We start from the raw sequence: 72,089 nt of genomic DNA on the forward strand, positions 1-72,089 counted from the left end.
AGAGTTCCAGTGTTCTGAACCTAGGGAGTGGCTCCTGCCCCACCCAACAGGAAAAGTAGTCCCAAACAGAAGAGGATCAGGGGTTCAACTGGCAGGTAAGTAAGCAGCATGGTCTGCTGCAGGTAAGTCCACCCAAGCATTATGAGCCCGGCGCTTCCAGCGCTGGGACTGGGCATCTTTATGAGCCTGGTGCCACTGGCGCCAGGACAGGGTCCAAAAGGTCCCAATTGGGACTGGCTGGCACTCGGAACCGGGGTTATGGTTCTGCTTCCAAGGGAGTCGGGCAAGTCCTGATCTTTTGGAAGCAGAGATCATGACATAAGGATTGGCAATAGGTTTTCTTAGTATAGGCCCTTTTATTTGACTAGACTCCACTAGGACTGTATTATTAGTATTTGTTGGTCGTAGCCTGCTCCCATCTTAGATTTAGGTTTAGATTAGGCGTTTATCACACCCATTTTACAGTTTAGTAAACACCCTTGAACTGTGATCAATTGTGTCTGTTTTACTTTGATACCATGCCGAACTTACACCTCTCTGCCAAAGTTTAAGCCTGGCGAAATCCTTTTCAGAAACAATCTGAACTAGCTGAAAATTGGTTTCATGCACAATGAGCTGTTCCGAACATTATTTATTTATTTCATAATATGCTCATAGTATGTGGTAGCTTTGCATATGAAAGCAATACAACATTTAACATATAAACTTATTTGAAACAGTAAAACGTTTCACAGAAAAGAGATATAACATTGCAATTCATGTAAGGATTAAAATATTCCAGCAGATACTGTGGATAGAATTTCCATACAAACAGCATAACATTTCATCATATGAAACATCAAATTAATATTGTTGCCTTCTAGTAGATGATTCCATCGTATTTTGGCATCATCTTCCCATTTCATATTGTTATAGGCTTTCAAGCACTGATTGCAGAGAGAGGACAAGCTATTGCAGTAGCTCATAATATGTTCTGCAGATTCTAGCAGTTCCGCGCAACACAATCTGCATAGTCGCTCGTTGCGTGGGATGCCAAATCTCGCACCCATAATTGCCAATACTCCTGAGACATTGAACTTGAACAAGAGATATTCGCTAAGAGTGGTGCTATTAAGGAAGGCATAAATATATCTTGGGGTTTCGTTCCGAGCTTGAAGCGATTGTATGAAGACACCACTGTTAGTATTCATGGATAGCTGGACGAGATCGCATTCTGCATTGTGAGACCAGATTGTCCTTTTTACTTTACTTTTCCAAGTTGCAGTAGATAGATAGCCTGTAGCTCGGGAGCTCATTATCATGGGTCCACCTATGGTGAATAGCCTTCAAATGACCAAGACGTCCGAAGGGATCACCTGCCGTACTGCTTATATGAGCTTTCATTACATTTACCGTGATGGTATCATTGTCCAGTTGTATCAGAGTCTCATAGCTAATGGTTGGCTTGTATTCTATTCTGGCTGCTATGCCCATGAGATTAAATTCAAAGCATAAGTATCCAAATGGTACAGTTCTAGGCATTCTAAACAGTATGGGCAACATTTTGGCTTCTAGTTTAGATAGTTCTCTACTGTATCTAGCACCCCAAACTTCAATTCCATAGAGCATGCATGGCACAATCTGGGCCGAATATAGCAGCAATATAGTCTTTATGTAGCATCCTCCTTGATTACTAATAAAGTGACTAATGCCATGACACATCTTCAAACATTTATTTTTCATTTCATCCCATTGAGTATCTCACTTCAATTTATCATCAAGGTATATGCCTAGATATTTGTAGCATTTAACTATTTCCACGGTTTTCTGATCAAGGGACCAGGGTGTCCAGTTAAATGAGTGAATTTTTACTTTACCCATGAATGTGACAATTTTAGTTTTCGCTATATTTTCGCAATATTTATCTTTAGACCATTTTCCTTTGCAAACACACTCAAACAGTCAAGCTTTGAATGTAATCCTGAAGGTGTGTAGTCTAATAGCAATAGATCATCGGCGTATCCAAGCCAGTCAATCTGAAGGCCTTCTATTTTTAGCGGCCAGGCTCTTACTGAGTTGTGAGTCACTGCCAGGTCCACTAGATATACATTGAACAATGTGGCTGCTAAAATGCAGCCCTGTTTGACCCCCATGTACCGTTGCCAAATGGCCACTTACTCGTCCCTCTCCATCTAAACTTACAAGCACTGAGGTGTCAAGAGTAGAGCAGCTTAATCATGGACAGCAAACCAGATGGAATCTTCCATGCTGTCAATTAGTTCCAACAACGAGCTCCCCAATATTGTATCGAACTCAGCACTGAAATCAATCAACGCCCCATAGAAAGGCAGTTGGCGACTCCCAGATGTATTCAATTGCACTAACTACTGTTAATAAGTTATGGATCGTGCCTGATTTAGCTCTAAATCCTGTTTGATAGGGTGGGAGTATTTATTCTCATGTATCCACTGATTCACTTCTTTAAGTAGCACTTTTGCGAAGATTTTTGCAGAAATGTCCAGCATGGCTAGCATACCGTAATTCAGCGGATCGTTCCAGCACCCGTTTTTATGTATCAGAAATATTATGCGTTCCTGCCAACTTGCTGGGACCTGGCCACACTGGTCAATATGGGAAAACAGAGTATGTATACATTAGCTCAGAGTCCAGCTGATAGGTGCAAAAGTCCCAACTGCCCTAGACGTAGGAAGCTTAGAGACCTCAGAGGCCGTGGACTTGCATACCCATTCTGCTATAATCGTATTATTTGTTTCATCAGCAGGTACATCGCTACCTAAAGTATTCTGAATATGAGTCTATACACTTACGCTATTGATAGGAAGGTTGCACTTGGTGGAGCCTTTCATGACAGACCAAATTGTTATCGGATCTAGCATGATTAGCTAAACGCAGTCACAGGTCATTTTTAGAGTTTGCCTTATGTTTTCGTAACCAGCAACAATATTATCTTTTAATTGTTTTAATAGTTGGGGAGAGCTCTACAGCATCTCCATGTTCCATGTTGTCATTGAATGTGCTGGCTTTATCTTGTCGAAGTTTCTTTTTTCTGGTCTGAATTTGCCAGTGATATTTTGTCCCATTACGGCTTTCTCTGTTCCAGCGTTCATTATTGCTCTTGTAGCATATTTGTTTGGCAACAACTTCTTTTATTATAATCGTGGCTTTATCAAAATCAAGTAGAATATGGTGGTGACGGCGAGCATCAAGTGCACGCCACTTCTGCAGAAACTGTGGTAAAAAGGACTCAGCTATCACTTTAGCTTTTTCTAGTTTAGTGGGGTTCCACATGATGCAATTGGCACCAGAGCTGATGAAGATGTCACCATTTAGATCGTATTGGTTAGTTGCCACTTTGGTTTTGATGAGAACACATAGTTGTAGATGATCGCTCTCATAACGAGGGACAACAGCCATATCAATTATAATTTCATGCGCCTTAGCGTTCGTAAATACATAGTCTATAGTGGAACAGTATTTGCCACTTATACGAGTGATAGCTTAGATTGCATCACCAGAGCAAGATCCATTGAGCTTCGTCATATTATGAGCACTGAATCAGGTAGCCCACCCTTTTCCTTGGGTGTTAGACTCAGGGTGCATATGGGGCTTCGATTCATTGGCCACAGATTTCCATTTGCTAGAAAGACCAATTCTGGCATTAAAGTCGCCAACTATCACTGTCAGCATGGAATTGCCATGCAGCTCCACGTGTTTTCTTACTGTGTTAATGTTCGTTTTATTGGCTACTAGAGTAGGCGGGTCATAGATATTTGTGAGCAGAAATGTATTTAAATTGGGGAGTATCACAGTTTACCATCACGGCTTGAATCATCAAGGTTGACCACTGAGTATCAGTAAGGGTTCATGGGTGACGTGCTGAGACCAACAGCCCCCCCATGGGTCTACAATGGGTCCCATAACAGCTTTGACTTGCAATGTGCTGCGGCCATCAATGTCGCACTGGTCAACCATCCATGTCTCCTGAAGAGCCACTATGCAAAACAAATCAATATGGGTAGGAGACCTTCATCAGCTGCAATATGATTAAAACCTCTGGTGTTCCATGAGCAACTTACACTTATGTCATCGAGAAGTCTTGGCAAAATGGGCCTTGAATGCTTTTGGTAGCCACTGGCAATACTCTTCGTTCTCATTCAGCACAGCTTCCTTGCTTCCTGTTTCGGCGCTTGTACTCATTCTAACAGCCACGGTTTCTTTTGGGATTGCTATTGATGCTGAATCACCAGAGTCTTCTTTCTCCTTTGTACTTATCTCACTGTTAGTGGGTTCAACACAATATTTAACAGTTTACATCAACACCTCTGAACAACAATATCCAAGCTGGAAGAGTTCATTCTCAAAACGTAGAACATATTCTCGAATGGCATTTGTTCAACCCTTACGTTCGACGTGACATTAGTCTTGTCTTCTAATTGATCTACAATTACTATGTCGTCATTCGTAATAGCACGCTGGGGAACGTTACTATGTCGTCGTTCTTAATAGCACGCTGGGGAACGATGCCGTGTAGAATCTGCAGCACACCTGCACGGTTAAGGGGATAGTGCTGGTCTATCCCAAATACAGATTTCATCTGGAATGCTCGGATTGAATCTGCACTGTCAAATATTTCTATTACAGATTTCAGGTGCATTTCTTTTACGGTCTTATAAGGTTTTTTTCAGGCATTTCAGTATTACCTTGAGAAGCCTGCATCGAGTCGACAGGCGGCCCTATCGTCACTTCCTTCATGGTCTTCCTCAAACATACATTTCACTGCTTCGAGAACATTGTGACAAATGCCTGCATTACACTTGGTTTTAGCTGTCCAAACCTTCCCTCTTTCTAGAGCTTTAGAGTACCCTTGGTATTTAGGGGCTCCTCTTACTTTCTAGGTATTGGCACTCGGTTCACACAAATAGTTCCGAATGTCATTTAAGCCATTGTTGTTCTTACTACTTAGGCTATCAGGGGCGATCATCGGTTGATGTATCATGACCACACGACCACTAGTGTCAACAGGTGTTGAGAGCCCTACAACATTATTCTCTTTGGTGTTAGAACCCTTTCCTTTACTGGTTAGCGCTCCACTGTTTCCTGTTCTGCTCCTTCATTGGACACTATAGAGTCTCAGTTCACCACACATCCATTTGTAGCTAAAGGAGCAGTTTTTGTTCTGTACATCACTGCTTGGGAGATTTTCTTTTTTTGCGGTTTTGCTTGAGTATGTTTTCTATATTTTGTTTTTCTAGAGGGTCGATTAGAAGCAGCGGCAATGGTATAAGGATCATTCAGTAGCCTCTCGTTTGTCATCTCTACTGTTTCTTTTGGATGCAGGTGGGCCTAGCACATGCAGTGGTACTGTAGTCACTGGCAGAGCGTCGCCCTTTGTTGATGCTTTTGTGCAGCAGGATCGATTGCATGTCAAGCTTTTTTTTCTCCATGCTCTCGCATCTTGTTCCCAGGAGCGTCAGCAGATTTCCCACTATTTCAAACATTGCCTCTGATGAGATACTTTGAATGCTACCATCAGGGTTATTACAAGGTTCCCCGTCTGCCCTTGAGACACTTTGGAGATGATGTCATATTCTTGCATCACATTCATTTGCTTTGTTTTGTCGGTGTATACAAGTGTCTTATTGATCCGGTTTGGGGCTGGCTATATTCACGGTTATAGGGTGGATATAGGATATTATCTGTCAATCTTGGGGCTGAGTTAGAGGTGCCCCATTTGCATTCATGATTCCTCGGGTACAGGAGTATTGATGTCTAGATTGTTGATCTCATCACTAGCTTGCTCTTGTTCTTTGTCTTTTGCCTCTGTTTTGTTAGTGCTGTCCATGTCAGAATCAGAATTCATTAGAGAGGTGTGTAACGTATGTGTATATGTAAGCGTGTCGCCCTTGGCAGCGATCTCAGGCCCATCACGCTCACTGCTCTTTCCTTGCTTAGCCTTCTCATAAACTAAAGTGTTCTCAGGCCATATACTAATTACTAATGGCAGCAGGTAGCGCCATGTTTTCAATTGCCACTATTGTTAATTCGGGTTCGGGATCAGGGTCAGGGAGCGCATGCTGTTTTATTAACTAACCATGACTAACCATGCCCTTGCCACTGGCTGGCTGCACTACCACTTCCACTGACTTTATTTATTTATTTAGTGCACTTATTATTTATTCTGTTCTCTCCTCTATTCTGCACTTTCCACTTTCTCCCCCCTCCTCGCACTTCCCCCCTTTTCCCCTTTCCATGCAATTTGCGCATTCTTTATGTCACGGGCATAGTAAGATCGTTTGTTTTTTGTTCTCCCTTGTTCCCCGACCTTTGCTTGGTCGCGCTCTGAAACACTTGTGTATGAGCGCGATATAAATAAAATATCATATCAGGTCATATTAGCTCACCTGCTTGCACGCACTCATTCTGTGTGGATAAATAAAACCTTTTCCAAGTAATTTGGAGCTCATGCAAGGTAATGAATCAGATCAACTGTGAGCTCACATGCAGCTTGTTGTTCTTCTATCACATTAAGGCCCATCATGAGCTCAGCAGTTTTTTTTGGGTAGTATTTTGTGATCCCAAGAATTTTCCTAGCTGGCTCACGCACAGCACCAGTTCTACAAATAGGGCCTCATTACGACCCTTGCGCTCCCGTAATGAAGAGGGCCGGTACGGGACCGGCCCCCTTCATTACCAGAGTGCTGATTACGAGTTTCCCTTTGCGGGACCCGGATCAGACGTCTGGTAAAACCAGACATCTTTTATGGGTCCCGCAAGGGGAAGAGGGAGGTAACAACGGGACACTTGTAATGTGCCCGTTGTTACCTCCCTCCCCATTCCCATTGAGCCATATAGGGGCACTTCCACTAATGCGCAGACCCTCCTCAGATAGAGGCGCTTCCTGGGTCATAGGATGGAGCCACGTTAGTTTTCTTCACAATATTAATAAACACTGCATTAGGAGTGCCTTTTCCCTTCCAAAGGACAGCACGGCAGCCAGGGACAGCCCAACAACACTTACGAAAAGCACTTCCACAGTTCTTGGGCAAATTGGTTTGGGCTAAAAAGTATCAATAGAGCATGTGTGACTCAATTGGGCAGGGGCAGGGTGTTGCTAGAGCAGCTGAAGCGGCAATAGGCACTAGTAGAGAGACAGAGAGACAGTGAGAGAGAAAACAAATAGGATTGTGTTGAGGGAGATGGTAAACATTAAAATAGGCTTCAGCTGAGAGACAAGTAGAACATTAAATAGGATTTAGCGGAGTAGAAAGCTGAAATAAGATACACCATCTTTATTTCACTACAGATGACTCTACTACTACAGTATAGGACAAAGCTTCCATCCTTCTTCGGTACCAGAAAATAAGTTGACTGCCACCCCTTGCCTCATGCTGACCATGGCACCAGTTATATCACCCTCTTTGAGAGAAGCTGTTGGATCTCCTGCAAGAGGATGGGGTCCAGAGGCAAGGCGATGGTGTAATAAAGTGGTCCAGATGTTGCTGAATGAAATGGAGGTGGTAAACCTGCTGAATGGCCTATAAGACAGTAGGGTCGGAGATGGTGCGCGACCATTCCATGCCGAACAGGGAAATCCTCCCTCCAACACGGACTTGTGACAGAATGTTTCGCAGAGGTTTTGTACCCTAGATGGATGATGGGACAGTGGCAGCTGCTGTTCCACCACTAGGGGCATCTCTGCCACTTGCCCCTTCAGAAGCGTCTGCCTTGCAGTCTCCCAGGGGCTGTCTGACCTCTTCACTAGAGAGCATTAGAGAAAAGAGTGGCAAAACCTCTGCCCTTTCATAGACGGAGCAAAGGGTTGCTGTAAGGTTAGAAGCCAAAGACGTCAGCGTCAATTTGGAGGACTGGAAACTTTGTAGGGCATTGTCTGCCTTGTCCCCAAATGGTTCTGCCTGTCAAAGGGCATGACTAGAAGGTTTGCCAGCAGATCCTACCAAAGGAGTGACGTTGTACCACTGTGCTTGTGCCCTTGGAATGCCCGATACAGTCAACATTTTTTAGTCCCAACTGCAGGATCTTGCAGGAAGCCCCCTTCCTTCCTGAACCATGGCCAATAATACTTCTCTCCTGTCCTCTTCTGAGGTGTGGTTCACTGCATTGGCCACTGCAGACCAGAGACAAGAAGAGAACGTCACCAGGCCACAGGAGATGTTCATTGCCCGGAACGCCAGACTGCCTGGGACAAACAACTTCTTTCCCCAGAAATCCAGTCTCTTACTCTCCCTGTCAGGAGGAAGGAAAGGTGGATGTTTTTTAAATTTGCAGTTGCGGCCCATACCACCAAGCTCTCCAAGGAGGCATGAGTTGACAAAAAGGCTGGATCCAAGGAACCAAGCTCCCTGTCGACTGCAGGTGCAGAGGCAAGCCTTTCCGACACCTCTAGCACAGGAGCTTCCACTACAATATTTAAGGGTAGCAAAGTCTTCTTCTTGGGTCCTTCCTCCAGGGTGTCTGTTAATTCAAACTGTGTTTTTGGTGAGGACGGTGCTGACAACTCTAAGGTATCAGCAACCATAATCATCAACCTCTTCGTAGATGCTTGATATTTACCCAACGTGGGGGCTGGTAGGATAGACCACTGGCCACCTGAAGATCTGTAGTCAGGTTTTTGACGTCTTCATCTTCACCATAAAATTCCTCTGGGAAGTCCCTCTCCTCTCTGGAGCCCAATGGTTCCAAACCAAAGAAAATTAATTTGCCTTCCTTGTCATAGATTTGGCTATTTTTTTACATAAATTGCCTCATCTGAAAAGGGGCATACTCCAGAGGGGCTCCTGTGCCCTTGGTGCTGATGACATCAAATTTGAGGGCGGAACACTCGCCTCGATGCCCGAGGACGGCGCCTGCCAGTATCAGGGGACTTCATCGCCCTTGGGGTCCAGGCCTGAGCCCGTAGGCATGCAGGAGTGTCCACCTACTGGTACTTTGCAAGTTTGGGGCAACGTGGCGGGTCCTGTTGGAGCCAGCAGCGTAGCTGGTGCCAAGGCCAAGCCAGTCGGCACCCGAGCTCCTGCGAAGATGTCAAGCATCTTCAAGTGAAAGTTCTCCCATTCCTTTGGGGAGGTCAATTGGGTGGAAAATAGTATCTGTGGCACTGTATCCGGGGACTCACTGGAACAGTGACTCCTCTACTTAGACGACAAAGAATTTGGCCTGAGCAACCGCCTTGGGGTACATCGATTGGTATGACTCACAATCATTGACGTTGTTTCTCCCCAAAACAATAAAAACATATACGATGGCGAGCCAAAACCAACATCTACCAGCTGCAATCCATGCAAGGTTTAAAACATGAGGCGATAGCGGGGTTGGGCATTTAGACGAAAAACAAGTAACGTGTTCCCGAAACGCACAGAAAAAAGGAAATGGGGTCACAGGGCGCTGCGCCTCGATTTATACACTGGCCCCGATGTTACATGCAGCATGGGGGTGCGTAGAGATGTCCAGCGGAACAGACACTGAGCAATGATGTGCTACCTGGTGGTGGAAACATTTATGAAGATCAGCTATGCTCTGGATAGGGAATCCGTGGGAGGATGGAATCCATTAGAAGTAGAAGGCCCATAAGCTTATCTTTATTTTGTCTGTGTGCTCCATGCTGCCCTATTCACTCAGAGACTGTTATACTGTGTCACAGATGGCCTCAAGAATACACAAAAGCCAAGGAAGAGTTCAAGGGTGTTTATTATCAATTTGGTCAATAATACAAGGATTTGGTGGCAGCAGGCTGAACTGTGGCACACTAATGGCTGCTCCTCTCTCATCTACCAAAGGCATCCTGCCTCCCTAACCCAGAAGTATGCTGGGTTAGATGCTAGCAATATGTAGCCTCCCTGTCTCCCCTCGTCTTCAATATCTACCTCATCCCACTCCTTACACTTATCCAATCTCATAACCATATCTGCTACAACTATTCAAACGACACCCCGATCATCCCCAAGATGCCCAAGTCGCCAGCCGCCCCCTGCCCTGACCTCTCCTCCTGGCTTTCTGAAATCAACCACTGGATGACAGTCAACCACCTCCTCCTCAGCTCTGGCAAAACAGAAATCCTAATATGCAGCAAACCCTCTCTCCTTCCCCAACATATCCCCTGGCCACACTCCCCAGGACTCTCCCCTGCAGCATCTACTTCTGTAAAAAAATCTCATATGCATGCTGGATTCGAATCTATCTCTCTCCCACCACATCAATCCTGTGTCATGAGCCTGCCTCTTCCACCTACGCATCCTCAGGCAAATCTTCCCATACCTCTCCTACCCACACCAAATCTATGCTATCCTTGACATAATCCTCTCCTGCATAGACTATGCTAACTCCCTTTACATAGGCGCTCCAGCTTACCAGCTCAGGAAACTCCAAAGAATCCAAGCCTCTGCTGCCCGTCTCCTCCTTGTCCTCTCACCAAGAGAGCATATTAGCCCAGCACTCAGAGTGCTACACTGGCTCCCTATCGGCCGATGGACGACCTTTAAAGCCATGTGCATCACTCATCGCGCTCTCCATAACACCGGACCCAAATTCCTCCAGGATAAACTCACAACCCTCCAGAAACTTAAGATTTGTTTCTGTTCTTCTCCTCGTTATCCTTCATTACAACTCCACATTCTCCATCGAAGCCCCCGCCACCCGGAACTCCCTTCCACTCCACATCTGCTGCATTGACAATTATCTCTCCTTCAGAAAGGCCCTAAAAACCTTGCTACTCCCCCAGCAACCTGAAATCCTTTTCCCCCTCCTATCTCTACCATCACGGCATCATTCGCATGCATCCATCTCACTGACATCTAAACACCAACAAACCATTTGTACATACACCTACAGGCAGATGACGGCTGTTGCCGCAGCGTTCCGCCCTACCCATTCTATCTGCACGCCATTCAGTATACACGAACACTCAACAGCCCACCTGGTTGCCTTCTCTCAGACTGGGGTGCCCTGTGAGTTTAATGGTAGCCAGTACTTTATCAAAGAAACATATGATAGCCGTCCAGGACACGAAACAAAGTGCTGTGTTCCCGTCTATTACACCCCACCTTGGCTACACACCTTGAGGATCCATACTAGTAGCCTATCAGCAGTCACAGAATTATGGGGATTGCTGATAAAACACTCAGAACGTACTTGAAATGGGAATCAAAAGCTCAAAGACGACAACCTTTCTATTACGACTATAAGATGTATTAGGCCTGCAAGTCCTGTTCCAAACTAGTGATAACGCAGATGACCTAAGCACCAAACTACTTCAAAGACAATTGCACATTAAGAACTGTGAAGGCTAGCACATGTACTGATTTAGAAGAAATCGTGAAGGATAGCACATGCACTTCACTTAGATGATCTGTGACAGTTAGACGGATGGGAGGGTGGGCTGTGTGCTGCACTTAGATGGGTCTGGGAATGGGCACTTAGGGCTGCACCTTATAATGCTAGCCCTTCCATTGCACTCAAAGATTTATGATGGTATCCTATCCATCGCACTTAGAAGATCTGTAAGTTAGCCATTATACCAGATAAAGATATATGTTTGTACTCTTGATATTGCTTTTAGAAGATGTCTTATGGTAGCTTAGAAAATATATAGTAAGACTATAAGGGTAGTCTGTCTATTGCGTTTAGAGAATCCTATGATTCCTACACCTGAGGTAGCTTGTCTGCAATGCCTACAGTATGTACTAAAACGGCTGGTCTATTTGCACTTAGAAGACTATAAATAGCCTATGAGGGTAGCTTGTCTTTTCACACAGTGATCTGATCGTGCAGTGAGATCAAAGATAAGCTCCATCTGAGCTTAAGGTACGTATATATGCACCACTTCGGTGGACATCTGCCGCAGGCACGGCTTTCCACCCACACACTTTAGAATTCAGCTACTACCACAAATTCGGTCTAGTGGGACACATAACAGATTTGCCTCCTTACACCAGACTTTCCTCAACACCTCTGTCATTAGAATACAGCAACAACCTACGACAATATTCAGTCTAGCTGGTCACATAATGAGTCACTTGCACTAGCGCACTGTCACGACCTCCCTCAACACCCATCTACAAGCCTGACCTCTAAGGTTGCTCATTGGAGCCTAGCCAGCCCACCTAATCCGTGATCTTGGAAAATGCACACATGCATTCTAACCTTTGTGTGAGAATGTTCTCACACCTGGACGTCGGCCACCAAGGGCGTTCCCACCACAAGCCTGTTAAGGCCATACAAATGGGAAAAGGCGCTATATAAATGACTACTACTGTTTAAAGTTCTAGCTATGGTGAGGGCCGAAAAGCATAAGTCTTATCTGTCTGACCTACCACTTCTCTCAGGAGTCTCAAAAAAGGATTTAATGGTTTTAAGCACCAAATATCAAACACCCTAGTTTAGACTGTTCCTCAATCACTCCCTTTCTCTTCTTTCTCTGATCGTACTATTCCCTCCGTTTTACTTCTTCGGTCCTCTTTCACTCTCTCTTCTGTCCCTCAGATGTCCACTGTTTCTCAGTTCGACCTTCTCCACTCTACCCTCCTCTACCTTCACTCGTCTATGCTCTACCCTCTTCCCTCTACTCGCCTCTCCTATCTCCACTCTACTCTCCCCTCTGCACTCTACTCTCCCCTGCAAATCCACTCGCCTTTCTCCCCTCTACTCCATCTATTCTAGTCCCCTCTCTTCCCTCTAGTATACTCACTCGACTCTACTATCCTCCCTTCCTCCCTTCACTCATCTCACCCCCTTCCACTGTACCCTTTTCATACACATTTTTGACTCCCCAATCTCTCGCCTTGCTAAAACTCACTTATTCTACTACACTAACCTACCGCCCTTCCCAAATTCCAACAACCACACACTCATTCACAGCCACAGTCTTTCAATCAGGGGCCACACTCTCTCACAGCCAACAGCTCACCTGAAACACGCTCAACAATCATTTCCAAATCACTACACCATCCTTTCTCCGTCTTGTCTCTTGGTCCACCACCACTCCACCAGACTTCCCCCAAACTGCCCTCATCGTGTTTGATTCTTTTCGTGTCTCCTATGTCCTCCCCTCCCAATGTTTCCCTTTTTTTTTTTGCATGTTTCCTGTGTCCAATCTGCCTCTCTGGATCTCCGAGGGGGTTGGGCCACAACAGTGGCTACACGTGCCTCCTTTTGGTAAATAGTGCATAATGCAGTCCCTTTGATGTGGGCTTCAGGGTGTCTGCTGCCAACGCAGAGATGTGGTGAGCATGTGATTAATGGTAAAGTGCTTTGCAGGACCAGCGTAGGGGACATGGGTGTAGGACATGGGCGGGACAGGGGGGACAAATCCCCCCCCACAATTTTAAGTGGGGGGGTATAATGGCATTGATCCCCCCCAGAATAAGTCTGTGTTGTGCACAGTGCACTGTGTCTCTGCCACTGTCTGCAGTTGCATGGAGCATGTAAATATACTTCTGTAGGCTGTGCACTGCTGAAAAGTGACTTTGCACTGCCAACAAAAACCCTGATTCATGGAACTGTGTAAAGTGCATTTTTGGCGTGGTTCCATGAATCAGGCTTTGGGTCGGCAGTGCCAGTGCAAAGTCTCTTTTCAGCAGTGCAAACTTGCAAAGTCACTTTCTACCGTGCAAAGAATTCTATGAATCAGGCCCAAAAATGTGTCTTTACATGACATAGGCGACGACCCCTGAGGTCTCCCTTGCTACCCCTAAGAAAATCTCCCAAAAAAGTGTTTTTAATTTTTTTTAAATTGAGGCTCATGGGCTGTGGCCAGCAGCATGTGGCTCTTTGTTTCTGGAGTGGCTGGTTTTCTGATAGCAATAGCCAGTAAGATAGCTCAGTGGGTTGAGCGCTCGCTGCTGCAATGTGTGTGTCACCTGCAGGTTGCAGGTTCGACTCCCAGCAAGGTCAACTCAGCCTTTCATCCTGCTGAGGTTGAAAATGAAGTACCAACACAGGTTGGGTAATATTGTATGTGTATTTGTTCTATATGAAGCGCTTAAACATAAGTGCTATATAATAATGCATCATTATTTTTTGGCCTTGCATTCCCAGTGATTTAGTTCTATGGGCCTACATGCACCGATATTAATGATACATATGGTGATCCATTCTTGTTTGAAACGTATATCACTTTACAGTGATATCGTAACCATATTTTTCATAGTGTGCTTAGAAACAATGCTATGTGATGCCACTTCCTGTTTTGTCGAGGGGTGAAAGGTCGTGTTCCATCGCTTCCTGTGATGTAACTTCTGGGTGAGATCAAAATACATCACGTCCTGTGATGTCATCAGAGGTCAAGCGTTGTGTGATGTCACTTCGCTACCTCCTGGCATTTTGGTGTAATTACGTCCCTGAAGTAATCATAGGAAACCTTTGCCACAAAATTTCAACTTTGTATTTATTGAAAGCTCCTTCGCAACACAACACTTGCATTGGTGTGTTTACAACAACAGGGCCTTTTCAGCTCCTGCATTTGTGAATCATTAATCCAATGCTTTGCTGGGTGCATGGTGTCATGGGAACATAGCTATTTATTTATGTATGTTTTGGGTATTTAAAAAGCGCCTAGACAGAAAATGGTATTTCAAGGTGCCACCAGACAAAAAAGGGGGCGGAGGACAGGGAAGAAAACACCAAGGACAGTCCTACTAGGCCTTGCTGTTAACAATATAGCAGCTGGAAGCTGCTGTCTGTTCGACATCAGTGAGATAATAAGTCAGTAGAGCCTGACCCTTATTCACATATCCTGATTCCTTCTCATAAAATATCTCTGTGAAGCAACTACACATGCACGTGTTTGGGCAACCAGTAAGGCTCAAAATAGAGAAGTATCCAAAGCGACCTTCATTATAAATTCCACTCAGCCTCATGGAACCTCACCAGTCCGGAACACAGGGTCTTTAGGTCCTTTAATCACTGCATACTAAGTTGAGGTTCTGTCCCATTCAGCCGCAGTATGGCCCAGAATGCTGCTAAACATGCTCGCCTACACCAGCCTATACCAGCTCCCACAGATTGTAGGCACACAGCTGAGAAATTGATGTTGCGGCTGCCAATGCTCAATTGGTGTAATCAAAATGTTGTAACCAGGTTCGTGCGCAGCCACTCGATTTATAAGCACTATGTGTGTCCGTCACTGAAGTCCTGGTCAAAACAAACATTGGAAAAGCCAGCAGTTTTGGCTTGTGTACAAGTATTAGGCATTTGCCAAGCATTGCTGTTAGATGCCCAGGTACTCACACCAAAAGTGACTTTGCTGACACAAAAGCCCAAACTGTTGGCATTGCCAATGCTTGTTCTTTTTCAAATCAATTAGGATAAAATCAATAGAATGAAGACATTGTGTGAGTACATGTAGTCTATTGGTGAAAGTAAGATGCAAGCACTTAGATGTGGGACTTCAAAAATAAGTTCTTGACGGTAGCATAAGCATCTGCAAAAAAAAGAATTATAGTAAAAGAAGCTTTATATATTGTGGGATAGGGGATGCAGGTATAGGGAAACCTGAGGCTGAACGGGCCAGTTCCTGTATATGGGGAACCCTCGCAGCCCTGCTTTATGTGACGCTAATGCAGGTTTTGGCTAATGGGTGGGCTGATGCATTCTACTCACAGGTGTGGGCAACAAGAGGCCTGCAGTGTAGGAAATTGCATTGTTTTGGTTGGATTGAGCCCACTAGCACAGGAGCTGAGATTTATACCAGCTGCAGTGGTTCAACCACTGCCGTTTGGTGGTGCTCACGCACCTCAAAGAGGAAGGGAACTTTTATTTTTATATGGGAGCACAGCTTTTTGTTATTTTGTGGACATAGAATACCCTATAGGGTCGGGACTCTGCATTTGACACCCTTCTAGGAAGGACTTGGAATGAGGAAGCCATGTGATCTCAAGCAATGACAAAAACACACACCTCCTCTTCGTCCACATATTTGAGCGATGTCTCACATGCACTTTGACCACCATTGAAGGTTCCACACTGTATACATCAAAAAAGCCCCTGCATGGCAAGCCTCTGCCTCATCTCCCAGCAACCATCAATCCCAGACTCCCATTACCTTGTGTGGCGTTTGGTGCAATCAACTGATCACCTCCTTCTTGTCCACATCACTTGGACTCACCATTTGCACCACATCCATCAGGCAGCGATTAACACTTTCCACCACCCCATTACTTTGGGGAGGTACAGCGCTGTCCTCCTGTGTTTTATACAACATTAGTACCCGGTGAGGGACAATCAGAATGAAAAGACCATTCTGATTGGCCCTCGCCGGGGCATTACCCGACCAGGTGTCCCTGAATTCATGCCTTTGTCCCCGGCAGGGGGTGTGGCAACCCCTGAGCCAATGAGGAGGCTCGAAGCGAGGCCATCCCCGCTCCGAGCCTCCACACGGCTGGATGCCTCCTTCGTCCCCCGCCGGGGATTCAGGTATATTTTGTTTTTTTGTCCCCGCCCTCCCACCCCCACTTACCTTCTGCATGCTTTGTCCCCGGTGGGGGACGATGGCAGCCTCCAGCCATGTGGAGACTCGAAACGGGGATACTTTTGTTCCCAGCGTATCCGCTTCCGATGGCCGCCATGGAAAGGGAAAACAAACCATGTTTTCCCTTTCCCGGCAGACATTTTCTTGGTCTTTATTTTTTTTTCTGTCCCGAAATGCTGCAGCATTTTGGGACAAAAAAATGCTTTTAGTGCCCCGGTCACGCAGATCTTGCGGGCAGGGGTACTAATAGCTATATGCCCCTCACGGCAGGGGCATTACCGACTCTGGTTCGCTCGGGCCTTAACGAAGGCCCTGCGGCATTACCTGAGTCGGTAATGCCTCCGCCGCCCGGGGCATATTGCTTAATTGTCCAAGATACCTTTCTACCTCCTTAGTCACAAACTGTGGACCGTTGTCACACAGTGCACTGGCTGGCTGGGTTGGGCTGTCACCGAAACACACAGAGCTCTCACTCCAATAGCCCCCTGCACGCCCTGTTCTGCTATACAGGAAAGAGGGCTTTTTAATGCTTCTGCATGGCCTGGTGCCACACCCAATAGACACTGTGCCAGGTGAGGGGAAGCCTTCAGTCCTACCTCAATAGTTTGATCCTAACTGCAGTACATGCTGTTAATGGCCTCTGGTATTCACTAATCCATGCTTAGAGCACGGAGGGTCTGATTTAAAAACATGTTGTAACATTGGGCATCTGTCTTAAGCCACCTCTCCAATATTCACATCACGCATTAGATGAAAGCGCTCCTTTAGGGGATATGGATTTGTAAACAAATGCTCATGATCATCACTCACTACAAAATCACTGGCAGATCGTTTTACTCTGTGGTTTGTGTCTGCAGCAAAGTCCCCGTTAAGAGGGTTGTAAAGCTTGTGGGATTTGTGGACAAGGAATAGTGGGTGGACACCCAATCTTTTTGGGACCAGCTATGCTCAGGCCATGAAGCCTTTTGACCTGGGAAGTGGTAACATTTTTACGTGAACTGAGCCTTCGGAAGTGAGATGATAAATTGAAGGATTTGATACTCTGAACTGCATTTCTTTTTCTTAATTTTCTTTTCTTCTTTACTCTTGTTTTATTCAGTGATGATATGTGTAATTTAATACGTACTGCTATTTTTATTTTTATTTTGTGAAAAGTCTAGTTCTTTGACTAAAACACAATAAATAAATAAAAATGTAAACTCCCCAAGGTGTCCCCTCTCCCCCCCCCCCCCAGATTTGATGTGTCTCCTACACCCCTGGTAGGGGATCTTGGTTCTCCAGCAAAGCTGGCGGTTCTTTACCATAGTGCACGGCGAGTCGCCTCTGCACTAACTTCTGGAACAGGTGGTGGTGTAGAGAGAGACACAGAATTCTGGCCCAAATGGGGAACATCGGGCATTGGGTGACAGATAGTGGTACCTGGTGCACGCCACACAGAACAAACAGGGAGAAGGGGGCAGAGACTGGTGCCCTTCGAACACCCACACCTCATCTCTGGGGCAGGACCTGCTCCGGGGAAGACCCTAGTTGGCCTCCTGCCCCAGGTTGAGAGGGGTCCATTTCCCCACTGAGGGGTTCATGCCTCTGACCCTGTCAGAACTGTTAAAAGTATAAATGAGTTCCTTTAAATTTAGTGTGTACTGTTTTGAAACGTGCCATGCCTTCGGAAAATGTACTAACACGTTTTTCGTTGCCTTCACTTCTAAATAAAATGACATGAAACACAACCCATGCTTTGTATTCAATATCCCCACACACTCTCCAATGACTCCAAGAGCTCTCCACAGATGCATCCGAGTGGCACAGTCAATATTAAGGCGCAATGGTGACTCAGTCCTATCTTGCACTTTAAAGTAGCTTTCAAAGGGATGTAACACTACATCCCCAACGCCTTGATGCAGGGCCGGATTAAGGCACGAACGATCGAGCGGTGCCCCCGCACAGGGGCGCACAAAATAAAGGGCGCATCGGGGCGCACCGCATCTCACCTCAAGCCAGCCCTGAATAAAGTAGTACATTAGAAAATCAGGCTTGCTTCCGCCGTGCTTCCGTTCTATGGGTACGCGCGTATATACTTCCAAAATGCACAGGCTGCCTGATTGCGCAGTGTGTACAGTTACCACAGTTCCCCCGCAATGTGGGCACTACTGATAGGACTCCCTGACAGCCTTAATTCATTGCCTTTCCTTCTAGGTCAAACTTGATTAGTGACATGCGCGTTCACAGGCGCTCCTGCCGTCTGGGAGAGTGGGGGCTTGGAGGGCGCAGCAAGGGCCCTTCACGGCCAAGCCTGGCTACTTTTCCAATGAAAACGCACATCAATGGAGGGCGGGACTTTTGTTCTCATTTGTATTTACGGTGTGAATGAAGCTAGGCTGACTGCCGTCCACACACAGCTTCCTGGACTGGGCTCTCCACAGTCTTTTAGGGACCTGCATTTGCCCCTTTTTGGCTTACTGCACAAAAACCCAGACTCATTTAAAAGTGGAAAAGGTCGCTTTAATGTGACAGGCCAAAGCTTACAATTAAACGCTTACCTGGCTCCATGGCCTTACAGACTAACGAAATATTTAAACAACCAATTAACTAATTACACATTTTCATTTCCCCCAACAATTAAATAATTAAATAAAGCCATTTCCTCCCTAACTGTCCCTTGGACCCTACCATCTCCTTACCCCTTTTCCAGGCGTCCCGCTTTCTCCCTGGGGCCATGCCCCTCCAGGCTCAATACCTGTTCCCCCGGGGTGGCCCGCTTGTGCAAACAGCACCACCCCATCCTTTCCCGTGTCATTCCCCCATTGTGCTTCCCTCCCCCCATATCAAAAGGGGCCATGCCCCCGGAGCCCAAACCCACTTCAATACCCCTCAAACTCCCCTCTACACCAATCTCCCCCTTCCTATGACCTGCAGCCAGTCTGACCTGCCACATCAGCAACAGAAATTTCACATCACAACTTCACTAATGCCCCGAACTGTCACACAAAACTACCAGCCAATCGCCCCTTAACCTGCACCAAAAAAACCCTTAACAACTCGCCCTGGGACGTAAACAAAAACCCCATCCATACCAACATACAATGGTCCTACCCCCCTTTAATAAACCAGACCCCAGACCTAAACCAAAATGAAGGGGTGGGAGGGCGGGACAATCGCCAAGTCCAAACGTCACCTGCCTCCCGAACCTTCCCTGGCCCCTTAAATACCCAGGAGGGGCGCTCTGCCCCCCCACGGCCACTCGCTGGCCGTGTGCAGCGCCAAAAACTTCCCCGGGGGGAAACGCTTTGCGTTCCCCCCAGGGCCCCCCTTTTGGCTTACTGCACAAAAACCCAGACTCATTTAAAAGTGGAAAAGGTCGCTTTAATGTGACAGGCCAAAGCTTACAATTAAACGCTTACCTGGCTCCATGGCCTTACAGACTAACGAAATATTTAAACAACCAATTAACTAATTACACATTTTCATTTCCCCCAACAATTAAATAATTAAATAAAGCCATTTCCACCCTAACTGTCCCTTGGACCCTACCATCTCCTTACCCCTTTTCCAGGCGTCCCGCTTTCTCCCTGGGGCCATGCCCCTCCAGGCTCAATACCTGTTCCCCCGGGGTGGCCCGCTTGTGAAAACAGCACCACCCCATCCTTTCCCGTGTCATTCCCCCATTGTGCTTCCCTCTCCCCACATCAAAAGGGGCCATTCCCCCGGCACCAGAAAAACCCTCCCCGAGGTGTTCTTTCTGCCCCCCCGCCCCCCAAACCACATTCCTTTATTTCCAACTCTTTAACCAATCTCCCAGCCAAGAACACAGGTCCGCCAAATAGTGATTGTTCCCATAAACCGACAAATGTACCCCATCCTCCCTAAAGATCATAAAGCCCTCATACACTATTTCCTTGTGTCCCATCACCTGCACCGCCACAGCGGCACAAAACTTCACCATTTCTCTGTTGATCCCCTTTCTAGTCCGCTCTATCGCTCCCTCGCTCCTCGCTCCCCTCCACACTCTGCCGGCAACAATTTAGTCCACAACACCTCTGGTTGAGGCCACATTTCCCGCACCCAAACTAAATCCCTTTTCATTTTCCTTAGCAGGGCCACCGCCGTATCCCTCACTAGGTCATTCTCCCCAGCGTGAATAATAAACATCTCCGCCGCCCCGTAGCGTTCCCGCAACCCGCCAGCATAGGCAGCAACTGGTCCCAGCGCAGGCCCCCTAACCCTTGCCATTTTACCACCATATCCTTATAGCTACACCCCAGTTGCCTGCCCATAACCCTTTTCTCCGCTTCTTTCCCAGCCCATTTAACAATTGAATGGCCGACAATCCACACTTGCGCCAACTCCCCTTCCTTTTGCACAGCATCTGAAAAAGAAATTACAAAATTACCACCACAATACAAACCACCCCCACGCTGTTGTCAGCCAACTTCTAACCCCTTCCTTCAAAAATCCCTTTTATGAAACTCCCCGACATACCCCTTGTATCTCCCAGACTTCCAACGCCCCAAACTTTTCACCTTATCCTCCATGAAACCCAACCTATTACCCTCCGATGCTGCGCCCATCCTGAATGAATGTGTAACAAAATCCTCGCCCTTTTCTCCTAACACCAGCAGAGCCTTCCGCAATACCCCCAAAACTTGTGCCGTTGAAACCGGCGACCCATCCTCATGCTTAAACACCAAGCCTGTCTTCCCCCCACACCGCTCCTTCCACAACCTGCCTGCCAGCACTGGGCATAAATCCTTGCTCCCCCACCCCAACAGAACCCAGGAACGCTTCCCCTTCTGGTCCGTTTTAGACTTATTAATCCTGATGTCCAAACCCAATTCTGAAATTTGCACATCCTCCCACTGCAAACCCCCAGACCCTCCTTTTCCCCCCACCAACTCCGAAACCCGAAAAGCCCTGAAAAATAACCACGTAAAACATGTCGCAAACAGCTCCCCCTCCCATACCGACCAGCAAACTCCCCCTACTGCCTTAACCAGCCTCTGCAGCAATTCAGCCAATATTGGCCTCCTCCTGTCCTTGTCCCTCTTACTTTCCCTTGCCCATCCTTCCAACATCCTACTCGCCATTTCCCCCCCACTCGGCTGGAAACCCCAAAACCATTTCTCGTGAAAAGCAATTCCAGCTAACTTTCCTGCTATAGTTGCTCTTGACCAGCCCCTGTCAATACACCTCAGGAGGAAATTCATGACATCATCCCTCCTCCTCTCTTCCGCATCCCATCTGCCCTTCCAACTACGCGCCCCCCCCCAATAAAATCCTCCCAGCCCCTCCTGTATGCCTCCTTAGACGCCCCGGCCAATGAACCCTCCACCAAAGCCAGCGCTCTCATCATCCTATCTTCCACAGCTCCTCCGGAATCTGCTGCCCCTCCTAATCCGCCTCTGGAGCCAATCCACGGAATCTCTGCCATTGAAAACGAGATAATGCATCAGCGATGCCATTATCCTTCCCTGGCACATGTGTTGCCTTAAACACCACATTCAGTTCCATGCATCTCAGCACAAACTCCCTCATGAGTCTTGCCACCCTCTGATCCCTTGCTGACTGCCTGTTTACCACATGGACCACGCATTCATTGTCAACATTGAAATTCACTTTCCTATCCCGCAAATCCTTCCCCCACAACTCCAATGCCACCAGTAATGGGAAAAATTCAAGGAATGCTATACTCCTCCCCTCCTTCAACCACAGATCAGGCCATTTCTCCGCACACCATTTCCCCCCCCAAAATACTCCGAAACCCCCTGCTCCTGCTGCGTCCGAAAATATCTGTACTTCCCATGTCTCCTGGTCCCCCTGCAACCACATTGACACCCCATTAAACTTCTCCAAAAAACGCAGCCAAATTCTGCAGTCCTCCCTCACTGACCCCGATACTCTTATCCGATGATGTGGGCACTTGGCTCCCGCCATAGCCCTCGCCATGTTCCTACAAAACGTCCGTCCTGGGGCCACCACCTTGCATGCAAAATTCAGATGCCCTACCAATCACTGCATGTCAACCAGCGTCATTTTCTTGGCCCCCACCGCCCTTTCCAGCAACACCACCAGTTTGCTCACCTTGTCGTGCGGCAAGCGTGAGGTCATAGCCACTGAGTCCAGTTCAATTCCCAGAAATGTCAACACCACTGCAGGCCCTTCTGTTTTGTCTTCCGCTAACGGCACACCCAACTCCTCCATTAGCTCCTGAAACAACTTTAGCATTCCTTTGCACTCACCCTCTCTATCTGCCCCGCTAATGAACAGAAAATCGTCCAGATAGTGCAGCACACTCTCCCAACCCGAGTTAAATGAAAAAACCCACTGTAAGAAGGAGCTGAATCGTTCAAACAGCGCACAGGAAATTGCACACCCCGTTGGCAAGGCTTTGTCTATGTATATGCGATCCTCAAACTGCAAACCTAACAACCAAAAATCCTCCCGGTGCACCGGCAATAACCTGAATGCCGCTTTGATGTCATACTTGGCCATGAAGGCCCCCCGCCCTTCTTTCCTTACCAGCTCCACTGCCTGGTCAACACTTGCATATACAACCCCACATTCTTCCGGGGCAATGAAATCATTCACTGACATGCCCTCCGGCCATGACAAATGGTGTATTAATCGAAACTCCCCCGGAGCTTTCTTGGGCACCACCCCCAGTGGGGATATAACTAAGTCACCCGGCAGGTCATCAAATGGCCCCACGATCCTTCCCGCCGCTATTTCTTTGCTCAATTTTTGCCGTACCACTTCAACATTTTCTTTGGCTGACTTCAGATTTTCAGCCCACCGGCGCACCCTTGGGCCCTGGTACCCCAATCTGAAACCTTGACTAAACCCCTCACTCAAAATCTTCGCCCCTTCCCTGTCTGGATAAAATTGCAACCATTTCTGCAGAACCCCCACCTTAATTGGCGTAAAAGCTTTTCCCCACAACCCCTCTGCCTGAACCTCTCCCCCTCCCCCTGTCCCCCTGTTGGAAACACTGCGTAAGAGGGTGTTTTCCTCCACACTTGCTACACTCATGCCTGAACCTACACAGGGTCCTTGTGCAGCCGTCCTTGTTAAATGCCCAACATGCTGCTGAGGACTGCCCTCTGTCCCCTCCCCCGCCCCTTCATGGGCGGGGCGACCAAGAAAGGGCCGGAAGGGCACCGGCAGCCCACTTGCTGTGTGCAATGTCGGGGCAGGCCTCGTTGGGGCCATCCATTGCAGCCAAAGATCCATGTCTATCTCCCCCCAGACCGCCTGACTGTCCTCCGCCATTCTCGCTCTGAATTCCTCATCATACCTCACCCATGCAAAACCCCCAAAACTCGTGAAAGCCTCCCGAATTACGTCCATATATTTAAGTAGGGCCACACAACGCTCAGGGAATTTTTCACAATAAACACTGGCATAAATGATAAATGCCGACGTCCAATTCTCAATAGTCACCGGTACCCTTGGGCGCGCAGCTAGCTCCCTCTCTTGTTCCTTAGACCCCTCCTTAGCTCTCACTTCCCTATGGAGCAATTTAAAAACGTCTACAAATTCCCCCCCCTGAATCTTCTCCCTGGTTGCCGCCATTAAGTGCGCCCCCAACGGTTTCGTTATCCCCATGTATGGCAGTTTTTTCTCTTTTCCTTTCACTTCCAACTCCTTTTCTTTCCCAGCTTGCCCCTCGAGCACCAATGGCTCCCCCACCTTGTCCGTTTGGACCTCCACTGAGCAGATGCCCTTCTCGACCCCCAAGTCTCCAATGGCTTGTACCCCCACTTCTTTCCTTAACCCTTGCAAACCCGACCCTTCATTTCCCGTCCCCCCTCTTGGGACCCCTCTCTGCCATGCAGATGACCATTCCCTTTCCCGCTCACCTCTTTCTGCACCTGCCGTCTGCTGTCTTGCGTCCACACCGATGCTCCTCATCTCCTTCCTTATAGGGCTCCTACTGCGGGGACAAAACATATCAGCAGACACACCCAGCCAACCGTTCCCCCGCCCTCTTGCCCCCCGACCACCCTGCACCTGCCTTTCCAGATCCCAACACCAACTTCTTCTCTCCTCCCCCCTTTCCCCCACCGTCCTATAACCATCCACCTCCCACTGCCCCACATAATCCTCAAAACCAACTTCATCACCCGTCAAATACCATTGTGGCTGCAAGCTCGTGCCCCAGTCGAGTTGCTCTTCCTCTTGCGAGCCCGGGGTGTCCACCCCGCAACTCCTTTGACGTCTTCTCGGCGGGGCCATGGAAACCCCTGCCTGGTCCTCTTCTCTCGGGCGAGGCGCTCCGACCTCCACCCTGGAGTCTTCATTGCTAGGGGCTGTGCTACACCCTCTAGGCTCTCTGTACGCTGACCGAGGAGGGGCCGTTCTCAAACCCTCTACCTCCACCTGACCAGCGGGGGCTGTGCAGCGCCCTCCGCCCTCACTCATCCTACCCGGGGGGGGCGTTCCACGCCCCGCCCTATCCACCTCAATTGATGGGGACCTCTCCCTCCTTCTCCCACCCGCACTCTTCCGCAGGTATCTCCCCCCTCTTACCCGCTGCCCTTGCACCCCCTTCTGTGCCCCATCCCTAGCCCCGCCGTGGTTCCTTTGAGCCACCTCCATTTGAGCACTCCCTGCTCCCTTAGTGCTATCCTTCATTCCCTCCCCACGTGGCTGCCCATCCGAAATCATCTCATCCCCGGACGCTCTCCAGTCTATCTCCCTCCTCATCTTCCTGCCCCTGGATTCCCACACCTCCCCTCTCCCCGCCGCGGGGGTGCAAGCCACCACTGCCGCGAGAGCCCCATCAGCTGCCGCTCTACGCTGCGGCCTACCCCCACTTGTCTCCCCCTCACCCGTGACCTCCACCACCGCCCCCTCCAGCTGGGCCTTAGTTGCCCTGCTAATTATGGCCAGGGCCTCCCTCAGAGCCCTCGCATCAACCAACCCCTTCCTGCTTGCACCTTGGCCCACCATCGTGCACCAACACTGAATGGCGCACTAAAATATGCCCCTTGTCGCTCACCCGCTACTTAAGCCCCCGAGCCGGGACCTACCCATGGAAAGAAGGACCCCTAGTAGCGGGGAAACCCCCAAAGAAATTGCGCTAACACTAATAACAAAAGGAGTTAAATAACTCCCGCTTTGCAAACAACCTTATTATCTCTATATATATATATATTTTTGTTTTTTTGTTTTTAATAACCCCCCACCTCGCAAATACCCCAGACCTAGAGGAAATCCCTTCTCCTAGCTCCCTCTTGCTAAGCTACTAGTACCCCACCCCGAGGCCCGCCTACCCTCTACCGATGCTGGGAACCCCTAATAAATCTCCTTCCCTTCTCTTCTTCTTTTTTTTTTTTTTGTTTTTTTTTTTTTAAGCCTGGGAACCCCTATGAGATTAACTCCTCACCGGCCCGCCCCCTGGTGGCTCACCCACCGCACCGCAGTGCCCTGCAGCCACTTAAAAGAAGGAGCGGTCCCTTTAAGAGGACCGCTCTGCCCCCTGCGCCCGAAGGCTGTCACCGCGCACCAGGGCCCCGCAAGCCCGGAACACACAGGCTCTGATAACGGCCCCCGGCTGCCCCCCTGCAACCAGTACGCACCGGGCAGAGCGGGGCCAGCACCGGGAGCTTCGTACACTCAGGGGACCCCCCTCCACCTGCAAAATGAGGGATGTGCTGTTTCCCCACTTCCCGCGGCCCCCCGGCTCCCCCACAGGCAACCCAAAACCTGGGCAGAGAAAACCGCGGCCCCAGCTGCAGAAAACCCGCCCGCCCGGATCAACGAGACACGCCGGCGATGGCTCCGGTAAGGGGGGGGTAACTTATTTACGATACCCCGGATAATACAGTGTTCCCCAAACACCAACTTTTTTTTTTTTTAATAATAATAACGCCGCCGTTATAACTCCCCACTACCCGAACTATACCTGACCACCCCCCGCCACTAACCCTTGGCTAGACCCTACCTCACCGCCTCACTCGACACCCTAGGCCCAGCTACAGGGAAGGCTCGGGAGCAGGCGACAGGACTTCACAATTGCCAAGTCCAACCGTCACCTGCCTCCCGAACCTTCCCTGGCCCCTTAAATACCCCGAAGGGGCACTCTGCCCCCCCACGGCCACTTGCTGGCCATGTACAGCGCCAAAAACTTCCCCGGGGGGAAACGCTTCGCGTTCCCCCCGGAGCCCCCATTCTCTTATCACCAGCATGCCCTTTATTTGTCACTGATGGGCACATTACCTTAACAAGAAGGTGATCACTTAAAATGAAGCTCCCCTTTCAAAGGTTTGCCATGATGTTTGACAGTCTAAAAAAAAAGAAAAATATTTTTTTCAGGCTTGTAATATTTTACATTGTGGGACTTCTCGTTTTCCATTCCAGGTGTGGAAAATAAAGCATCAACAGTATTATTTTGCTTTAATATCTATCTCCAATGATTCATTTATTGTAATATTCCGTAAGCACCTCAAAACCTTCCTCTTTGCTTCTGCTTTCTCTCCCCCTTTCCCCTGCTGAATTCCTGACTGAAATACACTGGTCACCTGGCCACACTTTCTGATCTCTGGCCCAGTCCCCATCAATTACCCACCTGCACTGCCTCCCTGGCAACCCCTGCACCTGGGGACCGTTTTCCTGTATCCCTGCAGTCCCCCTACCAGCACTTATGTCTGCACTTCCTTGCGCTTGCCACCAGCTGGCCATTTTATTTATCTTATTTATTCCACTTTCCCATGTACTGCACTTTCCCCTCTCCCTTCCCCATCGCACTTTTCCTTTTTCCCCCCTTCCCATGTACTTGCGCGATCTGAATGACACCTGGCCTAGTAGGATTGTTGTCTGTCCCCCCTCCCCTTACCTTGTCGCGCCTTGAAACACTTGTGTATAGGCACATTATAAATGCCATATCATATTATAATATAAGATATGTGTATTTTATAATTAAACTATCTGAGCTCAGAGCCACGTGTGGGAAAGCCATTAGATTCCTGTTTTTTTTTTTTTTCATTTGGATTCTGGGACCTGCCGTTTTTTCTCCCGTTTGAAATGTAGGAAAAGCTAAAGTCCTAGAACTCCAGGGAAAATCAGGACGGGATGGCATTCTCTACATGGCCATGGGAAACATGAGACCTCTGCTCTACAAGGCATTACTGTAGACTTTGAAATCCAAACTTTAAATATTTGTGCCAAGTGGAGCTTGGAAGGTGGGTGTTGGTTAAACTGTGCATGGGTTAAAATCCCAGCTTCTCTGTTTAACCACAGGGAGTGATCCTGGGCAAATAATGTACCCCTTGTAGTATACAGGACTGGCCTCAGCAGAGCCATCATTAACTTTGTTCTCATTTTACTGCCAGTCACCAAAGTGGCATGGGCCATCCAGAGTACTGCCCAACAGGACAATGGGCACACAACACACAGTGCACTGGCACACCATACATCACGAGCTGCACGGGGCACACAGAACATGGTGCACAACACAGCATGTGCTGCAGAGTGCACTAAACTTGCCAACGGGTAGAGGCCATAGCTGAACAGGGCAAATGGCGCAGAAAGGCCATGGTACGCAATGCACACAACAGGTGCTTGAAGTAACTGACATGGCAATCACAGTTTGAGCATGGACTGTAAGGGCCCGATTCATGGAATTTGTTGCACGGTTCAAAGTAACTTTGCACTGACTTTGCACTGCAAAAATACACTTTGCACAGTTCCATGAATCAGGGTTTGTGTCGGTAGTGCATACTCACTTTTCAGCAGTGCAAAGTCACTTTGAACCGTGCAAAAAATTCCATTAATCAGGCCCTAAATCTGTAACATATTCTGAAAATTCATTTTTTTCTTTCCCAACGAGGCCATTTGAGTAAGGACGTGTCCCAAGAGCTGTGTTGTGAATTTAAACAATACATTTTAACATTTAAAAAACGAGTTAAGTGTTTTTAAAAGAAAAAGGAAGTTAAGAAAAAAACGGTTCCTTTCCTGAAAAGGGGTAGTGACCTTATGTGTTACTACTTGGCTAGAGAGGCATTTTGGGGCAGCCAGTCTAGCCCTTTCTTACTGTGGCATGATTTCTAATCTAATGTACCCATTGTCACTTTTTCCCCAAATTGTGGTACGGCATTTTATTCTGGGCCAACTACACGCGCGTGGCCCTGAACAGTAACAGGAGCAGTGGAGGGCACCCACAAATCGTGCACAAGCTGCTGGGAGACCTGGGGCGGCACTGCCTGGATGCCTGCATTCATATACAGTGACACCGGGAACGTGTTTTACATAATGTCCTTTGACCTGAATGGCTTTTCACCCCGTTTTTCTCAAATTATGCTGCAAAATGAACCAATTCAATCCATTATTTTAAACATTGTCTTAACGGGGCAACCGCCTGTAACCCCAACACATTATTCATGGGTACCTCACTATACTACGTCTCCGGTACTAATTAATGTGCACCAGCCACGAGTGACCCCGAATCATTCAAAATGCCAGTGCTTACTCGGGAACCACTGGTTCGCCCTGGCACCAAAAGCTGCCCCATCCAGTTTGTGGGTAGAAAAGGGCAGTTGGTAGAATGTCTGAAGAGCACCAGTCACCCCTCGCCCAGATCTTCAAACTGTGGAAACCGCTATGCTGAGCTGCGGCTGAGCGACCTTCGGCCAGCCTTTCATGTTCCGGCCTTTCCTTAAATTAGATCATGTGTCATGTCTCCCAGACCCTTGCCTGCTATGTCAGGCATGCTCGCATTTCCTGGCCGCTGGATGGAAAGCTGCCGGGTCACGTGCTGTTATCTTGCTGTGGATTTCACACCGCTTTCCTTGCACTCACCCATTCACTCATGCCCACATTGTCATTAATATGCTGATCCTCGCCCTCATTGGTCCATCCCTGTATGGTTAGTAATCTATTCAACCATATTACAGTTCTGCATTCATCTGCCCATACATCCTCACGCTATCATATGGCCTTTAATTTTCATACATTTATGCATCCATCTTTAACCACCTTCATCCATCCCTCCAGCTGAACCCGAGGTCATCCATCCTCAATCTTTCTGTGCCCATCCTCGCATTCATATGCATTAATCCGCCCCCTTGCACCATCTCCCCGCTCTCTGTCTGCTTTCCCCTCAACATATCCCCAGGGCCGGATTGGCCCCAAGGCCTTTCGGCCCGTGACCCGGGTCGAAATCGTCCCTGGGGAGGGGGGCCGGTTTCTGGCCACTCCTGGGCCGGTTTTGGGAGAAAAAAATGTGAAAAATGTTTTGGGGGGGGGGGGAGACACCTGCAACGTGCAATATGGGTCTATACACACAGATATTAATGATACATATGGTGATCCATTCTTGTATGAAATGTATATCACATTAGTGAAATCATAACCATATTTTTCGTAGTGTACTTAGGAACAATGCTATTTGATGCCACTTCCTGTTTTGTCGAGGACTAAAAGGTCGTGTTTCATCACTTCCCAGGATGTCACTTTGGGATGGGGTCAAATGACATCACTTCTGGTGATATCATCAGAGCTTTATTTGGGTGTCCGGCCCTATTTCTTGTCCCAGTCAGACCCTGCATATCCCCCACCTGCCTGTGTGTCTAGGAGCATGCATTCAGGAAATATTTTCGCCAGACTTCAGCCAAAACTATTGGCTTTGTCAATGCTGGCTCAGCGTGTTTTCACGGGGAAACCCCCTTCAAGGGGGCCCCTTGTCATCACATAAAACAAATGCAAAATGGCGGACGCTGGCACCGGCCGCAGAGCCAAGGGGGCGCTTTGCTTTTGTTTGCGAACATATGGCGCACCACCTCTTCACTGCCAAGCGGGTGCCGTTGGCGTGGCGATTCCGCCCTCTAGCCGGAATGTAGCAGAATACAAATTGCAATTAAGACTCGAGCCAAAAAAGCACTTAAAGAAAATAACGCCATTAGCAACATCTGCGAACGGCAAGCGGGAGCGCGGCAGCAGCTGGAACACGTCTTGTCCTTTTTGGGGAGGATTTGCCGCAATAACAGCAACTCAAGCATGTTGTTGTGATTTCTGGCTCTTTCCATATACCCTGCCAGAGGACAGGCAGCTCCCAGAAGTGCGCCATTGTTTAAATTAATAGCAAAACAGCCATTACAAGAATACATCTGCTGTGTACCAAACTCACGAGAACGGCCATGCATCGCTTTCAAACACAAGACAGCCTTTTACACAATGTAAACCACATTGTTATTGGAGAGGAGGGGGTTTTAAAGGTCTCCTGCCATTGCATGGTCTAGCTTTTGTGATGCATTATGCATACGTTGGTATTATTGTTGGCTAAACAGCTGCCATACGAACCTTGCCTAATGCAGTCTGCGAAGGGAAACAAACGTTATTTTGAACAGAAGAGCTTTTCGGAATAGCTGAGTCGGTGATGTTATCGAAATCTGAAGCAATGCAAAAGGAGTTTTGAAAAAACCCGTAAGGAAATGGAGACCATTAGGCAGTGAAATACATGCTATTGACTGGGGAGGGTAGGGTAGGGGGGGGGAGGGAGGGGGTGTAATGGATAATTTAATCAGAAAAGAAAAGACAAATCGGTTCAGAAGTTAAGTTATGACTAAAATAAATGCGCTGTGTTGAAGGGGTGCAGGGTTGAGTTCTAAGTGTATAAAAGACATTTTCTCGCTTCCCAAAATTGACTCATCGCTTACAGCAAAATGGTCTCCGAGATATGACCGAGAAACCCCGTCATCTCGATAAGGAGGCAGGCGAGGCAGCTCTAGAGAGCGTGGGGTCGTCATCCCCGACCCCCTGCTACGGCAGCTGACGAGCCGCGGCACTCAAGCACTCATTACTTCATCACGGATGTGTCTGAAGCCTTCCGCACACAGCACATAATGGCGGGTATGATGGGAACTCTTTTCCTCCCAATGTCGAGCGGGAATGCCTTTTTTTCCCAAGTTTGGAAGCATGTACTAGGAAACTTGGTGTTTTATTAGAAGGAGGATACACCTTAGGAGACAAGGGCTGTGGTTAGGGGGGACAAACCTGCACAGAAGATGATACAGTCGTGGTGGTTGTAATTTGTCATTAAAGTTGCTACATAATTAGCCAGCTGTGACAAAGTCCCCCGCTGGGCTCCATGGGCATCTAATGGGGGTGACCAAGGATATCAGGTGCATCCCCCCAAGCTAGTGGATAATAGGCCTGGGAGTGTTATGGGGAGGTTGCAGAAAGTCCTGGTTACCTTGCAACTGTAGGTTTTGTGTTAAACCTTTACAGGTAAGAAGCATCTCATGCTGGTTGGCGAGTTCTTTTTACTCACACTAAGACACACCAACCAGCGTGAGATTCTTCTGACCTATAAAGCTTTAACACAAAACCTACAGTTGCAAGGTAACCAGGACTTTCTGCAATTTTCCTACAAGAGGTGCTGGGTTAACCTCTTCCAACCTGTGACCTTGCAGATACCAATTGTAAACAGCAAAACACATACACAGAACGCAGCACAGGAGTGTTCAATATCTAGAACCCCTTCTACTCCATGTTATGGGGAGGGTCCACTCGTCAATCACACTTAGGGCTCTTCTCCTGGCAGGGGACAGTCGCATCAAACCAGTTAACTACATGGCCCTTTTAGCACGACAGCTCCTAACTAGGAGAAGGAATACTAAGAAAGCATTCATAAAACCCTTTCCCCATGACAAAAAGGGAGCATTTTCTGCATTCCTGGCGTGGGGAAATTCATGAACATTTCCCCTTTAAGAGACTTGCACGTACTGAAAAGGAGGGAGATCTCTTTGCCCGTGAATAGCAAACACTCTATCAGACATAGTCAATTTTCATTTTTCTCCGGGGCTTACTCTGCTGACGAACACAAGCATCAGAAGAACATTACATTCCCCTGCAAGACTCGATCATCAAGCCTGCGCACACATTGACGGCCCACTACACTCCCCTGCACACACTGATGCCACAATCGTGGCCAGGGAACACCCCTCAAAACCTTAATGCGAGCAGTCACTACAGCAAAGGAAGGAGCATTCAAAATGGCAAGTCAGTCTTTTAAAGTCTTGTCCAGACACCAAAGCCTCACACCATACTCAGGTGAACTAATAAACCACAGCCATTCAGAGGTCCATTCTCATCCCCTTCCAGTGGTGCACTCTCTCACAGGAATCCTAACCCCAGGGAAAGGGCACATGGCGAGATAAGCCCACGCTTTCAGCCAGGCAGTATATCAGTGTTTAGTGCAGCAGATGGTAGCAGGAGTTTGGGGGAGGTTGGGGAGTGTTTGGAGAGAGCGGAAGGAGCATGGATGTGGAATCTGGAGAGCACAGGAGGAGGTAAGGTATTAAGAGGTGGTGGGAGACTTGTTGGAGGTGGCCGAGGAAATCAGGTGAAAGCTTGAAGGAAGTAGTAAAGAAACCTCAGGAGAAGGTGTTAAAAGAGGATGAGGTGGCCTAGAGAGGCCATAGCAAGTAAGATTAGGAACCAATGGGAGAGCGTACTTGGCCCGAGGCAAGGGGTAAAGGTGCAACCCTGATCTGAAGGAGCCAAACCCACCGTCGGAGTAGGAACAAGTATGTGGTATCACTTCAAAGTGGAGTAGAGAGAGGGGGGCAAGAGAAGAGGCTATCCTATCGTTTGAGTATTTCTAATTTGAGTTTGACCCAAAATGAGTCCTTTTGTGTGTTGAATAAAATCTTTTTTAACTCCAGAAGTTGTGTCTAAGCTCTTTGTAAACCCCACTTGGTTAGTTGACAAAGGGTGTCCGTTCTGGGGCCTGTAAAGGCTATTGTGGTTGCCTATCTAGGACCTCCAGTACCTAGAATTGAGGTTGTCCGAATATCTACTATGGCAGCCATACCTATGAAGGCCGTCCCGTACTCAGCAAGGATTGATTAGTATAGTGTGGACTAAGTAGACAGCCCAGCCTGTGGCAAGCCAGCCAAGTTTCCACATGCCTTAGTGTAGAGCTACCTGACAGAACTGCTGGAAGCATTGCTCTCAAATAGGGCCTAGTAGTGTAGTACAGTATTGATGTTAGAGCTGACATGGTGGACAGTGTTAGGTAGTGAAGGTACTTCTATCTAATCATAGAGGGTCATTACGAGTTTGGAGGCAGCCATGGTGTTAATAGCGTGTCCTGGTCCGTGGTGTCGGAATGGGGACTTACCGGGACATTCCGACCCTTGCGGACCCGGTAAGTCCCCATTCCGAAAACCATTCCCCATTCCCATTCGCGCCCCCATAGGGCTCAATGGGAATGGGGAAGGAGCTAATAACGGGCCCACAAATTGTAGGCCCGTTATTAGCTTCATGGTCCCTTAACGGTCCCGCTAAGGGTGGCTGGTAAAACCAGCCGGCCCTAGTGGGGCCTGCTAAGGGACCTCGGAATGCGGCGGTAGGGGGTTAACACCACCGGCATCCTTACCGGTGCCGTTAACCCCCTACCGCCGTACTCGTAATGACCCCCACTGTAAATGAATCTCAAGTGAGGTTATTTCGGTAAATCTTTAATAGCAGCACTTCAGGGTGAACCCAGGAACGGACAGCACAAAATCCCCAAGTAAATACAAAAATGTGTTTACCTGCCCCTTCAACAGCAGATTGTGTAACATTCTCAGTGGCATGACTTCAATGCAGCAAACAGGAGATTGTATAACCTCGCTAAAGAGGGTTTTAACCTTTCCAATTAGTACAATGGTTCTCTATGAGGATCCAGGCAAACCTAGACACTCAAGGTGATGTTAGGAATACAACCCATCTCCAGATTGCCCGAGGACGCATCGCATCAAGAGACCAAACCGTTAGCCAAACGCCCCACCAAGACCCCAGCCTCTCCCCTATGTACCCTACACACCAACAGTCCACTCGCCAGAGTCATACGGCACCCAACAGATAACGGAATCCCCAGAGACATTCCAATTGTATTGTACTGTATTATACTTGTCATTTGTATAACGCCCTTTTCCCATCAGTGTAGCCTCAATGCGCTGTTAGTGGGAACCCCCTTGGAGGACCCAAGTCCAAAGTGTTGAAGGTCATGGAGTGTGATTAGGATGCATGTGCATTTGGCCAAAAAAGGCTTAGCAGGGCTGGCCAGGCTCTGGTAGAGAGGCAACCGAAGCGATAAGGCATGTGGATGGGTGCTGAGAGGAGTAGGGGTTGTGTCAGTGCTAGAAACTCGCTATGTGTTCAGCGTGCCCAAATTTATCGTAGGTCTGCGCTGCATTCTGCTGTCAGAGGTTTTGAGGCATAGTCTGGTGTAAGTAGGAGGAGAATTATGTGAACAGTACAACCACATTGTTTTTATAGTTCTTGCTGTATACTGATGTGTATGGATAGAAATGCCTGCGGCCATCAGAGTGGTGTATTATACGTACCTTGCCGCCATTGATGGCGTTTTGTAGTTAGGGTGCCCTCTCAGTTACCTGGCTTCTTCTGTCGGTTCTTGCGTATGTGATAAAAACAGTTAGCAGCAATGACAGTCTACACTCCGACTATTTGCCCTAGGCACACTGCTATTAAAAAAACTGGGACTATGCCAGAGTACTGCAGCTAACTACCGACCGATCACTAATACTCAATTTCTTTTAAACATTTTAGATCGTTGGCTTATATTCAAATCTCAGCACCTTTGAATGAACAGATGTCGGGATTAATCAGGTGGTCAGTCTCAACTCAGGGAGTTCCCTTTCCATCCCAAGCAAGGTGGCGCACACCAATAGCGCTTATACAGATTCAACTTTAGTGAGGCCCTCAACCCGTCTCGCACCACCCTAACAAACACCCTTTGTACCACCAATGGGCTAGGAACCAATCCGGTGTATAGTAAGAATATATATATTTAAGGTTTGACAAAATTGAATAACGACCAAACATCAGCCACCAATGCTGTGGCACTGCACAATATTAAAAATTCAAATATCTGGCACCAATTGGCTAATGCCGGTTTAACGGCCCTTCATTTGCGATATGACACAGGTAACATATATTGAAGTTGGCAGTCACAATATACCTCAGATTTCTTGCAAATTAATCAATAGGAAACATACAAAACACAGTAATTTCTTAGTTTGTCCCAATATGCTTTACTCCCAGCAAACCCCACCATTCAGGCATCAATTGGATATGACTCCTCTGATTTGAATGCAAGGTCCATAGAGTGGGAACACAATGGAAACATCGTTTTGGCTTTATTTTGAGAAAGGCAATGTTTGAGAAAGAATCTCAATGGGAAACTCGTTTTTGCTTTTCTTTGAAAAGCAAGGTTTGGAAAAGGAACTCAAATGGGGAAATCGCTTTTTAAGATTTTATTTGAAAGGCAAGGTTGGAAAAAGGAACTCAATGGGAAAATCATATTTCAACACACATTCAAAGGACATGCAGTGCTTTGGGATTCTGGTTTGGGATGCATTCTAATAAATGGAAAATGTCGTTTTACCCCCTACCCATTCACTTGAAAGGTAGAGTTTTGTATTACTTCATTTGGGGTTCAGGACTGCCTTTCTGGACAGGAGTCAGGGCTTTCAGAAGGACAGTCACACAAGTCTTTATTGTCTATACTGGCTGTAGCACACCGGGCATGACCTTTGTTAGTTTCAAACTTGAACAACGATCATCCCATGATTTTCTATATGGGAATTAATTGAATTAACTTCAATTCAATGCGCTAAGGATTTACACAGCGTCCTCCCACCCCATAATTTAATGGAAAGGATTAAGGCAGGTGGTTCCCAACACATTTCAATTTAAACGGATAGGATGATTTTCTATAATGGAATTAATTTGAATTAGACTTAATAAAATGTGACAAGGATCTTCCCGGTACCACCCCGTACCCGCTATGCGAGATGGAGATTAAGGCTTCCAGTTTCCCCTTCACACTTTTGATCGTATTTAGATTAATCTACTTACATGGGAGGCCTCGATTATGGGGCAACCGGGGAAACAACAGCAGGGCTCCTCTGAGGACAGCACAGATCTGATCAAGGGCTTCAGTCAAGGATTTTCTCCTGCACCCAGACTTCCTCTGGCTTCTCTGTTGGGGTCCCAGCTAGCTTCTAGATTTCCCTGTCACTGTCTGCAATGAAGGATTCAGGCCTCTCTGCTAGATGTTCCTCGCAAGAGTCCAGCAGTAGACTGCCTCCAGGAATACAGTGATAAAGCCCTGTTCTGATGCAAAATTGACCTCTTAAAGGGCTGAGGACACTCCTACATTATGTTAATGTTAATGTTAAAGGACATTTGTACCGTGCACTATCACCACCAAAGTGGTCCCCTGGCGCTCTGGCGGCTCTGGAAAAGGGGTGGAGATGGGGGTGGGTTAGTGGGAATAAGCTGGAAAAGTGTAAGAGAACAGTGATGTGCTGTTGGCAGCCGCAGCCCGGTGGGTCCGTTGGCTGGGCTTGGGGTGTTTTACGGTCCGTAGTCGTCGTGTGCTGTTGTGCAGGTCTATGTGTGTTTTGTTTTGTTGTTGTATTGTTGTGAAGTTTGTGCGGATTGTTGCGTTTTAGGCTTGTGGTTGTGTTTGGTTAGAGTTTGAGAGGTGTATGCAGAGGGATGGAATTGTTAGTTGGTTGGTTAGTTGGCATTGCTGTCCTTGCAATTATGGCATTCCATCTAGGTGCGGTACATGCTGACATTCACATTTCTATCTAGATGCGACGCAAGCTAGGGTTCAGAATTCTAAGTGTGGTGCATGCTAAAAGTCGCATTTCTATCTAGATGCGACACAAGCTAGGGTTCAGAATTCTAAGTGTGGTGCATGTTAAGAATCACATTTCTATCTAGATGTGACGTGAGCTAAAGTTAAGAATCCTGAGTGTGGCACATGCTAAAAGTCACATTTCTATCTAGATGCGACGCAAGCTAGGGTTCAGAATTCTAAGTGTGGTGCATGTTAAGAATCACATTTCTATCTAGATGTGACGCAAGCTAAAGTTCAGTTCTCTACATGTGTGGCACTAGCATATGCATCGCAAGGCAACATTTAAAATCCAATTACAGTGGTCACAAGTCTTCCTAAGCATGTATTGTTTAAGTCTATGGCAGTCTACGCTATGGAAGGTAAGGTAGAGTGACAGGGGCTTTCTGGAGTAGAGTAATTGCTCTACACCCCACCCATGCCACACTCACAGTTTGGTTGGTGTCTGGCTTCATTGGCTTCCCCTGTGGACACCTGCAGAAACATCTTGGAACTGCTAATGTAGGAGCGGCCCTTGTCCTTGGGGCCCTTCGCCGACGGGTCTGCCAGGCAGAGGGGTGCCCTGAATGTCCATTATAAGGTGTGCTGGGCCAATCAGGTCGGGGGAGGGAGGAAGGCGGGCTCAAGGCAATCAGGAAGCATAGAGGAAGTCCTGCGTGTGGAAGGCGTTTGCTGTGCTTCCAGCCATGGTGTATTGGAGAAATTAAGCAAACAGGGCTGGGGCATTGGTCTGGGCTCTGGCCACTCATCTAGGCATGGATCGTAGTGCAATTGAAGGAAAGAGGGAGCCGTGAAACAAGGGTTACACGCGGGGCCTGGAGGCAACCCGCAACACTGGCCTGGACATTTTGGGACACACAGGGTCAAGATACCCACGACTGCTCACCTGAGGACACCGGATGTAAGTGGCGTTCCCCATGGTGCAGCAGTGCTACGGTGCATTGCTGGAAGGCACCCGGCCAATCACGGTTGGAGGGAGGATTGGGAGGCAGGCAGAGGGAGGGGAAAGGGAAGAGGGAGCCGTGAAACAAGAGTTACATGCAGGGCCTGGAGGCAACCCGCAACGCTGGCCTGGACATTTTGGGGCACACAGGGGCAAGATACCCAAGAATGCTCACCTGGGGACGCCGGATGGAAGTGGCGTTCCCCACAGTGCAGCAGTGCTACGGTGCATTGCTGGAAGGTACCCGACCAATCACGGTTGGAGGGAGGGTTGGGAGGCGGGCAGAGGGAGGGGAAAGGGAAGAGGGAGGGGAAAGGGAAGAGGGAGCCGTGAAACAAGAGTTACACGTGGGGCCTGGAGGCAACCCGCAACGCTGGCCTGGACATTTTGGGACACACAGGGTCAAGATACCCAAGACTGCTCACCTGGGGACGGCGGATAGAAGTCTATCATATTATATCATAATTCCCACGGTAAGGATTGGCTAGCACTCTCTGTTCACCTCCCACCAAGACGCCCACTGGCTGCTTCTAGGGCCAGGAGTTGGGGGTGTGCATGTTGTAGGCTGGGGAGGAGTAAAAATACATCATTTCAAAATGACAGGTGGATTTTAACTTTTTGGGTTCTGAAAATCTAACAACATGGCAGCTATGGTAATTTTCCAGATAACTACTTCAATATATTTTAGAATTCTACATTTTATGGCAAGTCGTACAATATTAATTTTATTTCATCACACCCTTCCTGGGTGGTGCAATTGTCTTCTGTGCTTTGTGACTGCTCTGTAATAGTTGCAACTCTGACACTATATACTTCCAACATGCCAGAATCATGATTCTGATCATAACTTAAATTACATCCATCACACACATTTTGTTTTTATATGATCCTGACGGGCTCTTTATACCCTTTAATATGTATCTGGGCTTGGCTCACTAGGACATACGATTCTCTTTTAATTAAAGAAAAGGTGGCCCAATGTTGAACATATGGCAATGTATTATATGAGAGGCAGTTTCACATTCAGATCAAATCCAAGCAGGATCATTTTCACCAAACCACATGACTGGGACATCTGGCTTTCCAGCCCATGTGATTCTGCCTTCGCCTCCTGAGCTTCAAAGGTCTTTGCTTGGAGCTAATGCACAATTCTACGGGGCGGTTTGACCTTAAGGATCCTTTCTGTTGGTCATGTTATCTGTGTCGCTGCAGTTCCGATTACTCTCTCATCATTCTTTGTATTTTTTAACTAACCAGGCCCGCTTTTCCTGGAGGTCCTCAGCCAAAGGTCTTGAGGTCAAATTTTCAAAGGCACAGACCTTTCAGGTCAGCAGGGAAACACCAGCTGCATGCACACTTCAAAAAATACAGCTTTAAATCGACAAGATGTGCGTACATGTACCATTTTAGCATTATATCTAGGCCTGCTGTTCATAAATACAATCTTTCTTTTCTACTATATTAGAACAGAGGTAGATTCCTTCTTGATTCAATGCACACGGAAAGGCCACATTTAACATAGGGAACCAGTGTTCATTTATGCAAAAACGAAATAGGCATTTCTCTTTACATGCTGTCATTTTGTATGAGGAAAATATGTCTTTTATTCCTGATTAAAGCAATCTGTCACTTGACTTTATTTCTTAAATGTCAGGCATCATTCCTCCTTTTTATCTTCCAAATGCACACTGTTTCCATTGAATAATTTTTTTCCACACGCACTGCTGCAGTTTTACATAATTTCTTTCCATCTCACTAGGCCTTATGACGAAATCACTATATTGTACCGGCTTTTATATTTCAGTGGAACTCCACATTAGCAAGCTTCACTCTCACAATAGGGGCCTAGCATGGCCTCTCCATCTCCATCGCTCTGGAGCTGCCTTTTTACCCCACACACATGATTTTAAATAAATGACAGTCTGGTTTCAGGCAGGGGCACGGGGCGGAAACAGCATTGCTTTATTTGAAATCAAGACTGTTACACTCAATGGATAAAGGTCAAATTGCTTTGCTTATGCTTCTGGATGTTTCTGCAGCCTTTGACCTGGTCGATCATACTTTGCTGGTTACCAGGCTTAAAGAGGTGGCTCACTTCTCAGACGTTGCTGCTCTCTCGATCACCTCTTTCTTGAGTAACAGATGGTGCAGGGTTTACAGCAAGGACACAGAAACCCTACCTGTGCTTTTGGCCTACGGTGTGCCGCAGAGGATCTGTTTGTCCCCCTCTTTATATAATGTTTTCACGGTTCCCTTTTTTAACCTATTGGAAACAAATTGTGTTGCTTTTACCAATTACGCAGATGGCACACAATGTGTCATCCCGTTATCCAGTATATAAATGGAAGATGAAATAAGCAATAGCGAAGTATATGATCTTATACAAACATGGATGATGGGTAATGGTTTAGCAATCAATAAAGAAAAAACAGAGTTGATGGTAGTAGGGACTGAGAATAAAATAAGAAAGCTTGGCGCAGACTACAACAGTTTTTCAGTTTTTCAGTAGCCGGGTATGATATTGCAACAAAGAAGAAAGTGAAAACGTTAGGGGTTGTTTTAGATCAGAACCTGAATATGCAAGCTCAAGTAGGCAACTTGGTTTCATCGTCTGCCTATTATATAAAACTGCTAGCACAACTCAGGCCATATATCTCTCAAGCAAACTCTGAGACCGTAGCAAGGGCTATTGTTGGGTCAAAAGTTGACTACTGTAGTAGTCTCTTAGTGGAAATTTCAAAATTAGAATGCAACAATCTTCAAGTTATTCAGAATAGCGAGTTGAGGGTCATTGCCGGAATCAAATGGAGAGATCATATTTCAGACGCTAGGCGTAATTTGCATTGGCTTCCAGTCGAGGCAAGGAGTCACTATCGTTTGTTACTGATCACGCATAAAATATTCTCGGAATCCTTGCCAGTCTATCTGAGTGAGGTGCTGACTGATAAATCAAGTGTAAGGACCATTAGGTCTAACCAGCTCAAGACGCCGGCAAGACCATGAATTGTGCATTTGCTAAAGCTGCACCCAGGACATGAAACACCCTGCCACCAGATCTAAGAGAACTGAGTTCTACAGCAATATTTAGGAAAAGGCTGAACATTTTTTTTATTTTGATAATGATAGTTTATATGTTAGGACTTTTCTTGTCCATCGTTTCTGATCTGAGTCATTCAGTCTGGCTCTTAAATGTTTGTATTTCTGTCATGTTTTTGTCACATATTGCATGTTTCTTGTGCACCTTTAAGCCTCAGGGTCCATGGTGCATGTTATAAATGGATTAAAGTAAAGTAGGGGCGCATGGGTTGTGCTTCCAGATTCTTCTAAGCGGGTCGGATGGCGATTCTACCCCGATGTTGAATGATTACTGATCATTTTAAGGAGGTACCTTTACCAAGAGATGCCCATCCTATGGTTCTTATTTGCTTAATACCTGCCTATCCCCCATTCATTTCAGTTCCATGCTGAGATGATTCTTGATTTGCCCGCCTGTGGAGGTGTTGCACAGGCCACTCAACCTGGCCTGCTGGAACGGGATATGTCCATGGTGGCCCAGCTTCCCATGCATTCCCTGCAGTGCATCTCAATCTGTAGGATTGCAGTGGTGATAGCAGTGGTTCTATTACACCACTGTGCTTCTACCACCAGTTACCTGTTTTCTGTACATGCCTGGTGCAGTCATTCGTTAGCCATCTGATAACACATATATGAGTTTGGTGATCCAGCTAGAGGCACTTGAGGGAAGGTAGGGCCATGATAGGTGTGTGGTAGCGTGTGAGAACTGGGCCACCGAAAACACAGCCGGCACCGTCAGGAGTTTGGAGGTCGGCATGGCCTGGAAAGAGTGTTCATATACTCTGGATTTTAAGTCTTTTAGTGGGGTTTTCATGACAATGCAGTAAATAGCAAGGTTTTCAGTGCTTTCTTGGAGGCGAAGTAGTTTTTGGTTCAGCAGATGTGTAGAGCAAGAGTGTTCCAGATGGTGGGCGCAAAGATAGAGAAAACTGAGCCACCAACTCTAATGGAGTGTTGCAGTGGTATAGCCAGGAGGAGAGCAGAGTCTGGGGGCTGGCAGTGGATGAGTTTGTGTTGAAGGAACTTGGGTCCCATGTTTTGGAGGGCTCGTGTGTGAAACACATGGGTTTGAAGGTTGCTTTTAGGCTAATTGTGAGCCAGTGAAAAATTCTGAGTGTGGGGGTGATGTGTTCTCTGGGCGAGGGTGCAAGGAGCAGACTGGCTGCTGCGATTTTGGATATGTTGAAGTTTCATGAGCTGGCGTGCAGGGATGCAGAGATAGTAGGAGTTGGCGTAGTGCAGGCAGGAGTTGATAATGGCCAGTATTGAAGAGACTCTGAGGGTAAGCGAGGTAAGGAAAGATTTGTTTTAGGATGCGTGGGTGAAAGTGGCAGGTTTTGGATACAGAGTTTACGTGCTTGGAGAAGGATAGGTCTGCGACCATTTGTGCATCAAAGAATTTTGACCGAGGTGGAGGTAGCAGGTGGGTCTCCAAGGGCAGCAGGCCATGGTAAAGGTTGGTAAATCAGAAAGGTTTTGCTGCATATTAGGATATGTGTTTTGCCCGGGTTGAGGAATAGGTGGTTGTTAGTCATCCAATAGCCTCACTCTAAGCGACATGAGGTGAGGTCGGGAGGAGGGGCGGCTCGGATTTTGGTGATTTTTAAAATGATCTGTGTATCGTCTGCTTAGTTGAAGAAGGTAAGGTTGTGAGAGAAGATTAGGGTTGGCAGTGGGTTTAGGTAGAGGTTAAAAGGAGTGGTGAAAGGGAGGCTCCTTACGGCAACCTTTTTGTGACTGGGCGGGGCGGTGGGGAAGAAGAACAATTTCTGAGTGATTGAAGATGAAGGAGATGATACAATTAAGGGCAATCAGCGTATGGCGTGGTGCCTGCCTTCAAGATGACTACCCGCCGGATTCTAGCCAGGCAGTCTCTGGGATGTTGAACCGGAAGAGGAAGGGAGCGAGTCACATACATAAAAATCACAGACACACCTTGCACTGCGTCTTTGCAACAGCAGAAATTCCAGGAGAATTTCAGCAACTTGGAGACAGTAAGTTTATATTTAGTATTAGGGCCATTTAGGAAGACTAAAGGTATTCATAGTGATGTAATTTAGTTTAGAGAAATTATGTTGTTGTATGTAACTTTTCATTTAGCCTAGTATTAAAGTTATTGTCAATAGCAACAAGGGGCAGGAGGAGCAGAGTGGAGTGCTTATACAACTCCTCCCTGCTACAGTAAATGGTTGAACCTTTAGGAGTGCCATTAACTATATCTGGGGACTCATTACGACCCGGCGGTAAGGGATTACCTGTACCGGTAAGGGCACCGGTACCGGTAATCCCTTACCGCCCAATTCCGAGGTCCCTTTGCGGGTCCAGCTATTAAGGACGGGACCCCAAAGGGACTGTGGAGGTAATTACGGTACCGCAATTACCGCCTTCTCATTCCCATTGAGCCCTCTGGGGGCTCAAATGGGAATGGGGAAGGGCCATGGTGAATGGGGAATTACCACCCCCGCAAACCTTGGAATGGGGTGGTAATTCTGCCATTCATCATGGCAGAATCGGTAGTTTACCGGTGGCAACCATGGCGCAAATAGCGCCATGGTTACCGCCCGGGTCGTAATGAGGCTCCTGGTCTGTACAAGGAGTACTTGCTGCAGGTCATACTGCCCGGTCTCTCTTCACAAAGGTAAGACTCTTTATCCCTATTCCTCCACCTCACACCCACCCTATTCAATATTAAACCTGTATCCCCACATATTGAGTTTTTCATCGCATTCATTTTACCCCCAGCCTGGTGCCATTCTCGGCCCTCCATCTCGCCCTTCAAGTGTAATGAAGAGAAGGACACATACCAAGACATGCCTTCCCAAACATACGAATATTCCAGGCAGTCAGATCGAGGTTAGTCAATGATCCTTGCTTCGTTATATCTGAGAAGGTCATTGATGGGCTTGGCTGTTTCAACATCCAACATCGAACCAACACAGATGTTTATTTTTAATACAATTAAGACTCCTACTTCTCTACCAGCATTCATTTTAAGTTGAATAAAATCAGTTCTGACCTCAGAATTTATCTTCTGCCGCTTTTGTAGACCTCACTTGGCTAGATGACACTACATACATGTTATTCACAATTAAAAAAGGGGCACATTTCCTGGCCTTTAAGGAGCTGTACATTATGTTTGATTAGGACAAAAGAAGCTGAATCTCATGCATACTACATGCTGCGGCCATCAATCAAGATCTCTAAATAGTAATGAGTTAAATTCTATTTTCCACTATGCATTTAAACTTAAAATCCTGTGGAGGATAACCAATTCCAGGGTAAGAGTTATATGCTTGCAGAAAACCTAAAAGGTGTCTGTAAAAGTTGACCACATTTGACATTCATGATTGGATGTGGCCACAAACCTTTTTTGCCAGATTTGGGGAACATACATGGACAGATCAAAAGTTACAAAGGAAAATATGTCCTTACTTTTGTAGGTCAAACGTTAATTTGCAAACTCTTATAAGGATTTTCCACAGATACCATTTGCATTTCCATTCCTATGTTGACAAAACACAGGTTGACATTGAAACAACCAACGCAACTGGTAATTTTTCTCATTTAGAATATTGTTTATCTGAAGTTAGACAATGGATGTTTTGGATTCAATTAAATCGCTTCAAAGCAAAAGTGATGTTAATGGGGCCCCAACATTTGTTCACATACCATAACTGTGCCCTTTCCCCTCTGACTCTTTTCGGTTTGCCAACTTCCTTTTCTAGCAAGACTGGGAATTTGGGGGTGATTTGGGAAGCCAATCTTTCTGTTAGTCGTCAGATGAATGATGTAGTCAGATCAGCATTCTTTTCGTCTCAGTCTACTTAGAATCTAGATGGGCTCTTCATTATCTGCATGTGTGGGCTCTCTAATCAACTAAGGTCTTGGCTATGTCAATGCTCTATAGGCTGCCATTTTAGATGAAACTCATGAGTCCTCTCAAGGTCTTCCAAAATTCAGCAGTTCGTCATTTTTTCAGACTACTCAAAAGAACCTCCATTTCCCCATATCGCCTTTCCTTACACTGGCTTCCGGTCTGTCAACTCATTTCATTAAAGCTTTTATATTTGGTATACAAGTGTATTCATGACCTTGCCCCAGTATATCTTAGTTCCAAGATTTTGCCTTTTAGCCAAGGGGGAGGTCTATGTTCAGTGAACACATTGTTGTTGATCATCCCTCGCTCTAGATGCAAGCATGTGGCATGGCATCGAGGAGAAGCAGCACCAGAGAAGGACTAGTAAGGTGATGCAGAGGAAGGGAATTAGAGACAGGAATCTCAAACTGACTTGATTTTACAACTGAAGAGAAGTGCCAGTTTTACCGACTGCTCCTGAGAAACAGAGTAATGTCTTCATGACCTATAAGAAGAACTGTAGGTGGACCATCACGCCAAGTGGCAAGCTGAAGGAAACCCAGGGAGACTACCTCAGATTCCGAGTACCAGTGTTGTATCCTTACCCCTTGTGGACTTTATAAAAAGGCCCTCAAAAGTATAAAGAATTTATGGAGCAGAACATTATGATATGATATATGAATATATGATAAGTCGCCTGCATACAAGTGTTTCTAGACGTGAGACATTGGTGATTTCAATGGCTTATTTTGGAGACTCCCATTTAATTGTTTGTTAGATACCATCAGGGTTGGGAAGGAGTAGCTACCCTGACGATTCCAACAAGGAAACCTTTGTTTTGGGGCTGTTAATTATTTTCTGAAGGAGTTTGTTTGAACCGAGTTATGAAAACCAGAAGAAGAAATCAAAATTGATAACTTTAGGGCAAAGGAGTTTAGGTTGAGGTTCTGTTTACATTATCCGTTTGCCACCTATCCTCAAACGTCCCTAGGATTAGATAGAAAGTACATTAGAACCATACACCAGGCTTGGTCTATCTGATCTGTTGATCCATGATATGTATGTGTTATGGTGAGTTTAAAAATTGCATCACTAAAAACCTTTCTACTTGAAATGTGAAAGCAGAAGAGGACATTTCAGCTAATAAGACTCACCAGCCACAGAACCAACGGGTAGCTATGCCGGGAGGTTCACATCCAGTTCAAAGCCACTGTTCAATGTTATATATTATAGCGTGGCAATTGCCACCTTATAGGCAAGGAATGCACATTATCTATTGCTAATAACCTTTGACTTGTGGACATATGTGGATGAAATGTTCCCTAACAATTGGCTACCATTTCTCCCTCTCACCTCCACCCCCAAACTTGAAATGTTGAGGCAAATGTGTGCAATGATAAGCATTGAAACTGATCTGATAGACTGACTTGAGCCAAATAAAAAACAGTTGGGAACAAAGCATCCGTGCAGTCGTTTTTTACAAACATGGTGTAGAAGGGGGTGCCCCGGCACAAAAACACTGTTATATATCTACCATGTGCATTAAAGCACTAGGAAATTAAAAGTTTAATTGTTTTTGCCTCGATGCAAGCACTTACCGTGATAATCCCATGGGAGCAGAAAAAAGAAAAGCGCTCAAAATGCTGTTTGCAGATGGGAAAGTGGAGGGTTCACATGAGGAAGAATGTGGGGGAGGTGAAAGTGGAGCAAATGGTGAGTTAGACACTTTGGGTAGATCGAGAAAAGCCTTTTTCAGTCAGATCATTTTCCTCAGAAAGAGAAGTGTGTCAAGGGAAGAGAGGAGAGAGAAGGTATATTATGACAGTGCCATGGGGCACTTTGACAAAGTAAGTAGACAAGGGGCAAAAGGAGGAGGAGTGATTCACACATGGATTTGGAGGGGGCTGTGGAAAAGATTCAAATTTTACGCTGTTTTCATCTTCCCCATTAATGAAAAGACTGTGTTTCTGCAGGAACCATTCTCCTGGGAATAGAAGTCCGGGCATGGTTTTCACAGATATGTTACAGCACATGATTCTCTGGGAAAATCTTGTGGGAATGGAAGAGGGACACGAAAAAGGGGGAAAAAGAGGGGGTAAACAAAAAAGGGGCAACACTGCCCAGGAGGCAAACGGGTCACGGTTATTCACCCCAATTGGTGGATACTGGCCACGGGCTGTGGGGCATGGGTATTAACTACTAAAGGGGATATGGCCTATAGTCCATTAGCATAATTGTGGAAAATTGGCCACGCCATGGCCAATGTTCATGGTGTCTTGGGAAGGGAGTAGGCACACTTCTGGGACCAGCCAACTTACCATAAAACACCCCACACTCCTGCTCCCAGGTTCGACTTGGTGCTATAGCCATGAACTAATGCCAGAGAGAACAAGTCAAGCATAAAAACTTAGCATTTATTTAACAATAAGCAGACTAAATAAACATACAGCAATTTTAGTAAAATGGGAAGAATAAAATGCAAGTTATAAATCACAGATATTTAGAACACAGTCTCATTCATGTTCCCGCTCAGCTTAACGACCGGCCTCTCATCTCAGGATGTCACCCCTCTGGTCAGACTCTGCACTCCCTGCACCCTCCTGCTCCGGTCAGCCCTTAAGTGAGAATGTGGCAAGCAAGGAATGCCGCTTAGGGGCAAATCAAAGCCCGGGCACCTGCACAAGCTTGGTACAAGCCCACGGGAGAGTCCCTCCTTATCAACGTATGTGCAATTTTTATAAGGTTGGGCTGCCAATCAGAGTGACGAAATCGTCCAGAACCTTCCTTCATTGCAAAACATGTTTGTGCTGGTGGAAAAACCCCACTCAATATCGATCCAAGGCCCTCCTACCCCTCCCAACTGGGAACACACCTGCAAAATCTCTGGTATGTCTCCTATCAGAAGTGCTTGGGTCAAGCGGTTTATCTCTCTCGTGTGAATGAGTGCCTGTTTATTAAGAATGGCAGAGCCACTGTTGCGAAAGAAAAATGTTTCAGGGGAAGCTGAAACCTATGCATTGCAATTAACCCCTAGTGAGCAAGCTCTACAGGCCCCGCACTCTGCTAGTTAGTGTCATAGTATTATAAGACTGGCCATCTAGGCGCTATAATGCTTTAATACTGCAAGCCTCAATACATGCCACTATTAGCTACTAAACTCAGTCCTATGTTCTGCCTTTGCGTGCTATTCACTTGTGCACAGTGTAGTTAGCTCAGCAGGTTTTGCACCTGCGTATCATTATATAAAATTCCACCCCTTAGAGGCCTGGATTGAGTGCTGCAGACTATTGAAACATGAAAGATACTCATACCTTGAGGAAAAGTCCAGTTAAGCATGTTAGTCAGCTCTGCATCCAAGGGTAATGTAAAACAACCTATTCAAAAATGTATAAAATGTGGGTAGCGACATCTAAAATAGCCACAAACTGGTCTACGAAAAATACTTGCAAATTACCTTCTAACTGATCATTGTTAATAAGCAGAATGTGGTTAATAATAAGGCAATCTGGTGTTGGTCAATCTAAAAGAGATATTGCATCCATGTGCAGTCACTAGCTCTAGGCCTGGTACCCTTCCAGTCTGAGGGCACACCCACCCCTGATCCCCGGGCATACAAGTGTGACTATGGGTTGTGTAATTCAGGCATTTCAGACATTCACCTCATATTTATGGATCCCACCAGGCACTATCTAATCTTATGAGCAAGATTAACAAATGGCCACAAGGTCTCTAAAACAAACAGTTTGGCAGCGTGGAAGACAAGTGTGTTTTGCCGTGGGTCTATTGCATTTGTAAGTCTTTCCTCACTTGCAGTTACATTGGAGCTGGACCTCTTCACACTCCTTATCTGCTTTCCCGTACAAATTCTGCTACATCGCGATCACGCAGTGCGGAGTGTGGCAGACGAGTGTGGTTTGCCGTTGTTCGCCGTCTGAGCCAGGACCTGGTTCAGAGGACTCGTTGACTTTGAGGTATCATTTTGTTTCGACTGCCAAACCCCCTCCCATTGTGCTTTGTGACATTGAAGCTTCAGTGTAGTGAGTGGGGTATGAATTTATCTTTTATAATTTTTTGCAGCAGTCTGTTTTTCCCTGTGAGAGTTCCAGCTTGCTCTCTTTTATTTCGAGAGACCTGGCAGCGACGGCGGGCTGTAGTAGCCTTTGAGCCGCCAGGCTCAGAATCTGAACTGTGAAAACAGTTAGTCCAGCTGAAAACAATTGAGCACCAATTGTCGGCTCGGTGAAGCCTGTGAGCTGTTCTCTCACGTCGTCATACACAGGTTTTCTTGAACTACCTGTTTGTTCCTTTATTGGAACATTGAGAACATAAAGAACATTAAAATAGTCTCGCTCATACAATCTACTAGCGTAGTTCTGGGAGATGAATTAAAGGCCCCTGAATTTGACGAATCCGTGGGTCTGGCAAAAATGTAGGAAATCTGGCCAAATGAATATTTAAAGGATACCCTAAAGGCGGTGGCAGGTTTTTCCCACCAGAAAGCCATTTTGCTATGGACAATCAAGTTCCCACAAGCTCGGATAGGAAGGAACACACACATCTCGAAGCAAGAGTTACTTCTGTTTCTACACCAAATCCTCTTCTCTGATGGGAACTTTATTGTCAAATTTGGAATATACTTTGTCTGCCACCACTCTAAAAAATACCATCTCCGAATTTTTCCTGACACGAAGATCCCGCAGCCTGAATGATGTTGCACAGGCTGGCATGGACGCCTCCCCCCCTCTCGGAGGGATGATACAAATCTCAACACGTTTTATGGTGAGAATGCACAGGGGAAGTGGGACAAGAGGTATACCTCCTCGGTCCCCCCTATTTCCTTGGATTCATCCTTTGAATTAAACACCATCTCAGCCCTCATGGAGTGGTGAGGGAGAATATTCGATCGTTTCAGCATAAGGAAACACAGATGAGCAATGATCCCAATGATGCAGCTCCCACGCTTTCTGCTTTGAATTTTGCTTTGACCTCTTTGGTCAAAGTATTTGAATCCCTGAAAATGGAAGTACAACATTCGGGAATCATCCTTGAACTAACGAAGGGCATAGATTCCAGTGAAACTGCGTTGGTAGCCTTAAAATCTGCTATCAACTGTTCCATGGGGGATACTTTAACAGAGATTCGGATGGATTCCAAACAGCATTAAAAAAAACTAGACTCTCTACAGAAGCAGTGGGAGGGTGTCAAGGATGAACCTATTGTCCTCAACAAGAATTTGGGTCAACAAATCCTGGGTGGTCTTTGCTTGCACCATACGAGGTGTACACTGGAATTGGATAAACCGACATGCAAGGCTTTGGATATTCAAATGGATGATACTCCTCTTTCTGCCTCAACCCTAGAGGAGTTTGTGCATTTGGCGCAGATCTCGGAAGAACACTATTTAAAAAAACTAAACCCAAGCTCCTCGCCAATAAGGGAACAATCACGGCAGAAGGATACCAGAGACCCAGCACACAAGGCAAATGGTGAAACCAAAAAATTGTGGAAAAGGCAGTCCACAGCCTCGAGGGAGGGTCAGGTGGCCGTAGAAGCACAGGCTAAGAAGACTAAGCATCAAAGAAGTAAAAAAACCAGAAACTCGGAAATCAACCTGTTTATTCGTAAACTTAAAGGAGTTCATCCAGAAGAACTGGGGAAATCTATGAAGGTCGGGAAGAGTGCCCAGAAAATGGTGAGTGTGAACCCAGAAAAAAAGAGAAAAATAAAACAAATATATCAATCATCACATCAGAGGACTCTAAATTGGAGATCACACGGATAACTGTGGGTATTTAAACAGACACACGTAAAATGGGTGTCAAAGTGTCAAATGAGGCAATGGATTGCCCGGTAAGCTTGCCTGAAAATTTCAAAAACTTAATTTCAGACAGCTCTGTTGCAGTTGAAAAGGGAAGTATTATGATCCTGTCTCCAAAGGAAACATCCGCTTCCCTCAGTATCAACATGGTGTCCAATAAGGTAAAGACATCAGAAATATCAGCAAGCTCGGTGGGCTCACAGAAACAAGGTTCTACTCATTGGGCCTGCCTATTGGCTCATTTTGATTTTCATCCCTCTGCTCAAGGCAAACAATTGCAGGGTATGATTCATAGAATTGTCCCTAAATTGTTTATTCAAAGGGTGGCAAACACAAACTCAAGAAGAAGGCCCTTAAAAAGATGTTTCCGGACTTAACTTACTTCACCTCATCTGACATTGAGTCTATCCGGTTTCCCCACTCTCCCTTGACGGACACGGTGCAAGTTGGTGTGAAATCGAGATTGGGTCTCAATGCAATCATGGCAGCCGGAGCAGATCTGCTAAGACTGGGCTATGAGGTTTCACTGGAAATGCCTACTAAAACCAAAGTTTGTAGAGACTCTACACCTAATGATAATCAAATAAGGTAGTATGATATACAAAAACCGGAACGGATTCCAAATGTATGGGCCCTAGTGTCAGAAATTGTCTCTCAAATGTTATTAAAACTGGGCTTACCTGAGAAGCCACTCTAACTAATGAGCATGTCAAATTATTAGGATGGAACACAACGGGTTCCAGGTCATTTGGCAATGACTTGAAAAGGGCTTATGTTTTTGATAATTTGGACTTTATTGTCCTTCAGGAGACATGGCTTAGGGTGGGTTTCAGGGTGGATGGTTTTCAGTTTACCATCAACTGGCAATTGGTGAGGGGGTGGGGAGACCCTCGGGGGGTCTCTCGATAGCATGTCAAAATACTGGATTTTTTTCTGAGATGTTGACTAATACTATATCAGGGTATATTGGCTGTCAAAGTGGAATTGGGGACTAGTGGCTGTTGGGGCAAATGGATAATAGTTAATATTTATTGGAACCCTTCTTGTGCTACCCTCCTCTATTTTGAACACTCATGGTCAGATTTACTTCTTGGTTTCTCAGATTATTGTTCCTCTTATGAATTGGTTGTTTTGGGAGACCTCAACTCGCAAAGTATACGAGCTGGGGCCCCTGTGAATTCTTCATGTAAATTGCTTCATATAGGACTGGGATCGGTCCATGGTGAATGGGAACATGACGGGGGACCTTCCCCCCGCGAAAACACGGAAGAGGGATGATAGCTACTCCACAATAGATGACCTATTCCTTTCCAAAACCCTATTCAATCGATGTGTTCATTTCTCAGTTATGAATGACTATCCGAGTGACCACGAGAACTTGGAAGACGTTTTCAACCAACAAATAGCAACACATGAACTAAGTGTTAACAACGGGAGGAATAGAGTAGGTAGATTCCGTAGGGGTGGGAGGGATCTCAATAAGTTGCTTAATTTCACTATTGACTCCTTGTCTGAAGTTGATTTAAAAACATTATGCGAACCAAAGAAATTTGTAAAGTTTCTTTGGGACCTCAATCCCCCCTGTGAGGCGAGTTTGCAAACTGTTGTCAACCTTAATCACCATTTTGATGAGAAGACCTGGGTGAAAAAAAGGGAAATGAGGAAGTCAAGGAGATTGCTAAAACAAAAGCACAAAGGACAAGCAGGAGTATCTGAGGCAGGCTAGAAACCTAAAAAATAACTATAGGAACTGGTCTACATTCCATAAGTGAAATTGAAGAGTGGCAGAGGGTGCACAGCTCGTTTCACATATCTTTATGGGATTGGTTTGCTTAGTGCTCGCTTTAATGTAATGATGCTTAGTAGGGTGCAGCCCACTATGCAGTGCCTCTGTGCTGGGCACTCATTATAGACTGTAAAAGAAAGGACCTAGGCTTATTTAGCCATCGGTGTGGGCCACACACCTGTAATTCCCACTGGGGGTTAAATCACTTGTCTTTTGTCTTTGGAAACAATAAAGTCTAGTTTCAACATTTTTTTCATAAATACATTTATTCATGAAGATTTTCTTGTTGCTTGTAATGACAATTAGTTAAACATCACCAATTTGTTTAATGCCGATTTGCTGGCAAATGGAAAACCCCATGGCTAATGCATTTCGGAAATGTTTCCTTCTTCAGAGCCGGGTTTCACTACATAGTATCACTGTTAGAGTATTCATCAAGCGTAATGCATGCATATATACGTTACAAATTTTGCAAAACAGGGTACCCACAGGTAACAGACATAAACATAACACAGAGAAGAGAGAACATATCTGACTGTCAGTGACTTTTGCAAAAAGAGCTGCATGTTTTCCATATTGATTTGTTAGTGTTAAACCAGATATCGTGATTTTAAAACATCACTGTTGTGATTTCCCTTTGGTTATACCATGGTTATTGTGTGTAGCAAGTCCTTATTATAAAAAAAGTTGTATAGTACCGTGTTAATGAAGGTGCTTAGACTATCTGTAAATTATAAGATTGTGCCTGGTGAGTCACCCTCCTTCCCCCTGTCGTGGCACTGACCTGATGGCAGATGGTTTCACTGCTCAGGATCAGCGTTGGAATTCAGAATCGGTATGCGTTCTCAGAACACTGCAAGAAAAAAGCATTGTGACGCTCCTAAATCTACATCTCTGATGGCCGTAGATCGACTAATCTGCTAGTCGCTTAACTGTGTACAACAGAGTAATTGCTGCAATTCCTCTGTTAGCCTGTTAGCCTGCTCTCTACGCTTACCTTCAAAGCGCATACCGCGCTGATGTGGTTCTTGCTCCAGTGGCGGTCGGCTCAACTCTGAGGTCCTGTCACTGTGTGCAAGCTGGGCGTTGCCGTGGCAACGTTTGTATATAAAATGGCGGCTCGCTTTGAAGCGTGCCGGCCATATTGGTATGCACAGGATACTGGTGGCTGTGCTAAAAGCAGCATAATTACGATTCCTTAAAGATGGATTGAAGTGTATGGGTTAATTATGTGCGGGTGAGGCTAATATGCTACTTGTTAGGATGGTACATTTGATTCTACTGTAAAATGATGTGTTTTGGAAATGCGTGTGAGTAACACGCATATATATGTGCATGGAACAATAAAATGCCAATGATGAAAAAAAGGGGCAATATATGCAGGATACTTATTCGTGCAGTCGTGGTAAATTGTGGTGAACTTTTGATAATGGTGGATGTCTAAAAAAACTAAACACTAAACACAGAATACATTTTTTGAAAAATGCTGTCTTGCTATATACTTCATGATTGAAGAAGAGCGGCATGTTTGTTGGAACATATTGCAGCAATGTAACAAAACATTGATGAATAATAAAAAAAACAGTGTATCTTATTGACAATACTACATACTAGTAGTATCATGATGTATGTTACTTGATTACAAGAATCAAACATGGACATCTCATGGCTGATAATATTCTCAAGACATGATGTATGTATGTGATAAAGAGGAACTTTCTCAAAACGAAGTAATCAGCTAATAAAGCAGTACATTGTGGATTAATTGACACAAAAAACACAAAAAAGAATAATCTGGTGTGTTATAAGAAGCAGTTAAGGTTAAACTCATCATTCATTCCTCGCAGTGATAATGCTTCGAGTCTGTCAATCCAATATGATTCTCTCTGTTGTCTTTTTTTCTTGATGTCCATAGTGGTACTCTCAACACCTGGAATTTGATTTGTGAAATATTGTGCTTTTTTTCATTAAAGTGCTTTGCCACTGCTGAATTTGTGTTTTTAATTCGTATACACGATTCATGTTCGTTAATGCGAATTCGCAGTTTAAGGCCTGTTTCTCCCACATAATACACCCCACAAGGGCAGAGTATGCAGTAAACACAGTTCTCTGTATTGCAGGTGGCATGGCATCTTATTGTGATTTTCTCTCCTGTGTAAGGATGTGACACAATGCCTCCTTTTATTATATTATTGTAATTACTGCAATTTAGGCAGGGATAAGTGCTGGTTCTCTTTGTTGAGTTGCTTCTTCTTGGTTTGTCATCACGTGTGTTCACAAGCAGGTCTCTCAGGTTGTTGGATCTTTGGTAAGCAAATATTGGTGGGTCGGTAAAAAGATCTTTTGTTCTCTCGTCTTTGGTGAGGATTTACCAGTGTTTGTTAATGCACCTCTTTATTTGCATGCTCCGAGTTGAAAATTTGGACACATATACCAGTGATGGCGATGTTGACTTGTTTTTAGGGGTGAGGGTGCTTGTTCTTGTTTTGGTTGCTACTTTTTCTGTTGCCGCTTTTTTGTCTTCCTCCGGATATCCATTATCTTCCAGTTTCTTGATCAATTTGACTAGCTCTTGCTCGAATTCTCTCTGGTCGCTAATAATCCTTTTGAGGCAAAGCATTTGTCCGTAAGGTAAATTGCGTAGAGTGTTCTGAAGATGAAAACTCATCCGATGTAGCAAATTATTTCTGTCTGTAGGTTTGGTAAACAAGGATGTTATCTGTTGGTTGTGCACTTTGACATTAATATCAAGATAGTGTATACCAGGGTTTCCTATTTCAGAGGTCAATTGTATATGGTGGTTAATGCTATTGATATATTGAAGGAATTCATCCAATGTTTCTCTTGTGTCCTGCCATATACCGGAAATGTCATCAATATACCGTACCCACAATTTTAGTTTATCCTTCCACTGTGCTTTCTGTAAAATGTGGGTGATTTCAAATTGGTACATACAATCGTTTGCGTATGACGGTGCCATGATTGCTCGCATGGCAGTACCAGATGTTTGGATATAGTAGTCGTTCTTGTATTTGAAGTAAGAGTTTGGTGAAATGAAAATCAATAGGGACAGAATAAACTCCTTGACTGCCCCTATCTCCCCTTCTCGTAAGAATCATTGTCTGAAAACTGATAGGGAATCCATGTTGAAAGCAAGCTCTTTGAAAAGCTCACACAATTTCTGGAATATTGTGAACTCACTGGACCAGCCTCATAAAATGATACAAGATGGGGCAATACAGGAAATGGCATGGGTTGATCACTTTCTAAAACTTTATGGAACAGAAAAACCCTCAATGGCTTCCCCTGCTAATGCAGTAATTTGGGAATTAAATGCTTCTCAAGATGTGATAAGAACGTTGATCAAAGGATCTTCAGCTTCTACAGTAGCTGGTCCCAATGACCTGAGTAATCAGATCTTAAAATCAGACCCAGACCTTTGGTTTCGATTGCTGGCAGCACTCTTCAGTAGAATAATAAGTACCAAACAAATACCAGAGACATGGAGAAGGGCCATAATAATTCTGCTCTACAAAAAGAGTGACCGTTTGGCTCCTTCCAATTACCGTCTGATCAACTTTTTGGACGCAGATGGGAACATTTTTGCTGGCCTGGTTCTCAACGATCTGGAAGAGTGGGCGAAATACAAGGGTATACTTTTGAAACAACAGATAGGTTTTTGCAGAGGCCTTTTGACCTCTTTAAATGGACTTGTCCTGAGCACTGTCAGTTGCTGGTCCTTCTGTAAAGGTGGAACTCTGCTTTATGGGTCTTGGATTGATTTGTCACAAGCGTTTGACACAATCAATCAGGATCTGCTGTGGGGAAAGCTAAGGAGCTGGGGTCTTCTGGAAAATCTGCTTGCCATATTGATCGAAATGCATAGAGACTCAGAATTGAAAATCAGACTGGATAGATCGGGAAAGTGTCTAGTCCCATTAGAATAGATTGGGGGTCCGTAAGGGATGCATTGTTGCCCCCTTTCTTTTCAACCTCTACCTGTCTGATTTGGCAAAGTGGATGAAAGAATCGGCGTTGGCTAGTTCGAAGATCAGAAAAACTAAAATAAATTGGATGGCCTACGCCAACGACATTGCCATACTCGATCACACTCAGATCGCCCTCCAACGAATGCTTTACGTTTTCTAGAAATATGCAGAGCTCAATGATTTAAAGATCAACCCTCTTAAATCAAAAACTTTGATTTTTAAACAATCATTAAAGGCTATTAAGCCTTTTACATGGTGCATAGACAAACACATTATACCTATCACCAAAGAACTCACTTATTTAGGCTCAGTGGTTAGATCCCTGCCAACTAAAGTCCATGTTAAACAAAAGTTTTGTAAATGTTCCCTCCTCCCTGTCATCAGGTATTATATTGGTAAAGTAATACCTGCATTGCTCTTTGGCTTTGATACCAACAACCTGTCTTATTTATTAGACTGGGAGAGATTGGAGGGAAAAATATGGAAGTGAGTCCACTGTCTTCCAAATTGCGTACCTATATCTAGTGTAAGGTACAAATTGGGTCTACAGTCGATGAAAGCATGGATGGAATGGCAGTGGGTCTCTCTGTATAGGTCAATTATGATTCCCCCAACTCAGTCATTATATGAAGCTGTTTCCCTCTCCTTGTAGGGCTGTTCTAACCAATATTTGAACAATTTAAAGATAGTTTGCTAAAAAATTATTTCTGAGTCCAACTGCTCTGAAGAAGTCCTAATCCAAAATCCTATGAAAGTAAAGGAGTGTTTAAAGAGAGCAGACTGGATTAGAACAATATCTGCCATGCGTTCCACAAAAGTTTCTCCGTCCCTAACCTCTATTGACAAACCCAGGTCCCTTCTGCCCATCTATTTGAAGAAATGTCCTGATCCCTCTGCTAGATCCAAGTTCTTGCAATTTCGCGTGAATCTTCTGCCTACTCGGGAAATCCGGTGCATTAGACATAGAGATGAAATTGAGAATGACATCTGTGATCTATGTGAGGAAGCTGCTACCCAATCTCTGAGGCATTTGCTTGTTAATTGTTCAAGAACTTCTAAAATGAGGCTACAACGGCTTTTTAGATTTGTTTGCCATGATTGCTGGCTGGACACAGATTGCTTTTGGGAATGGTTATCCTGAGGTAATGAAATTCTATTGTCAATTGAAATAGTAAAACTGCTTGAAGAGCTGAAACTGGTTAGATCACTTCTTGATTAGAGATTTAAGTTGCTCAGAGGTTTTAACTGTTTGTCTGATGGTTGTTTATAGGTCTTTAATGATCTTATTGGATTTGAGATGACTGCAGTATCAGATAAGTAGAATCTGTGAATTCAGAAAAAATTGTAACATCTTTCTTCTTTTTTTAAAATTAATTTTACATTGTATATCCTTTTAATGCATATAATTTAGTGATTAAGTAATGTCTGCTACATTGCATGATTCTATTTTTTTCATTTGATTTATAATAAATAGATTGTTTTGTTTTCTGAAAATTCGAATTATTTTTGGACGAATACACAATAAAAAAGAAAAAACAGTTCTGCTACTTTGTATCAAAATTCAATGATTGCTCTGATAATCAAAAGCAAATGGCTTAATATAAATATCTGCAGGTAAATGCAACTCCTTGTGTCAGTATGCTGGAGACAGCCATCCCCAGTCAAAAATAAAACCTGCTGGTTCAACAAATTATGCCATAAAATACATTTAGTATCCATTATAGTTTCATTTACCTGCCGTAAGGCTGTAGAAATAGCCTCATAGCTAAAATTCATAGCTAATCTCGAATTAGAGCATATACTCTTGGCAACATTTTTTCAAAGCAAAACTCAATATAACCTCAGATAACTTATTTACGCACTCTCTCTATCTCAAAGCATTTAACTCTCTTGCCCCCACCCCTGCTGCCCCAGCAATTCATAAATCAATTCTCCTGTCTAACCGCGCAATTTAGTAATAGGGTACAAAAGATAACTCAGTTTGAAGCAGCTAGGTTGAGAAAGCAAAACATTGTTTTCTGATAAATCTAGCTCTAATTGCACTTCTCTAATAGTAAAAGCATGTATAGCATTTCTGCAATTCAAGGGCTGTCTCACACAGTTATTTGTGTCACATTTAGTTATGTGAACATATGTATAGAAAAAGTGCTGCAGGAACAGCTACCCACCTACACACGTACTAGGTGTGTTTAGTTGCAGAGAGTGCTACCTATCATGTCAATTAATTAATAGCGACAGAACCAATAGAGAGATACATCTTTTAATTTATGAATAAAAAACACTGTTAAGAAAGGAAGAAGGCAATGAATATGGCAAGGGAAATGTGCACAGAATCGCACAGTGAACAACTTTGAATGTAACAACGTGCATACAATACCCAAGACTCGTGTATACTAAAACCCAGGAGTGCAAATAGAGTGAAACAATAATACCAATATATGAAAAGGGATGTGGGGTAAGCACTTAGAACCTCCTTATGACTGAAAGGAAAGTCGGCAAACTCCTTACCCACTATGCTATTACAGATACTGACAGCGCTAAGCCCACATAGAGGGCAAGCAAGGGCAGGATCTGTGAGCTGACACTCTGGATGATACTGAATAATGAACTTAGAAACAGTACTCACAAGGACCGGAAAGACCACTTGAATGTCAGTAAACCCACGAACCCAGTTGATCAAACAGGGACCCAGAAGGCTATAACAGCAATGGGTGGAGGATAACTAAATACATAAGACCCAAGTCAAGGGGCAAGTAGGAATTGTGATCATAGAATAGTGAGGAAAACAAAAGGCATTCACACCCCACACCTAATAATCAATTGGAAATAAATGCAGAAGTGCAATGGAAAACATGGAATGGATCCCAATAGAAAGTAAGAATCAGGAGCAGGGAAAATGATATCACAAAAAAAAAACCTTTCCCACCCATCCAAGGAGAAAAGGCAGGAAGCTAAATCTATAAAGGGAAAGACTAATGCATCAAGTTTTTCAGTAGCAAAGGACAGCATCAAAGAAACAGAGAACACAGGCAAATTGGGCAGCATCAAAGGGTAAAGCACAGAGACAGAGGAAGACAGAAAGGGAAATCCAGAAAGCAGAAATCAATTAAGCACATAAATCCGAAATCCAGGGCAGAGGAACAAGAAACAGGAACTAGGAACTAGGCACAAAAGCTAGGAACAAGGAACAAGGGACCAGTCACAACAGGAACACTGCAACAATGACCAGCGCTGGACTGAAGCAAACTGAGGCTTTTAAAGCTGCTTAACAAGCACACCCCTCAGGTGTGCCGCCTGCTGCACCTGCAGCCACAGGTGTTGCCTATCCTCCACCCAACCTTGTCCTGCAAGGGAGGAGGTGAAGCAGTGAGCCAGGCATTCTGGGAAGCATAGTCATTAGATTAAAGTAGCATGCTGGCTGCCAAAAACCTGGAATGGATCCGGAAGGGAAGTAACTTGGAAAATAAGGTTTTAGCGCTCCCAATTCATCACAGCACTGTAGCATAAGGTTCAGAAGAAATGTCCAGTAGGGAATAAACCCCAAAACATGCCCCCAAGTGACGGGAACGGGAGCGAAGGGAGCGAGCCGTGACAAACACTCAATGAGATGAATGTTAAAAGGAAAAGACAAAAATGCATTTTGTTTGTACAGAACATCACATAAAAAAACATATAGTGAAAGTCAATGTTTTCAACCAAAAACAATTTATTTTAACTTAACACAATCATCATGTAATGGTAGTGTTGTGGGGTTAGTAAGGATGTGAGGTAAACATCTTGTTATTTCATGAAACCTCAAGTTACAATAAACTTGTCCTTGACTGTGTCGACTCAAAGAAGTGTGTTTCTGGGTCTTAGCAATGTTTGTTGAACAGAAAAAACACTCTGTAGCCAGTTTGAAATTGCTATAAAATGTGTGCTAGACCCGTCTTCAGGACTTTGTATGGAAATGCCTGAGATTAGATTTCAAAGGTACTTCAATGGTTGACGCCCTTCACATATGGCGATCTTTCAGTTACTTGGTTGACGTGTGTGGCCTCAGATGGGGTATAAATGTGGACAAAATTCAATTATCCAGGCTGTAGATCTTCACAATTATTCAGAATGTGCTTTCATTCGTTTCAGCAAGCCAAGGGTATATTGACACGTGCCTTGTCCGATGGTAGCGAGAAATGCTGCTGACCCAATCTTTGTGAGATGTTGATAACTTCCAAACTCCGACGCTCGCCAACCTAGCCTCCCTAAAAAAGTGGACTTCAGAGCTCTAATTGCTTTGTTTTCACATTTAGTTATGTTACAGTCCACAAAGCCTTTGTGGTTGCATTCTCCATAATCCTTTAGACAAAAAAGTACATAACACATCAAACAGGTTATTAGAACCATTAACAGAAACATTTGGGAATGTATAACACCAAGTGCCTGACAATATGCCAAGTCAGCACTGTGACAGTTCTGTATGGGTGTTGATCTGTTGGGAACTTCTCACAGGTTGTAGTACAATTGCCATTGCATACGTTAGTAGCATTGGGTGTGGTGCAGGCGATGTTCAATGTCCACATGGCATCCTGCAATAACCGGCCTACTCTGAGAATGCATCTGCTTGACTGGTCAGAAGCACCCGAAAAATTATCATGCCTATCCCCAATCATGGCACATTACGTTCTTGGTGTCAGCCTAGTAGCCAAAACAAACAGGAATGTCAGAACTTTGCAAAGGTACAACATTAGTACTTTCCACCCCTTTGCTCAACACTTCCCCTGCTTCAGATTTCCTATCAGGTGACCACACACACTTTCCTTTCATTGTTACCAAAACCACCTTCACCCTTTTGTGTGGTATCAGGAGCTTGTTTGCTTTCAATCACTTGGGGTGTAACTGCCGGTTCACAAATCATTTGTGCAATGCAGTCATATTTTGGTCAATGGTACCTCAGATGGACCGGTGTTGTGCAAGAGCACACTAATAGTACCCCGGTAATCAGGGTTAATCATACCTCTCAATATATCAATGCCTTTCCTCACCAGACTGGATCATGCAGCAAGGTGTCCATAGGTGCCAACTGGCAACTTGCTTCCAATGTCTAGTGATATCGGTTTGGTTTGTCCTGCTGGCATTGCCTCATTTTCAAAGATAAAGAAGTTTAGTCCAATACTGCCTGCTGTTGCTTGCACAGGCAGTGTTGCCTCTTTTTCAGTGTTCCATACAACTAATGTCTTTAAAGTCTCTTGGTTTTCACTTGTCAGTTTCACAAACAGTGTCTGCTTGTTTCTCGGACCATTATTCAGTGCAAACAAGGCTTGTGCTAGATGCTTGGACCACCCCATGAGAGTGTTAGTCTGAGTCAGTTTTTTTATTTGCGTCAATAAACCATTCATTCTTTCAATCAGCCTTGAGGCTTATGGACTATTGCGGATGTGTAGTGCCTACTTTATGCTTTGATTCAAAGCCCAGTTTTGCACATTGTGATCTGCAAAATGGCTACCGTGGTCAGATTGGATTTATTCTGGAACCCCATAATGTTTTATGAGATATTACATCCCTTGTAAAGTAGCCTGTTGATCTGCATGGGCCAACAGCAATCCTGAATATGTGTCTACCATTGTCAACACATAATGTTTTCCATTTTCAGGCAGCAAAGGTCCAATATAATCAACTTGCCAAATGCTGGCTGCCTTTTCACCTCTCTTCAAAGCACCTTGAGGTTTGCTTTCAAGAGGATAGCGCTTCACTTCACAACATATGGTGCACTGGGATGCAGCTTGTTTGGCATTGTTCATTGTGATGGGCAGTTGTCTCTTCCTAGCCCATTCATAGGTTCCCAATTGTCCTATATGTCCCAATGTTTGATGAGCCCAGTCTGCCATTGCTTGTAGCACTTCCTTTTCTTCAAGCGTTGTCACTGGGCGAATCTTCACCATTTGATCAGCTTGATTATTAAACAGTACAGCAAGTGAGGTGTCACAAGGTATGTGTGCATCTACATGCCCAATGTAGATGTGACCCTTTTACCCTTGCCTCACATTTCTTCCCAGATTTCTGGCCTTCCCCATATTGGAGTGTTCTTGATCTTCCACTCATCTTGCCGCCATGCCGTTGCCTAATGAGTCAGGTCTTGATATGTAGCCCAACTGTCTGTGTATATGTATGCAGTCTCTGTATCTTACACCTGTTCAATCACGGTAGCCACCGCTTGCAGCTCAGCATACTGGCTTGATCCCCCGACTCCTTCTCTGATTTGCAATGTCTCTCGATGGGGTTGCCAGCATCTCTGTTCTTTCTCATACTTAGCTGCGCTGTCTATGAAGCAAGCATGTTTCTTTGCTTCTTCTAACAATGAATCATAAGCAGGTGCAACTTTAAAGGGAGATTCTGGAGGGCTGAAAGAAAGCTCAGTTCAGACATTTCTTCAAAATGTACAGCTTCCAGTGCGGCAGCTTTGCGCACTCAGCCCATGATAGGTATTTGTGTGCAAATGGTCACTGGCTGTTCTCCTGTAATATGTTAACTTTCTGTCAAAGCCCAATACAGTGCATCAATTTGCTTCTCAAGCCACAAACTCCACACAGCAAAATCATTGTAGACAAGAACTTCCAGTTCAGAAGAGGCACTTTTTGTCAACAGATTATACTCATTGTAATTCTGCAAAGCATCTTTAGCCTGTTGAAAAGCAGTCTGCTTATCAATGCCCATTCAAAAGCATATTTCTACCCGATAACCATGTAGTTTGGCTTTAAAATCAGACTCCGATGTAGTATTTGATCTCTCCAAAGACCCCTCAACCCAATGAATCTCTGCGCTACCTTATTATACACAGGTTGTGTCATCTGTTTTATCATTTCAATCACAGGCTCAGGCATTTTCTTTACTGAGCCAAACCATATTGCACCCAAACATTTCACCTTTTGTGCAGATTCCTGTACTTTCTCTGGATTAATTGCCCACCCTCTGTTCTGCATATGGGCTATCAGTTTTTCAGCATCTTTTTCAACATGAGTTTTCTCTTTCACCGTTAACATGATAGCAACAATGTAATGTTCAATGCATACATTACTCAATTACAACATTTACAAGTCTTTAGCAACCAATCCATGAAATAGAGTGGGACTGTTAAAATACCCCTGGGTAAATTTAGTAAATTTAAATTGTCTGTCCCCCCAAATCACTGCAAACTGATCCTGTAGTTTCAAATCAATGTGCAAATCAATAACCATAGCCATTCTTTAGTGAGTTTCTCAACCAATGTAACCATATGTGGCACAGCCATGGCTAAATGTGATGAAGCCCATTTAGCATGTCCAACCAAAACAAAATTTGCCACTTTCCCATGGATTGTGCGGTTGCCAAAAACAAATTCTCTCAATGCAGCTGTTACTCTTTTCTTTGCAACCCGACCATTCCCTAAATGTATTCGGGAATGTCAATAATTAAAACATCAGCAATATTAGCAAGCAAACTATCGCCAGTCAACATTTCAGCCCCCCTCATACTCAGTTACTGGTACACTGGGGCCAGATAACTTGTTCAGAATTTTCATTTCAAATGCTTTTGCGACTGTCTCTGCCCCTATGCCAAATAGGGGTAAAACTTCTTTCACTTTTTCGTCCAAATATAAACCTTTTAGATGAGAAACCACATTAATTATTTTCTTAATCTGTGCAATAAATCCTTCTTAGCACGTTCCTCGGAGCGCTGGCGAACAGAGCCATGCCCTGCTCTTCGCAGCCTTTTGCTCCCTGGCCACATTCCTAAGCAGTAAGTCAGTCAAACATTTACTGATTACCTCAGGGGAAATCTGTACTGCCCAAGCAATCGGCGCGACAAACCGATACCAAAGTTCTGCCATTGTTGCCCAAGAGCTGCAGTGAAGACAACATGGAATGTGACAGAATACCCCACCATCTGCACTGTGCTCTCCAGAATGGCATGGCTTTGCACAAATCCTGCCGACTATGCCAAATGTCTTGGGAAGGGTGAGCACACTTCTGCGACCAGCCCACATACCATAAAACACCCCACACTCCCAGGTTTTACTTTGTGCTGTAGCCATGAACTCATGCCAGAGAGATAACAAGTCAAGCATAAAAGCTTAGCATTTCTTTAACAATAAGCAGACTAAATAAACCAACAGCAATTTTAGTAAAATGGAAAGAATAACATGCAAGTTATAAAACACAGATATTTAGAACACAGTCTCATTTTACGTTCCTTTTAGCCAACATTTAGGACCCCACTCAGCTTAACGACAGGCCTCTCATCTCTGGTTGGCACCCCCCTGGTCAGAGACTGCACTCCCTGCACCCTCCTGCTCGGGTCAGCCCTTAAGTGAGAAGGTGGCAAGCAAGGAATGCTTCTTAGGGACACATCAAAGCCCGGCACGTGCACATGCTCGGTACAAGCCCACGTGAGAGTTCCTCCCTATCAACGTATGTGCTCAATTTCATAAGGTTGGGCTGTCAATCAGAGTGACACAATCGTCCAGAACCTTGCTTCAGTGCGAAACATGTTTGTGCTGGTGGAAAAAACCCACTCAGTATCGATCCAAGGCACTCCTACCCCTCCCAACTTAGAACGCAGCTGCAAAATCTCTGGTATGTCTCTTATCAGAAGTGCTCGGGTCAAGCTGTTTTTCTCTCTCGTGGGAATGAGTGCCTGTTTACGAAGGATGGCAGAGCCACTGTTGCAAAAGAAAAATGTTTCAGGGGAAGCTGAAACATATGCATTGCAATGAACCCATAGTGAGCAAGCTCTACAGGCCATGCACTCTGCTAGTTAGTATCATAGTATTACAAGACTGGCCATTTAGGCTCTACAATGCTTTAATACTGCAGGTTTGCAAGCACTCAATACATGCCTCTATTAGCTACTAAACTCAGTCCTCGGTCCTGCCTTTGAAAGCTACGCACTTGTGCACAATGTAGTTAGCTTAGCAGGTTTTGCACCTGCACATCATTATATACACATGGGGCCTCATTACGACCCGGGCGGTAAGTGAATAATGATGCCGGTAAAGGATTACCAAAGTAAGACAAACCCACCAAGGGGGAAAAAGGAAGTTCATGGGAATAGATCCATAGAATCAATCAATGGAATATACTACCCACTGTGAGGGAGCTAAATAAGGGGGCAGATCAGGTCAAGGAACATAGAGATATATTCAATCAATCTTTAATAAACACATATTCAATTACCGTACAATTAAAAACAGCATAAAAACACATAATTGATACTAAGCATATCCAGTTAAAGTGCATATTATTTTACTGAACATCCTAGGATGTAAGCATAAGTGCATTGTGCCTAGCTTAATTCAAAAGTACATAACTTCCGTAGACAGCAAAGATCCTCAATTGAACCCCCAACTGTATTTAACCAGGGGGATATATTATAACCAATCTCTATATATATGTAAGAGTTAGTTAGTGAGGCTTAAGGAGTTATGTAAGGCACTAAAGTCACGCAGATCAACAATAATCAATATTTTCTGCAAGATGAAAAGGGTTATGCCTTAGTCCAGCCCACCATTTCCTTATAGAGAACAAACAGCTAACCTGTGCGGTAAAGGATTACCGGCACCGCTTACTGCTCCGGACGATCATGACCCGTCAATCCGCTGTTAGCGGCACCGTAATTAACGGTGCCTCTAATCGCGGCATGGGCGCGGGCACGTGACCCGTCATGTTGGCAATACCGGCATGGTGTAAACAGGAGGACATTGCAAGTCAGGCGGCCATGCAAATAACGGCCTACTGAAGGCCGAAAAGTACCTTACCGCCATGGAGCAAATACCGGCATCATGGACCACCCGTAAACGGCCATGTGCAGTGTTCCCAGCTGCCACAGGTGCACACAATCAGCACGGGTGGAGCAAATATAGATTGGGCCAGCACAAAAGGAGCAAACCCCTCCCCTTCCCACACCCAGTCACACACCAAAAGGATTCCCACACTACTAGCAATGCTGTGGAACTCCAGCTACAACAACAACAAGACAACAAGAACAACAACAGGCAGCACAGAGGAGACGCAGGAGGAGAATGAGGGTTAGGCAGGCCCAGCATGCCCCACCAGTGCAGCCAGTGGTACCACACAGGCAGCCCCTAATCCCTGGCATCAGAGCCAGTCCATACAACCTAACCCCTGAGCAGATCCACACCCTGTACCGTTTGGACCGGGACACCATCAACACCATTGTGGACATGATACATGACGACATTGTCAGCCTGATTGAAATACGCACCGCCATCCAACCCCTACTGAAGGTAGTGTCTGTGCTCCACTTCCTGGCCACAGGCACCTACCAGCACACAGTGGGGCACATGCATGGCATATCACAACCATTATTCTCACATACGCTAACCAAGTGCTTGATGCCCTCCTGAAGCAGACAGGCGACCACATTTTCTTACCACGGACAGCCCAGGAGATCTCAAACACCAAAGTTGGTTTCCATTCATTGGCCGGCATCCCTGGTTGCATTGGCACCATTGACTGCACCCATGTGGAATTGGTGGTCCCACAAGCCATGGAGGTAGCGTACCACAACCGTAGGTTGTACTACTCCATCAAAGTGCAAATGGTATGTGACTCAAACAAGATCATCACACATTGTTGTGCCCGATTCCCCGGATCAACCCATGATTCAATGGTCATGCAGAACTCCACGATGCCACGCTACATAGAGCGACATGCAGGGCAGAGATCCTGGTTTCTCGGTGAGTTGCATGTTAGCCTCATGGAAATGCGATGTGGGTAGGTGATTGGGGGAGAGATGCATACTTCACCTGGCTGAGATGGTGGGGGGGAGATGTATACTTCACCTGGCTGAGATGGGGGAGAGATGCATACTTCACCTGGCTGAGATGGTGGGGGGAGATGCATACTTCACCTGGCTGAGATGGGGGGGAGAGATGCATACTTCACCTGGCTGAGATTGGGGGGAGAGATGCATACTTCACCTGGCTGAGATGGGGGGGAGAGATGCATACTTCACCTGGCTGAGATGGGGGGGGAGAGATGCATATTTCACCTGGCTGAGATGAGGGGGGAGAGATGCATAGTTCACCTGGCTGAGATGGGGGGGCGGGGAGATGCATACTTAGCCTGGCTGAGATGGGGGGTGGAGAGATGCATACTTCACCTGGCTGAGATGGGGGGAGAGATACATACTTCACCTGGCTGAGTTGGGGGGGAGATGCATACTTCACCTGGCTGAGATGGGGGGGAGAGAGATGCATACTTCACCTGGCTGCGAGTGCCTGAGAGAATGGACCATGCTCATATACCAAAGCAGGCCAGACCGGACCTGACACCTGACCACATAATGCAAGATGTAAGCTGCCCTACCATGTAAATGATGCAGTGTTACAACCATTCCATAGCCATCAACATGTGCACTGTACTCAATCAGATCGTATCCCCCGCAACACAATACAGCTACAAGCAATCAGTATGCCCAATACACAGCACCAAATACCATCAACAGAAAGGACAGTCCTCCATTACTGCGTACAAAGGAGTCACATGAGGGCCAAATACATTAATATACCACTACACTGAGACAGAGGTCCAACAAAACTGCATGTCACCATTTTTTGTGCATAGTGAGATCATCATGAGGCTGCCATCAACAGTGACAGGATGAAAGCGTACAAATGACTGCACATCAGCCAGATCATGAGAACAACCGGCGTGGACCAACACAGTGCATGAGCACTCACAAGGAATAGGACCCCCCTGCGCCCACTAGACGATGGCACACACACCTGTCCATAAGAGGAATACACACATAGCAGTCACATCGTGTGTCTCCATTCATGCATGGATATGTGGTTGAAATCAGGAAATAAATGCATGCTATGGTGTCATTGATACAGGTGCCATATGATGTGATGACTTACACATATCCATTGTTGCCCACATGCAGGTGATGCAGGCTATCCCTTGAAGAGGTGGCTCCTTACCCCAGTCCGGAACCCACAGAACAGGCACGAGAAGGACTACAATCGTGCGCATACAGGTACCGGTGTGGTGATTGAGCAGACATTTGGCCTCTTGAAGGCACGGTTTGCTGCCTCAGCAGGTCTGGTGGGACACTCCTGTACGGCCATGAGAAGGTGGCCAAGATCGTCATGGCATGTGTCATGGTACACAATATGTGCATCAGACGGAATGTGCCTCTGCCCCCTGATGCTGAACTGTAACCACCTGACGATGAGGAGGGTGGAGATGGGGCTGCACTTCAGGGAGGCAGCGATACGCAGAAGGGACGTGTCATGCGTCAGACTCTGATCAACCAAGGTTTCTAGCACACATGGACGGGGAGTGTGACATGGAGGTGGCATTCAGGGCACTGGGTGTGTCAGGGACATGGAGACTGTAGACTATTCACCAATAAAGCACACGTACACAATAAGCAATGTCCGCACATGTGAATTATGATTTCCCAACAGGTGTATTAAAGAAATATAACAAAGTGCACAAGCCCTCCACCCCACACACCCTCTCCCCCCTCCCCCTCAACTCCCCCAGACACCCTCTCCCCCCTCCCCTCACAACTCCCCCACACACCCTCACCCCCCTCCCCCCTCATCTTCCCCACACACCCTCTCCCCCTCCCCCCCAACTCCCCCACACACCCTCTCCCCCTCAAATCCCCCATACACCTTCTCCCCTTCCATTCCCCCACACGCCCTCTCTCCCCTCCCCCCTTGACTTCCCCACACATGGTGTGCAGTAGCGTGCACCATTAGTCCACATGGCACCAGTATGCCTGGCTGTACCTACAGCCCTCCCACTCTTCCAGCACCAGGTGCACCCCTGTCCGATCTGCGCAGGTTCCGGCCAGACCTTCCCACAGGGCTGGTCCTGGTTGAGCTTGCATTGGAAGATGTCCCAGGTTGTTCTGGCAACTGTGGTGGACGCATGGCCTGCATTGCTGCCACCATTTCGGAGAGGATCTGCCGCACTGCTGCCAATTCGCTGCAAATGTCCTTCGAGGTGGTCTCGATTGCTGTTTTCAGGGATGCAGCACATTCCCTAATGTCATCCCTTGCCCGGCCACATTCCGTTATATGCTGTGTCAACAGCCCTGTCAGCTCCTCCTGGCGCTTCTGAATAGCCCTGATCCCCTCCTGGCTGGTTGGAACTGTAGTGGATGTGTGAGGGGTTTCCAACATGCTTTGTTCCTCATGCACAGTTGGCGTGGGGCTGGAACTTGCGGGCCATGAATCACCAGGAGAAAGCCCGTGCATGCTGCTGTTGTGCAAGCTGCATGGGGAGAGTTGTGGTGAATGCAGGGGGCCTGTGGCGGTAGTTGCGCCATGCAGCTGAACATCTGCCTCATCGTCTGACACGGCTGCTGTGGCAGCTGTCTCACCCACTGTGCTGCTGTCAGCCGATGCAGTGCCTTCTGCCACTGGCTCCTGGGTGCTGGTGGCTGGTGTGGGTGCTGTTGTGGGGGCCGTAGTGCACATTGGTGCTGTGGCCTCTGGGGGTTTCTTGGCCTTCCGCAGTGGTGCAGGTTGGCCTCTACCCCTTGAAGTCGAGGGGCAGTGTTCTCCCTCCTCGCCCCTGGCCTTCTTTTGTGGTGTGGCATCATCCTCCCTAGTGTCCTCGCCACCGCTGTCTGAATGCGTGCCTGTGGGGTACCAATAGAAGGAGAGGGTTAGTGATGGGTCTACAGGCATCAGCCATGCATTGGGGTGGCTGCATTCATATGGAATGGCAGTTGATTAAAATTGTGGGAGTGACATACGGGTTGCTTGGCTTTTGGGTGGGTGATGCATGTAAGCGTCTGGGTTGAAACACATATGGGATGCATTATGCATGTGGACAAGATGATGCTGTGCACTGCCTGTAGGCAGTCTTGTACATATGTGTCTGGTGGAGCCTGCTCTACATCATTGCACTGTCAGTTCAGGTGAACATCATCGTGTTGGTATTAGCATTGTTTCATTTGGGACACCTACCTGCATCGGCCGATGACGGGGCTCCTCGCTCCATGTCCCCCACTCCCTCAATTGCCTCTGTCCCTATGGTGCTGGCGCAGATCTCCTCCCATGGTTGCAACTTGATGGGGGAGTCCGCACCTCCGCCTGTCGCCATCCCCAGGTTGCGGTTGGCAGAGGATGCTCCGCAAGCGTGAACGCAGATCGTCCCAGCGCTTATGGACATCTTTGGGAGAGCGGGGTGTAGTGCCAACGGCACTTACTTTCTAGGAAACCTCCACCCATATTTGTTTCTTGCGTAGCACTGCAGTGCGGGACATGTCGGAGGAGAAGACAACATCTGCATGTTCCTGCAGCGTCTCCGCCAGCATGGTCAACTCCTCTCTGGAATAGCGCTCCTTGCGCAGGCGATCTGTGCTTTCGGCATTGGTGAGATGCAGCAGGTAGTGGTGGAGGTGTGGTAGAGTTCTGGGAGTCACATGGCTCCTGGTTGTGGTGGATGTCAATGGATTGTGTTTTTAAAGATGGCCACTGTGCTCTTTACCGTTCCTGTGCGATGACGCTAGTTCCGGTTCCGCTTATTAACGGTGCCGATGGCTTGGATGCCAGTGGAGCTATTTGCACTTTGTACGATGCCGGAAAGGGAGATTTACCGCCCTTTTACGGCATGGCGGTGGGGTCATTACTGCCATGGCGCAAAGCTTGTGCCCGCGTACTCGTATTAGGCCACTTTTAGCAGTATATTGCCAGCACGGACACGGTAGTTGCTCCATGCCGGTAATGACCGGTACTTACCGCCCGGGTCGTAATGAGGCCCATGGTCTTTTATGTTAAATGGTGCAATGTGGCAGGGGCATGGCAAAAGGCTATGTCCACTGGCCATGGCCTGTGGGGTATGGTTATTTAATACTAAAGGGGATCAGAACCACATGGTGCAAAGTGGCATTTGAGTTACAGTAAAGTGTAACAAAGCCCTTTACATTCAGAATTTTTAGTTAAGATACATTTCTCCCAACAAAACCCATGAAATTCGGTAGATGTTGGGACAACCAAGCAGTTGTGGGTCAACAATAAAAACGTTAAAGTCTTCAAACATTTGAAATAGATATGTTATGGTCTTAAAGTTTTGTAGTGTTTACACAAAAATAAATTGTTATTGCACACAAATCAAGCATCGTGGTAACCTTAACTCAGGGGGGTTTGATATTTGTTTTGTTTTTAATTCTATATTCATTATTATGAGTGATGTTTGGTTTGCTTTTGTTTTTGTATATTGTATGTGTCTTGGTTTTAAACATTTGTAAAAATACATTTTGCGTTTTTAAAAATTGTAAAACATTGCTTTTGGATTTTGTTTTTATGTATAGGGTGTGTTTTGCGTTCACATTTTTTATTCATGCACACAACATATTTCAACAAATTGGTGGAATACTATGACATTTAACTTACATTTTTCTTTTACTGTTTATAGATATTTATATTTATATGTATATTACATTACATTTGGTAAGTAGCCATATAGTTATTTAGGATTTAATTATGATATG

At 45.9% G+C, this 72,089-nt stretch overlaps 1 long non-coding RNA gene across 1 annotated transcript; it reads right to left on the reverse strand.

Moving 5' to 3' along the window:
• Nucleotides 1-20,231: 20,231 nt before the first annotated feature.
• LOC138567379 (uncharacterized) lies at nucleotides 20,232-53,673 on the reverse strand. Its single transcript, XR_011302188.1, has 5 exons — nucleotides 53,606-53,673; nucleotides 53,393-53,461; nucleotides 26,696-26,762; nucleotides 24,334-24,407; nucleotides 20,232-20,843 (listed from the first exon to the last, which is right to left on the reverse strand). It is a non-coding gene; the product is annotated as an uncharacterized lncRNA (long non-coding RNA).
• Nucleotides 53,674-72,089: the final 18,416 nt, after the last annotated feature.

The sequence above is a fragment of the Ambystoma mexicanum genome, chromosome 2p (assembly GCF_040938575.1).
Source record: "Ambystoma mexicanum isolate Mex_15411 chromosome 2p, UKY_AmexF1_1, whole genome shotgun sequence".
NCBI classification, from domain to species: Eukaryota; Metazoa; Chordata; class Amphibia; order Caudata; family Ambystomatidae; genus Ambystoma; species Ambystoma mexicanum.